Source organism: Pogoniulus pusillus, chromosome 10 (genome assembly GCF_015220805.1).
Source record: "Pogoniulus pusillus isolate bPogPus1 chromosome 10, bPogPus1.pri, whole genome shotgun sequence".
Lineage (NCBI taxonomy): Eukaryota > Metazoa > Chordata > Aves > Piciformes > Lybiidae > Pogoniulus > Pogoniulus pusillus.
The window spans coordinates 12829655-12901743 of NC_087273.1; the positions used below are offsets into that span (position 1 = coordinate 12829655).

General features: G+C 45.5%; 1 long non-coding RNA gene across 1 annotated transcript; it reads right to left on the reverse strand.

The window, feature by feature from the left end:
* Positions 1-8577: 8577 nt before the first annotated feature.
* LOC135178992 (uncharacterized) lies at positions 8578-36907 on the reverse strand. The gene is made up of 2 exons (XR_010303820.1): positions 36828-36907; positions 8578-8818 (listed from the first exon to the last, which is right to left on the reverse strand). It is a non-coding gene; the product is annotated as an uncharacterized LOC135178992 (long non-coding RNA).
* Between the last annotated feature and the right edge of the window lie 35182 nt (positions 36908-72089).

The following is a 72089-nucleotide window of genomic DNA, read 5'->3' on the forward strand; positions in this document are numbered from 1 at the left end:
CAGTGCCAATACCCTCCCCATTAGGTTACAGAGGAGGCACTTCATTTCAACACTGCCATTTGTTTCCAGCAATGAAAGCACAGTGAGCTTTCTCCTTTAACATAGTGTGTTTTCTGTTTGCATGTTTGAACTCGGGAGTGCTTCAGTCTTTTCTCATCATCACTTGCACACCAGGGAACAGGTAGTTCCATGTGCCTTACTGTTCAACTTCTCTCTCTTTGAACCCGTATTTCACACCGCTGCTGGACTGAGCCATTTCTGAGCATTCACAAAACAGTTTATTTCACTGCTGAACTTAATCCAACAACAGCAGCAACCCTACTGCTATGTTCTCAGTGGTGTCCTGCAGGTCCCTGGCATATGGAGTGTGGTGCATTCTCATTGCACTGTGACTTCTGCAGCTGGGAGCAGGGGTTGTGTCAGACACAAGTCCCTTCCTTTAAGTTCTGTGGACTACTCAGCTGTTAAAACATTAGAGTTGGGGTTTTGCACAGAGCCTGGCTAGAAAGTTGTCTTTGGCCTTTGATGACAATTCCCATTACAGTGATCTTTAAGATTTCCTAACAACAACTGACCTGAGCCAGTGTAGAAGACACAGGACTAGGTTTCTTTGGAAGTCTGTGAAAGCCAGCACAGACAAATCTGTGCTGTAATATCAATTAATGTCATACTCTGCTCCCATGCTTTGCCATCTGGAGTGACAGTGAAGGGAGCTGAGAAGTTACTATGGTGGTTGCAATAACAACAAGTTGCTTTTCTCTGTCTGGGAGCCATCTGATCTGCTTTGCATTTGAAGCCTTTGCTGGGAGGAATTATGGCTCTGTGAATATTGTTGTGTTAGTCTTACATTTATTAGACACAAAATATTTTCACCAAGCACTTCTTAGAACCATTGTAAAGCACTTGAACACTTTTATATGCTTTAGCTGGCCCTATTCTTTGCTTTGGTGGCTGTGCCCTCCCACTATCCCTTTCCTTCTCCCAGACAAAAGAAAATTATGCATTAATCTAGGAGACAAACGCTGAGGGCATCAGCAGATGTGGTTTTGTTTCTCCACAGTGATTCAGTGCCTTCTACAAATCCCCAGATTAAGTAATCCAATTTCATTGCTTCATAAATGGTTTGGATCAGGCCTTTCTCATGATCCTAGGGAAGTCACTTCTGTGAAACAGAGATGGCAACAGAACCTGTCCTCAAACCATTTGCTTGGGAGCTGCCATATAAATAGCTGCATCTTGTGGTGATGACGGAGAAGGAAACAATTAATGGCCCAGTCATTCCTACAACAGGTTGGAAAGAAATAAATGTTATGTTTCTTTGTTGTTTAAAGTGCTCAGAACTAAAAAGGGAATATCTGATGATTAATGATGTGTTTATATTGACTTCCTTCCCATCCACAGTTTCCTAATATGAAGACATACTTCCTCGGCACAGTAACGTGGTGTTGAGAGGGAGGTGGCTGAAGACAGAAGAAAACTCAAAAGTCTCTTTTCCACAAGTGCTCTGTTTCGCAGTTTCCAGGATTGAAGCACAAAAAAGGATCCATTTCCCAGGCTCCTTATGGCTGCTCCAAGCACACATAACACTGGTGGTGGCTGTGTTGCAAGGGACTCCTAGTCCCAGAGAGGGGACAAAGCCATGCTGCCCCCATTGAGACCTGGTGGTGGCAGCCAGGTTGAGGAGCCTTGTGGCTGACTTTCTTGCTCAGAGGTACTTTGCTGCTGGGGTATTTGTGGTCTCCCCCCATCCTGCTTATTTTCACGTCCTGCTCACCACACTTTCCAAGTCCTCCAACTTCATTATCTATTTTTTCCTTCACGCAGAGCTCTCCAAGATCAACCCTGAGCCATGGACAAGCTCTGGAAGAGGCAGCAGAGGAGGAGAGCAACAAGCTCTTAAAAGTGAGGCTCTCCAGCCGTCGCAGGAGGTGGCTGTGCCAAGCTGTGAAAGGATTGTCTATTCCCGCTGTAGCAAGGTTTTACAGCTCTGTTCACACTTCCATCTGTCTCCTTCCCTCTCGTCCCCCTCCTTTCCCCTCTCTCTTTTTCTGTCAGATGCTTCGAGGAACAGAAAATTTATGGAAGTGGTTCCAAGAGCTGTTTTCTCTGCCTTGGTGCTAGTCGGTGCATGCTCGTGGCTGGCTCAGCCCTCCCTTCTCCCTGCCTTGCCCAAACCTCCTTCACCTCACACGAAAGATAGATCATGTTACCATTCATTAGCTGCCTCCTGGGCCCCAGCCTCCAGAGCTGGTTGAGTGCATCCTTAAAAGTGCCAGGTACATGCAGCTCCCTGCCCCCTGCACCTCCTTCATAGGATAAAATTACCTTCCCAGGTTCCTACTCTGGAAAAAAAAAAAAAAAAGGCAAATTTCAAGTATTTTTCAAGACACCAAGAAACAAAATGCTTTCTGCATGGGGATAAGTGATAGGAAAATGAGATGATGGTTCTTTCTGGTCTAATTAGGATACATACATGTATGACAATAGCGGAGAGCAGTGATATGCGCTCAGTTTTGAGGACAGGTTACCCAAGTGCTAAGTCTCACATCCCCAAGGTCAGCTTCATGTGTGTTCCAGAAGGAAGGTAGGATCCTCCCAGCCCCTCATAGGGTCACAGGATGTGAGAAGTTGGCAGGGACCTCCAGAGATCACTGAGTCCAAGCCACCTGCCAGAGCAGGACCCTTGAATCTAGCACAGGTTACACAGGAACACATCCAGACAGCTCTTGAAAGTCTCCAGAGAAGATTCCAGGCTCCATGCCTGCCTCAGTGTGCCACAAAAGCAACTCCTTTGTTGTGGATGGCAAAATTAATTATTTTCTTGTTGTTTCTGCCAGTGCTGGGTTAACAGCTAGACTTGATCTTAAAGGTCTTTTCCAACCTAAACAATTCTATCATTCTGTGGTCATCCAAGCCCAAGCAGCAACTGCAAAAGGCAGTTTTCTTGCCCTTACTCTGCCCTCCTCATCCAGTCCTCTTCCTTACTCTCTTCCATCTTCACCTCTCTTGTTTTCTCCCTGTATCTCACTGAAAGGCTTTCAGATTTCAGTACAGCTCTATCTACATCAGAGACAAGACTGCAAAGCACAAAGCTTGAAATCTCTGATTCAATCTCTACTTTCAGTTTAGAATAGAGTAGACCCGGTTGGAAGAGACCTCCAAGATCATCTGGTCCAACCTATCACCTAACCCTTCTAATCAACTATACCATGGCACTAATTGCCTTATCCAGTCTTTTCTTGAACTCATCTCCAGGGACAGCAACTCCACCACCTCCCTGGGCAGCCCATTCCAATGCCAATCACTCTCCCTGTGAAGAACTTCCTCCTAATATCCAGCCTATACCTGCCCTGGCACAACTTGAGCCTGTGTTCCCTTTTTCTGTTGCTGGTTTCCTGGGAGAAAAGGCCAACCTCCACCTGGCTGCAGCCTCCCTTCAGGTAGTTGTAGACAGTTTCATGCACCTCTTCTATACCCTGATGGTCATCATAGGCTGGATATTAGGAGGAAGTTCTTCACAGAGAGTGATTTGCCATTGGAGTGGGCTGCCCAGTGAGGTGGTGGAGTCACCGCCCCTGGAGGTGTTCAAGAAAAGCCTGGATGAGGCACTTAGTGCCATGGTCTAGTTGACTGGCTAGGGTTGGGTGCTAGGTTGGCCTGGATGATCCTGGAGGTCTCTTCCAACCTGGTTGATTCTATGATTTTTGTTTAGAAGTGCATCCTGGTCTCAACAGCAACTTCAAATATTCAGGGTTGTTAACCCACTCCCTTCCATTGGCTCAAACCCAGATCAAACCTGGGTGTATGAGTTTGAATTTGTACTGGCATATTTCTGTATTCAGACACTGTTTGTGGCATAGAGACCAAGCTGTTAGAGAGGGGTTTGCAAACAGTGTGTTCAGTTCTGGGCCCCCCAGTTTAAAAGGGACGTTGAGATGCTTGAGTGTGTCCAGAGAAGGGTGATGAGGCTGGTGAGAGGCCTTGAGCACAGCCCTACGAGGAGAGGCTGAGGGAGCTGGGATTGTTTAGCCTGGAGAAGAGGAGGCTCAGGGGTGACCTTATTGCTGTCTACAACTACCTGAGGGGTGGTTGTGGCCAGGAGGAGGTTGCTCTCTTCTCTCAGGTGGCCAGCGCCAGAATGAGAGGACACAGCCTCAGGCTGCACCAGGGGAGATTTAGGCTGGAGGTGAGGAGAAAGTTCTTCACTGAGAGAGTCATTGGACACTGGAATGGGCTGCCCGGGGAGGTGGTGGAGTCGCCGTCCCTGGAGCTGTTCAAGGCAGGATTGGACGTGGCACTTGGTGCCATGGTCTAGCCTTGAGCTGGGTGGTAAAGGGTTGGACTTGATGATCTGTGAGGTCTCTTCCAACCCTGATGATACTGTGATACTGTGTACTGCAAAAGTGATGATACAGATGCTTTCTGAGGGCCATAACGTATTTATAGCATGATCACAGCTGCTATTAAGAGTACTGAGAAGAACAAACCTATTTCCTTTATGCAGTGTTAGATATTTGAAGTGTTTGATTTTTACAGAGAGAGAAATCCCCATATGGCCTACTCTGAACTGACTTCACCATCTTCAGTGGTCCCTTTCAACTCCACGGTTCTATGATTCTGCAACAGTTAACTATGTTACAGGATTTTAATGTACCAAATTCATAAAACATACTCGAAGACTGATGTTGGTATAGCAAAAAGAATGAGCTCAGAAACAAAGATTTTGCATGACAGGAGTCAGTTGAGAGTTATTTTGTGGAGATGAACTTTCAAACGGATCAGCAATGTTGATGGACCCTGGAGCCTGGTCACATTCTCAACCCTGTTTTAAAGCTTGTCAGGATGAGAGTTACAGCAGCAGCCTAAAAACAAGTCAATTTTTAAAGGTTTCTTGGCCTTCACTCCACAAGGATGTCTCACCTACAATAGAGCCAGTGACTCATCCTTCAATTATTGCTGCTGTCATTCTGGTCCAAATTGCTGGGAGGAAGGGAAGTACTGATAGAGACACTTTGGCAGATTAAAATAACCATGTCTGAGATGCTTTATAACAGCTTTGCTATAAGGAACCCACTTTCTCCATGATTACTTTGTTATGAATTCACTTGTGCAACACGTTCTTGGAACAGCACAGTTTGTTTCTGGAAACAGGAATTAGGGACAGGAGATTCATTATATAGACAGGGAACATTTTCCTTACAGAAAATCTGTCAGGTCAAGTCAAGCTTTTATATTACTGTTTGTAAAACAAGGTGTTTACATACCTGTAAACCTGCCATATCATTTTTTTTTCCCTTCCATGATGAAAGTTGCCTTTAGAAAAGTATGTGGAAACAGTTCTTTGGCACTGGAGGCAGAGGAAGAGGAGGAAAGGCCATTTCACCATGCTTCCCTCCCCCATTCTCCTTCTGCAAGGTGCCCTGAGCAGCTAAGAACGCCAAACACAGAAGCAAACCTTACGAGCAGCAGGGACGTGCAGTGTGCAGCCTGCTGCCATCAGCAGCACTCCTGCTCCGCTCAAACTGCAGTGCTGCCTGCAGGGATCATGCAGCCTCCTGCAGTGCTGCCTGCAACCAGCCCCCTGCCTGCCTGCAACCAGCCCCCTGCCAATCACTACATCTGTGTCCAGCTCCGTGGGGTAAGTCCAAGGCTCTGTCGTAACGCTAATAGCTAAGATATTCTAGATGATAAATAAAAGTGCTAAGAACTCACTGTACCGTGCATTCCTCCTCTGCAGGCAGCCACTCAAGTGTTTTATCTAGACCATCATCTCTGAAGGAAAGTATTTATAATTTGGCAGTCATGGTCAAAGTGTTTAGACAGTTCAGTCAATGGAAAGCCCTGAGGGGAAGAAAGAAAACTAAAACAAAGCCGTCAAGACAGAGGGATGTGAAAGGGAGTGCAAATCCCACTTGATAAACTGCGTCTTTAAACAAAACCTGGCCTCTCTTGCCCGTGGTGACTACACAAGGACTGTTGCTTTCGCAGCTTCGGAGTGTTTAGCCTCCCAAAGGTGAAGGAAAGCAGGTTTCCTGGATAAGCAGTGCACATTAATACAGAAAGTAGATGCTCAAATCCAAACCAGGAAAAGTGCAAACCACAGAGCATCTCTGAACTGCTGCTCTCCTTACTCCAGGGCCGGTACAGTCAGTACTAGATATTTTTATACTGGAGTGAACACTTCTGTCCCCTAATTTACCCTGCCATTTGCCCACCCCCAGGAACACAACATTTGCCTTCAGATAAACACAAGCCCACCTTCTCCCAAGCCTACACAGACTATTTAATTAAGAGCTTCCGAGTGGAAACCACACATCATTTCCCCAAATTAAGGGCTGCTCCATAGGAACTCTCCATTCTTGCTCTGACATAAACAGAACTCAGGAGGCCAGGGGCCAGCTCACCTCCTGAACTCCCATCCACGTGCTAGCATCACTCATTAGGCTCTGCAAACACGAGCTGGTGCTGGGGAAGAAGGTAAAAGCAGCCAGGTTTGTTGCTGGGCTGGCTCCGGTGAGGGTGGAGCTGGCTTTGCAGGCGTAGGGCTGGAAATGCCTGTCTCCTCTGCAGCAAAAAAAACCTGGAGGGCAGCCAGGCTCCACTGCTCTGACTGCTGTGGGGAGGAAAGAGCTGTAAGCCAGCAATTAGTAATCCTGCTACTAACAGGAAAGATTGTGAGGAAGCATAAATAGGTTGGCTGTTTATAGGTGAGGTAGCGTAGGAAGTTGTGTTGATAGTGGTTGGGTTTTCTTTTGGAAAGCTGCCTTGTGTAGGAAAGGACACAGTGGGTGAGAACTGCAGCACCAAGGTGAGGAAGAATTTTGTACTTGGAGGTTTGGGACTGGGTTTTAGGGAGTACTGTGTCCAGCTCTGGAAGCCCAGCACAAGAGCGATATGAATGTGTTGGAATAGGTTGGGAGAGGCAACAGAAATGGTCAGAGGGATGGCTCATCTCTCTGATGAGGACAGGCTGAGCTGGGGTTGCTCAGCCTTGAGGAGAGAAGACTCCAGGTGTATCTTATTGTGGCCTTTCAGTACTTAGAGGGGATCTGTAAGAAAGATGGGGAGAGTCTTTTCAGAAGGGTCTAGCAGCGTTCAGATGTTTTCACGTCCACACATCCTGTCTGACAGAGAAAGGAGCTTTTCCAAGTGGCAAGAGAAATAAACTCAGGAATACTCCACAAAGTACTCAGAATAAGCACAGAATTCAGAAAAATGAAGACAGGTCAGACATCAGAAAGAGGGTTGCCCAGGGAGGTGGTGTAAGCCCCATCCCTGGAGGTGTTTAAGGCCAGTCTGGATGAGGCTCTGAACAGCCTGACCTAGTGTGAGGTGTCGCTGCCCATGGCAGGGAGGTTGGAACTAGATGACCCTCATGGTCCCTTCCAACCCTGACCGATTCTATGATCTGTACAAACAGTAGAACAAGGAAATACACATTATTCTCTAGAAAATCATCTTCTTCAGAAGAATTGTTGATATCACTTCATGATCCAGAGAGAAAAAGAAAAGAAGGCCTAGAAAGTAACTGGGCTTCTAATTTTCCTTGACTGCACAAATCTCATCAGTAATTATCTTCTGCTTCCGTTTCCTGGTGTGGTTCCTCCAAAAATTGAAGGTCTGTGCTGCTAGTGCAGATGACTATGGGCATGGTGACTGCCTCTTCAGGAGGTGGACACAATCCAAAGACTAACTGAAAGCAGGGAGGTAGATAAGCTTTTTGGTGTGTGTAAGGAGATAAACGCTAAAGTATGGGAAGCAGAAATGGAGAAATCTGCTTATCTTTCCTATGTATCCACTCATCTGTCCCCAGGAATGAGTATGCATTTCACAAGCTGGGAAAGGAGCCATCAGAACACCATTACTGATTTCCCTGAGTTCTCAGAAACTAAGGATGTTCATTTATTAATGATGCTAAAACTCAATTACATTAGGCTAGAGGACAACGACAAGTCATGTCTCTTGAATCACTGCCTCATACATCTGATTCCAAGTGCAAAGTTGAAATCAGGCTTTTAAATAGACCAGCCATGTCCCCACTGGAACCCACAACCATGTGTAGTTTGGCCAGTCTACCTAACCACTGCATTAAGAGGAAAACCAGCCCTGTTGTGGGGTGCAGGAGTTATTAGTGATGACACGAATCACATTTGGAGCAATGGGGCAGAGTGACAGCACAACACGAAGAGGAAATTCTCTCTGGCACGCCCTTCACTTTCTGTAATGGCATATTGTTCCTGGGCCAAATGATGTAAGGTCCTCAAGTGCTCCTTGACAGTACCTGGAGGAGACTGCCTTAAAAATCTGCCAGTTTTGTCTTAGGTAAATAGATACAATTTCTTTAGTGCTCCCCACGCTTCCCCACGCTCACTTCAGAGAGTGCTCCTAATCCAAGGCAGCGATATTTAGCTCTCAAGCAATTGGCACGTTTTAAAGGATCATTGTGTGTTTTCATGCTCAAGTGATAAATCTGGATGTGAGCTCCTGGCACAGCCAACGGGAACGTGGATGCGTGCTGCAGAAGACAGGTTTACAGCATTAAACTCTAGAAGAAATAATTACGCGAGCCACTTTGGATGAAATCATAGTTAAGCCCTTATTGGAGTTTGAAAGCTTGGTTTACAATATGTTTCTCTCACCATTTTTCATTTTCATGAACCTCTGGCAATTTCTACTTCCAGATTGGACAAGAAGCAAAGTGGCTGAAAGTACTGGGAACTAGAGATGTGGGAAACCCAGAGATTCTAGAAAGCGATGCTGGCAGTCTCAAGAGAAACTGTGTTCTTCTGAGACACAGAACTTTGTTGTATTTCTCAGGCTGAAAAGTAAGAAGTAACAATTAAGGAGCTGCAATACTTTGCAGGTTCATACAAACTAAAACTCTTTTCCATGCAAGGGAAAGAAAACTTCTGAAGTTCATAGAATTGTCCAGGCTGGAAGGGATCTCCAAAGGTCATCCAGTCCAACCTCCCTGCAGTCCACAGGGACATCCTCAACTAGATCAGGTTGCCCAGAATACTATTGAGGCTCATCTTGAATATCTCCAGTGAAGGGGCCTCAACCACCTTCCTGAGCAACCTGTTCCAGTGTTCCACCACCCTTGTAGTAAAGTAGAACTTGTTCCTACATCCAGTTCAATTGTGTTTTCCCTGAGGATCGTTTGCCTTGAGACAGAGCACAGTAGAAAACAGAAAAGTCCATCCAGGTCAAGGAGCAGAGGCAAAAAGGACTATGTTCCCTTGAAAGGGAAGTGTAATGTACTGGTCTGGACCTTTGATAGTGATCACATGCAACAATATCATATTCTTCAGTTTCTATGCACTGTACAAGCTGGATGCAATAGGGATTTCTCCACATGCTCATAAAACTGTATTTCAAGCAGCACTAAAAATGCTTCATTTGCTGTATCAAATATTTTGCACTATTAGTCTTTGGATCATTAGAGTATGGTACCACCCATACCAAAAATTGGCATTTTAAAAGCTCCTAGGTTTCATTCCAGGCCTGAAAAGTGCTGAACAATGGACTCTTGCAAAAAGGAATTCTGTAAAAGTCCAGACCACACAAACGTGTTCTGTTCTCAGACATATGTTCAGCACTTGTCCATGCACTGTGAAAGATGAGCCTGTGTGCTTACCATAGCCACGAAATGATTTCACAGCCTCCTGCGTCAGAGCTTTATGCTCACTTCTCACCTAAGACTTCTGATTTCAGTGTCTATGGCAAAGCTGATTTTATTCAGCATAACAGGAACACAGAATCATAGAATCAACCAGGTTGGAAGAGACCTCCAAGATCATCCACTCCAACCTAGCACCAGCCCTGTCCAATCAACTAGACCATGGCACTAAGTGCCTCATCCAGGCTTTTCTTGAACACCTCCAGGGATAGGGGCTCCACCACCTCCCTGAGCAGCCCATTACAATGCCAATCACTCTCTATGGGAAGAACTTCCTCCTAACATCCAGCCTACACCTCCCCCTGGCACAACTTGAGACTGTGTCCCCTTGTTCTATTGGTGGTTGCCTGGCAGAAGAGGCCAAGCCCCACCTGGCTACAACCTCCCTTCAGGTAGTTGTAGACAGCAGTGAGGTCACCCCTGAACCTCATCTTCTTCAGGTTAAACAACTCCAGGTCCCTCAGCTTTCTCCTCGTAGGGCTGGTGTTCCAGACCTCTCAACAGGCCTGGTGAAACCATCATCTTCTCCATTTAGATAAGGAGGTACAAACTCCAAGGCTAGGATTGCAATGCCATGACTATGAGCTTGGTTGAAATTTTAGCCAGTATGCTCATAAATAACATAAATACCAAGGAATGCAAAACGCTGTACAGTGGCAACACCCATTACCTCCAGCACTGGCAGGGATTATATTATACAAACATTTATGTAATACAAAATTTCCATTTTAGATAATAAAGATTAATACACTAATCTTAAACCACACACCCCTGAAGCCAGCTTGAGTGTTTTTGCCATTATGTCCTGAGGTGAAAAAAAAAACCCAACATAACAAACCAACAAGCAAACCAAACTCTATTTTCTAATGACTTGAGCAGAGATTTGTTTTCTGAATCATTTCAAGTGGAGAAGTTTGATTGTAGTAGGCTTTCTGCCACTTGCCTAGAATCCATAAACCAAGCTTGTTACCTCCAGACTAAAAGCAGCAGATTTCTGGTAAATGAAACAGCAAAGAAATAGTGGAGATGGAGGTCCTGAGTCAGGAGAGTTCCCCAGTACCTCCCCGGTGCTGGTCCTTGGAGAGTACTATCTGCTTTATTGGGACTACTCACATACTCAAAGCTAAGGAGATGCTAACTTTCCTATTTGCTCCCTACAAAGGAAACAAGTGAAGGAGACCTATCATAGAATCAACCAGGTTGGAAGAGACCTCCAAGATCATCCAGTCCAACCTAGCACCCAGACCTATCCAGTCAACTAGACCATGGCACTAAGTGCCTTATCCAGTCTTTATCTGGCCTACCAGGAAAGAAAGAGGACAATTAGGAGGGGAGGAAAATATCACATGGTTCAGTGAAACTGATGGATAATAATGTGGCAAATGGTCTTCTAAGATTAAGAATGCAACAGATGTTTCAAAAGGATGAGATACCTTCTCCTGGGCTTGTACTCCCAGAGATAAAACTGAAGGACTTTTCCCAGTGTTTACTTTTTGATCACAGAATTAACCAGGTCCACCCTATCACCTAATCCTTCTAATGAACTAAACCATGGCACTAAGTGCCTCATCCAGCCTCCTCTTAAATGCCTCCAGGGATGGTGACTCCACCACCATCCTGGGCAGCCTGTTCCAATGGGAAATCACTCTTTCACTGTAGAACTTCTTCCTAAATCAGGGCTCAGGATCCACTGCCAGCCTTCTGCTAAAGGTAGTGTCTGGTCCAACCGTGTTGTTTTGCTCCCACAGACTGCAGCAATCCCATTGTATTTAAGGAGGTGACAGTGCATCTGAGATGAAACACCCCAGTTCTTGCACATGGGAGACCATCCCACCAGTTCAGCCACCAGATTTCTCATTTCACATGAGAAAACCAAGGAACTGAAAAGATGTGCAGCAGAACAGAAACAGCTCAGTGGATGGGCACCAGAGACTGAGCCAGCTCCTTTCTCACCCAATATGCATGTAAAGTTAACCTACCATATTCACCAATTCGATTCAACAGTTGTTAGTCAGGTTGCTAACTTTAAATACAAATACAATGAGATGCTGCAGGATTTTCCTGAGCTTGGAACAGGACACACATCTGACTGCCTTCCAGAATCAAGGTTTAAAATCAGAAACCTAAAACCCATGCAATACAGAAATTGTGTGGAATTAGGCTTCCACTTCAAGCATCTCAGTAATCAAAGCAAAGTCCAAACCCTCTGTTTGTGCTGGGTTATCTGGAAGTGGTCCAGCATGCTAGATTATCCAGATAGATAGTGAGTCACATATGGGGAATTTAAGTAATATGATTTACAAATGGCAAGTACACACTCCTCTGATTTCCCAACTAAATCCCAGGAATGCATTGCTTGGAATTTCACAGAGCAATCATAAAACCCCCCGCACACTCCTTGTATTACTTCTTAGGGAAATACAGTACCAAAGATCATAACAACTCCCTTTTTGAAGCTGATTTTATTGCTTAGGTCTAATTCCACAGCAAATAACATCACGCCATATTGCAAGCCCTTGCTTTCATCACAGTCCTTGGACTTCATTGGCCTTTCTCATTCTTGCACACAAAGACTGAAAACGGAGTGACAAAGCCAGGTTAATACTGATTTTCCAAATAAAATCTAAACCCAGCACTTGCAGGCTGAGTTTAATCCTAAACCTCACAATCTCATATAGTCACAGCAGTGTTGGCTGCTGTCTCTCAGAAACACCCCCTGCCTGCCACTGCTGGAGACACAGCACCTAAATTAGATTGTCTCTCAGTTGGGTATTGCATGGCACCAGAGGGGAGTGGAAATAGCCTCCCTGCAAGGCTAATTAAATGCACACTGCAAGCTTTTGCTGAAACCATGCACCTTCCCTTGGTCTTCTATCATCAACATCAACTTTATAGGCATTTTATTTTGGAGTGTAGCAGTTATCTGCTTGTAACATTAACAACTGCTATTAAAGATAATAGGTAAGAGGCAAGTGGAAATAGGGAGAAGGTGATAGATCTGACTGACATTTACTGGCATGGGACAATGGAGCAGTTTATGAAGCTTTTCTAGTGATGGCCCAAAACCAATCAAGATTGGCTCCATGATGTCTTGCCAAGAATGCAATAATCTTCCTCTGCAAGCTCTTCAGCGGGGGCCAGTGACATAAGAGCTTCACAGAAGGTCACACCATTGCATCAGTAAATGCGTGTAATGTGTATAAGGTGTAAGATACGCATAGGCATATGCCCCCCTCTGCCGGGGGGAAGTATAGGCTGGATGTTAGGAGGAAGTTCTTGACAGAGAGAGTGATTTGCCATTGGAATGGGCTGCCCAGGGAGGTGATGGAGTCACTGTCCCTGGAGGTGTTCAAGAAAAGCCTGGATTGAGGCACTCGGTGCCATGGTCTAGTTGACTGGCTAGGGCTGGGTGCTAGGTTGGCCTGGATGATCTTGGAGGTCTCTTCCAACCTGGTTGATTCTATGACAGCTGGGTTCTCCTTCTGGGAGCTCAGGGGTAGTTGGGGTAAGTTTAACGTGGGAGCTTCTTCCAAGGTGATTGCTATTGGGCATGGTGAGGAACTGTTCTGGTATCCGTGAAGTATCCGCCTGGAGAAGTGTCCAGGAAGACTTTACTGAGGAGATTTTCATTATTTAAAGAGGGCTTGTAAGAAAAAAAAAACAAAAAAAAACAAACCAATATCTTTTTATCAGATTCTGTTGAAACAGGAAAAGGATAAAGGATTTAAACTGAAAGAGGGGAGGTTCAGACTAGGTAGAGGAAAGAACTATTTTACAAGCAGGCTTGTGAAACACTGGCATAGGATGCCCAGATAGATGGTAAATACATCATCCTTGGAAACAGAATCACAGAATCACAAAACCAACCAGGTTCAAAAAGACCTCTAGGATCATTGAGTCCAATCTATCTCCTAACCCTTCTAATTAACTAAACCATGGCACTAACCAGCCTCCTTGTAAACACCTCTAGGGATGGAGACTCCACCACCTCCTCGGGCAGCCCATTCCAGTGGGCAATCACTCTTTCCATGAAGAATTTCTTCCCAACGTCCATCATAGACTTGCCCTGGTGCAGTCTGAGACTGTGTCCTCTTCTTCTGTCACCATTCCAGATCAGGTTGGATGGGGTTCTGAGCAACCTGATCTACTTGAAGATGCCCCTGCTCACTGCTGGGGGGTTGGACTAGACAACTTTCAAAGGTCCTTTGGAGCTCAAACTGTTACATGATTCTGTCTTGTTAAAATTCCTGCACTTGTCTTAATCTGAGACTGGAGTTAATTTTCCTACAAAGTGACAGGGGTGGGTGGTTCTCACTCCCTTTCTTCATGGACATGTTGCTTGCGTTTTCTGCAACCTTCAGGAGGTAAAAGGAATACAGTAATCTGTTTATTTTCTCCCAGCCAAACTGCCAGCTCAGTCAGACCTGCAGCCTCAGAGATTTTTCTGAAACAACTTCCAAGGCATCCATACGAGATACAGGGCACTTTATAAAGCAAAACCAGATCGCTTCTCATCCTAAAGCCACCCGTGAAGTGTCAGTCTGCAGGAATCAATTGACACACGTTTTAATCAACTTGTAAGTTACACTGGATATATGGGAATAGTTAAATTTATAGAGCTTGGAGTCTGGCCCATTAAACTTCGTCTATATCATTTTAACATTTCTGGAAGCCTACATTCAGATTTGCCTCGGGTCATGATTGAAATGAATACTCCTATTTCCAACTAAATACCAAGCACAAATCCATCAATGTGTACCAAAAGCAGGGCAAATGCTTCCTGGTGCTATCAGTGGGACTGTGTGGGGACCAGGGAGCACAGGGACATCCAGCCACCTAGCTCATAACTGTGATCCAAGCGGCAGCTTAACACACATGCAGGGAAACAAACCTTGCCAACCACACACAAGCAGAAAGGTGACTTGCTGCAATCAGATGAGGAGAGATCCTGCTGTTTGCTGAAGTGATCTTGATCCCCAGTTTAGACGTTTTTGAAGCATCTACAGGTTTGCTCTTACCAAGAAAATAAAAAGAGGTTTCTACTGTATTTTCTCCTGGAGCAGATCTAATTGATAGCATCAGCTTCTGCGCAGCAGCATTAACAGCCCTGCCTACGCAGGTACCACAAAAACCAGAGACAAAGCTTTTGCCAGTCAGGACAGGATTGTTTGTTTAAATGCAAGGAGAGAACCAAATCTGCAGCTGCTCTATCTGCAACGAGTCTCAGAGGGGCACCCAAGGCGAAAACTGACTTAGTGGGGAAAAAAAACAACCCAACATTGCGCCCTGTGAAACAGAAAAGGAAAAAACTCACCTCAAACTCTTGCTAAAATATGCACTGCCTATACTGGAAACACATCTCTGGTTTCCCAAAGAGATAGCTACAGCGTGCATGCCTCAGGTTGCCCAATGACAGGCAGGCTTAAGTGCTGAATATCAACATGAGAGTTTGTGAGGGTAATTACCTCAATTATCTCGTTACCTTGGCAACCACACAACAGACACTCAGGCTCTAATGAGTCACCACCATCCACCAACAGGCCGTGGCTCCTGTGCAGGGCAGGAGCCCTCTCCCAGAGTCCCACAGCTTCTCAGGGACCTCCAGCTCTGCCAGCTGAGCCTGGGAGGGCAAGGGCACCCCAGGGGCTCCAGTGGGCCCTGCCATCCCCATCTCCTTCGTTGCATGATCCTAGCAGTGGTGTTTGGCATAGAGTGTAAAGACACTGCTTTGTTGCCTGGGACACACACTTTTAAATGACAGTTGGTGGGCATGGATGCCTATCAAGCCTAATCACAGAATCATATGGAAAGACTTCTAAGATCATTAGGTCCAAGCTATCACCTAACCTTTCTAATTAACTAAACCATGGCACTAAGCACCTCATCCAGCCTCCAGCCAATGCACTAAGAAGTGCATGAGCTTTTTGTCCCCAACAATGGAGAACAATCACATTTAGAATCTATAATAAATGGCAACAGCTATAGGAATATAACAGGTAGAGTTATGAGTATTTGGTCAAAGCAAGTGCAACTATAACCACAGAAGCCTAATGTGAATTACTGCAAAGTAAAACAAATATGAAAAACTTCTCAGCTTCTCACAAGATTGTGCACCAAATTGCCATTATTGAGCCAAATTCTGGCCTGGATGGCAGCAGTGGCAAGCTAGAGTAGAGCTATGGAGTGATTGAAGCTTTTTCTATGCACACTCAACACCAGCTGACAGATAAATAGTTGTACAAAGCCTTGTCTTCAAAGCACTGCACTGCACAGCCTGCATAACTCGTGTATGGTAACAAAAGTATGTAGGATATGTAAGCTCCATCTCTCTTTCTGTATTATCATAGAATCAGTCAGGGTTGGAAGGGACTACTGGGATCATCTAATTCCAACCCCACTGCCATGGCCAGGGGCACCTTGAACTAGGATCAGGCTGTCTAGAGCCTCATCCAGCCTGGCCTTAAACACCTCCAGGGATGGGGCTTCCACCATCTCCCCTGGCAACCCACTCCAGGCTCTCACCAGCTTCATGGTGAAGAACTTCTTCCTAACATCTGATCTGAATCTACCTATTTCTAGCTTTGTTCCATCCCCCCTAGTCCTAGCTCTACCTGACATCCCAGAGAGTCCTTCCCCAGCTTTCTTGTAGGCTCCCTTAAGATATTGAAAGGTCACAATAAGGTCACCTTGGAGCTTTCTCCTCTCCAAGATGAACAGTCTCAACTCCCTCAGTCTGTCCTCATAGCAGAGCAGCTCCAGCCCTCTGATCATCCTCGTGGCCCTTCTCTGGACACCCTCCAGCACATCTATATCCCTCTTGAAACAGGGACTCCAGAACTGGACTCAGGGCTCCAGAACTGGACGCAGTACTCCAGGTGGGGTCTTACCAGTGCAGAGTAGAGGGGGAAGATCACTTCCCTTCCCCTGCTGGCCACACTTCTCTTGGTGCAGCCCTGGAATCTCGTTGACTTTCTAGGCTGCAAGAGCGCACTGAAACCACACTGAAAATTATACACATCTGTACATTCACCTATGTATAAAATATTCTGCCCAGACAGGTTGATTTTGATTTCCTTATCTCAGCTACATAGCAACAGCAAATATTCAGAAAGAGGAAGAAAAATGATAGCAGTTCCTGGGAAAGTTTGTATTAAGATGACAAGTAAGAAAAATATTTTTTGTATTCAGTGGAGTAATTGAGTAATAGGAAACATGAGACTATGTGTAAAGCAGGGTTCATGATAGTGATGGGATAATGAACCTGGAGCTCTTATTCACCTCTTTCTGCAATTTGACAGAATTGATGACCTGAAAATAAGAGGCAAACACACACCTATATGTTTTCGGTGCATAATCCCTTGGCACATGCAGTCCCTGCCCATATTGCTGCGGCAGTATGTGCAGATCACAATGTTTTACAAACACCATGTAATTAACAACACTTGCTAAGTCCAAAGTTTGCCCAGGAAAAAAACTCTCATGCACAAGCTGACTATGTGTGAAAGTTGAGAAAGGAGTCTTCCTTCAAGCCAAGCAAATCTCTCTCTCTCTCCAGCTACTTTTAAAATGAATATCAAATCAAAACACAACAAAACGCTCTTGTGTTGTGATGAGGAAAAGTAACAGAGGGGAAAAAGAAAGAGTTTTTAGTGCAAAGTTCTGGACCCTGTGAACATTTTCTTTCTGGAAATATGTTCTTTCTGTTTTACCACTGCGTTGGTCCCATCAAAGGGATGATGATGCCTACAAATGGATATGTTCTCCACCTGTGATGGGTGGAAAGCTATTTTGCAGACAAAAGATACCATGTTTGCATTAGATACTCAGGAGCAACAAATTCAGCCTGATGTACTAACCCTGACACTGTATCTTTCCCATGAAGCTGGTAGCAGAGAAGGAGACCTGGGAGCAGGCAAAGGGGTGGGACAGATAGAAATCTTGAAAACCAACTGCAGTGTGGCAGCAGACATAGGGGACCAAACCAACAACATTTCCCCCACCTAATCACAACAAATTACTTCTAATCACAAACAGATGGCATTCATAATCAGTTTTCTAAAGCCAATCTAATGAAGCCCCAGCAACTCCCAGCTGAAGAATTACTTTAGAAGACAAGGGAATACCTATAGGTCGGTTTACATACCTTGGCAGCAGCATGCACACCAACAGGGATATGCAGAAGGAAATAAGGTCACAAATTGGCAGGGCAGCAGCTGCCTGTACCAGTTTAAACAAGATTCAGTTGTTGAAAAATCTCCATCTTCAAGGCCAAATCAGCAACTCCTAGACCAAACTATGAATCTTCAGCTCATATGTTGTTTCCATCTGAACACATGGATATGAAACCTGGGCGTCCCCCAGAGGCACACAGGCAGGCAGCTTAGAGCTTGGAAAGAAAATGCCTCAGAAATGCTAAATGGTTTGAAAATATGAAATGGAATGGATTTGTAATGAATGTCAGGGGCTATCAAGCTCCTCTGTACCTCTATCAAATTAAATGGGTGTATTTGGGATGCATGCCAATAGTGAAGGCAAGCATCCACTCCCTTTGGGATACACATGGAGGAATGAATGCACGGTGCCGACTGCACAGCTCCATCACACACGCCCAGACAAAGTGAGAGCAGCACAAGGATGGATGTGCATGGCAACACTGCCTGCAGCAGCTGAAACTTGATGACAGGCTAGGGTCTGTCAGACTCTTACATGATGATCAGTTCAACCTAACTGAATGCTACATTGACCAAAGGAGCTGGGGCTGGCTAGTTTGAAACAAAAGAGGCTGAGCAGAGACCTCATGTCTACAACTACCTGAAAGGACCTTGTAGAGAGGCCTCTGCTGGTATCTTCTCACAGGTAAACAGTGACAGAACAAGAGGGAATGGCCTCAAGCTGCAACTGGGTAGGTTTAGACTGGACATCAGGAAACATTTTTTCCCAGCAGGAATGATCAGGCATTGGAACAGGCTGCCCGGGGAGGTGGTGGAGGCACCGTCCCTTGAGGTCTTCAAGAAAAGAGTGGATGAGGCACTTGGTGCCGTGGTCTAGTTGACTGGCTAGGGCTGGGTGCTAGGTTGGACTGGATGACCTTGGAGGTCTCTTCCAACCTGGTTGATTCTATGATTCAAAGGGCAATTAATCTCAGCCCACACTGATAAAAGGAGATAGGCAGGTGAACAACCTGCTTTTGCTTCCCTGCTCTTTGCCTGCTCTCTCTGCTGTGCCCAGCCCTGCTGCTATTGCACACTGCCTTATTGCTTGCCTGCTAAACTCCACTGCTGCGAGTTACCAGAAGCAGACCCTGGATGCCTGCATGTGATCAGCCTGTGTGGCCAGCGTGACATCGTGCTGAGAGTGCACAACATCTGCCTCTGCACCTGGTGGTCCTGCCTAGAATCCCTGGATGCATACACAGATCATCCAGAAGAAGCCAGGAGACAAGGTCAGAGATTGTCTGCATCCTGTCCCCGGAAGCTGGGAAGATTCAAGCCCCAACATCCAACAAGACAGAGTCCCCTGAAAGCATCTGGGCACTGTTTGGACTGTGGCTAAGCCCCACGAGTGGGTAATAATAATAATAATATTCTGTAAGTAAATGCTGCAATGCCTCTTTGTAATTCTCTACTGCCTTCTGCCATAGAGCATAAAGAGCTTGAGCCCAGCTACTGGGCAAGCAGCATATTGACTGCAAGCGGCATTTGACCGCGGGACCTTCTCTTCCAGTTCAATTAATGTTTCTGTTTTGCTGGTTATTACTAGATGTAGATAATATCCACAGAATGTTTCCATCATTGTGTAAGAACCAAAATATTATTAAAATTAGTGGTCAGGTGTGTCGAGAGAGTTCTGAACAGCAACATTAATAAACAGTAGTATTTTGGAAAATATCATCTTGCGTCAATTAATTTCCCCTCCCCAACAAATCTCTATTACCTACTGGATGGAATGAGCAGGATCATGGCAGATTTAAGCTGTCACCATCAATCACAGCCAGTGAAAAGGCTTTCCAGGTGGCACAAACAAATTCTGCTTAAAAATCCTTTCATAGAATCAACCAGGTTGGAAGAGACCTCCAAGATCATCCACTCCAACCTAGCACCCAGCCCTGACCAATCAACTAGACCATGGCACTAAGTGCCTCAGCCAGGCTTTGCTTGAACACCTCCAGGGATGATGACTCCACCACCTCCCTGGACAGCCCATTCCAATGCCAATCACTCTCTCTGGCAAGAACTTCCTCCTAACATCCAGCCTATACTTCCCCCGGCACGATTTGAGACTGTGTCCCCTTGTTCTGTTGCTGGTTGCCTGGGAGAAGAGACCAACCCCCACCTGGCTACAACCTCCCTTCAGGTAGTTGTAGACAGCAGTGAGGTCACCTCTGAGCCTCCTCTTCTCCAGGCTAAACAGTGTCAGCTCCCTCAACCTCTCCTCATAGGGTTTGTGTTCCAGGCCTTTCACCAGCTTTGTTGCCCTTCTCTGGACACGTTCCAGCACCTCAACATCTCTCTTGAATTGAGGGGCCCAGAACTGGACACAGTATTCAAGGTGTGGCCTGACCAGTGCTGAGTACAGGGGAAGAGTAACTTTCCTCATCCTCCTGTCCACACTGTTCCTGATGCAGGCCAGGATGCCATTGGCATGCTAATGTATGTTTCCTGTGGCTGGGGGGGAAACATTCAATTTGGTTTCCAGTCTCAATGTGAGGGTGTTTCAGATGCTGTGAGCAATCCACCAGATTGGACTAGATGCAGAAACAGCAGGAGGTAGCTTGCAGTCAGAGAACAAGAGGGAAAACAATGAATTCCTGGGACAGTGCTGGCCACTTCAGTCATCTAATGAAAATATTGACATTTATGGGAATCCACAGGCAGAGTTAGACATAGTTGCGGTCTCTGCTGCTGTATCGCTTTTCACAATGTTTTATTTCTGTTTACCTTACAAAGCAAACTACTGTAGCTAATATATTTCTAGTAATTAAAGAAGAGGCAGCCAAGCTCGAGAGAAGAATAGCCTCTGAAATTCACACTTTTCCCAGCTGGAAGGCTTAATTAGGCTGAGGGTTCCTTTCCTCTCCCTGACCAGATAGGAAAGCTGGGAGGAATGAAGAGAGGCCCCTAATTATCACTGGTATAACTTCACAAAACCCCCCAATGTGCTTACACGAGGGATTAATTTGGTGCATTGTTGTTTGCTAATCATCCAATTAGCAGTTAAACAGCCAGAACCAATACATTGCTGTGCGTGTACTCATGTGTTAGTGTGGACACGCACACACGAGGATTTCACGTCTGCCACCCTGACCACTTCTAAAGCTGGAGCTGGTGCATGGTGCCCTGCATCAGTCTGATATGTGTCTGGGGACAATCTCTCTTCGGGCCCCAAAGCAGTTTTTGTGGTCTGTCATCGTACTGGAGCTGACAGAGCACAAATCATGCCTGGGAGGAGCAGGGAGACAGCTTCCTCAGTGAAAGGTCTGGGAATATTTTGCAACAGTCAAAACCAGGTTTTGCAACCCAAAACTGCCCCAGACCTGAGGGGTTTCACTCCAGGAGGAACAGGAGTGCAGTGAGTGTTGTGAAGACACAACTGTGTTTGTGGTTTTGCAAGACTGACTCCGGCTGACTGCCGTGGCAGGGAAGTCTGCCCCATGCACGCCTTGACTCTAATCCCTTAATCTCACTGAGAAAAACGTCTTCTTTGCACGTTCTTGTAATTATTCAACAGGGAAGGTCTCGCTCAGCATGTAGCAGAATCCAGCTTATTATACTGCCTTCAATCTTCATGGTCCAGGACCAAAACACAGCTACTCTTCTGGAAAGATACACTGGAGGGGAAGGCTTTTTCAGGTTTGTCCTAAAGAGGTTTTCCTTCCCCTCTACTCTGCCCTGGTGAGACCTCACCTGGAATATTGCATTCAGTTTTGGGCTCCCCAGTTCAGGAGGGATAGGGATCTACTAGAGAGAGTCCAACACAGGGCTATGAAGATGATGAAAGGCTGAAGCACTGCCCTGTCAGGAGAGACTGAGAGACCTGGGACTGTTTGGTCTGGTGAAGAGAAGACTTAGAGAGGATCTAATCGATGTTTATGAATATCTAAGGGCTGCGGGTCAAGAAGGAGGGCACAAACATTTCTCAGTTGTGCCTTGGGATGGGACAAGGGGCAATGGGTATGAACTACAGCACAGGATGTTCCAGCTCAACATAAGGAAGAAATTCTTGACTGTAAGGGTTACGGAGCACTGGAACAGGCTGCCCAGAGAGGTTGTGGAGTCTCCTTCTCTGGAGGCTTTCAAGACGCATCTGGATGTGTTCCTGTGTGACCTGAGCTAGATTCTATTGTCCTGGCTCTGGCAGGCAGGTTGGACTCGATGATCTATGGAGCAACCCCTAACATGCTGTGATACTCATAAATGTGGTGGTCACAGCAAAGATAAATATCTATTGACCTCTCATCAGAAGTTCTCCCAGCTCTCCAGCCATGCTTTTCTGTGGTGAGACTGGAGAGGTGGCTTCTTAAAGATAATCATGGTGCAGATCTGTCAGCTATGAAGTAATGTTTATATCTTCTGGATCAAGAAATTGTCAGGAGAACACACATCCAGAGAACATTGGAATGGGCTGCCCAGGAAGGTGGTAGAGTCACCGTCCCTAGAGATGTTCAAGAAAAGCCTGGATGAGGCACTTGGTGCCATGGTCTAGTTGACTGGCTAGGGCTGGGTGCTAGGTTGGGCTGGATGATCTTGGAGGTCTCTTCCAACCTGGCTGATTCTATGATATGATTCTATGAAAAAAAGCCAACAAACCAACCAAAAGCCAACTCCTCACCCAAAAAAACTGGAAATGGAATGAAGCTTTGTATTTACAGCTTAGCACAATATACAAGCAGATATAGAAGAAATAGGTAAGTTAAAAGGTAATACAGAAACACAACATCCCTCCCAGAAACCTGAGTCCTCAGGAGTGGCTCTCAACCACCTTCCCGCCTTTCTCCCACCCCTCTACCTTGCCGAAGATCTTGCCTTATGTTTAAGATGGTTTTAAGGGTTAGCCAGGGGGCTTAGGAAGCAGGTGGATTAGTCACACAGATGGCAGGTTAGGTTAGAGAGAGAGAAGCTCAGCCCAAAGCCCAGGCAGCGACTGTGTTATCTATATTTATGTTCTTGTTCCTATACATCTCAGCAAGCCTATGAGTGCAGCAGACATCACCATTGTTTCCTTTTCACAGCCTGTAATCTAATTTGTCTCACCAACACATTCTAGCTAGCCTCAAACCAGCACAATAAATAAAAGGTATCTGAGATAGGGGAGTTACAAAAGCTATAGGGAAGGGAAAAAAAAACCCAACCAAGATACAAACCATGTAAATAGAACCAGATTGATGGCAATGGTTTTGTCTGCTTCGTGGATTGATGGCCACGTGGTAAAACAAAGAGTGGCAGGAACAGGAGTGTGATGCTGTCAGGCAGGGAGGCAGGGCAAGAGAGAGTGTAGTGTTCAGACCCACCCCCTGGGGAGGGGTCAGAAGGACCTGGGGTCAGTGTCAAGACCACTCCTCTAAGAGGGTTAACCCTTTTCAGAGTTGTCTTCTGAGTGCAGGATTTTCCAAATCTGGAAAGCATTGAGGTTTGACAAAAGGATACGAGAAAACCATTCCTGACAAAGCCTCCACGCTCCTACTTCATTTGAGGTTTTGAAGCACATGTTGCAAGGCATGGAGCACTCTGAGCAAGAATTTGAGAGCAGTGCATGCTCTGGTTCTCATCTGTCTCTGTGTCTGGGTATGCAATGGGTTCTTCATTCTGCTGAAGGCATGACAGCAGGGAGTCCTGTCCACCTTGCAGAAACCCCTGCAGCATCCTCTGCCTGGTAAATCACTAGCAGACAAATACTAGGAGAAACTCTTTCTTAAACCTGCTTTTGAAATTTCCTGGGCTGTTTTAATTGTAGCATGATTTCTTCCTTTCTTTTGTTTCCCTGTAGAGTTTATCCCATGACCCATTCTAGACATTAATGGCTTGCATTTTAGAAAGTGAGCCTGCTGGTTATTTATGTCCTATATCTCTATTTAAGTTATGAATTTAGCAGCTGGAGGCCATATGGAAAAGTTGGTCATTGTGAGTGAAGACCTTTGCAGATAAGGGATAGGAAACAAGAGCTTTTTTCCCCCCCTACTTGGTTCCTAATCATATGCCATTAAAGAGAAATATATATGGAACAGGATATTTTTCCTAATATTATGGTTTACTAGATCAATTTCAACCAGGCCCTGATGTAAGGGCCAAAGAAACAGCAGCCTGTGAGCAGTGAAAGGGGGCCTGTAAGAATGATGGGGACAATCTTTTTAAAGCAAGGCCTGTTGCAACAGGACAAAGGGCAACAGCTTTAAACTGGAAAAGGGAAATTTGGGCTAGATATGAAGAAGACATTTTTTGCAATGAGAATCATAGAATCAACCAAGTTGGAAGAGACCTCCAATATCATCCAGTCCAACCTAGCACCCAGCCCTAGCCAATCAACTAGACCATGGCACTAAGTGCCTCATCCAGGCTTTTCTTGAACACCTCCAGGGACAGTAACTCCACCACTTCCCTGGGCAGACAATTCCAATGCCAATCACTCTCTCTGGCAAGAACTTCCTCTTAACTTCCAGTCTATACCTCCCCCGGCACAACTTGAGACTATGTCCTGTTGCTGGTTGCCTGGGAGAAGAGACTAACCCCCACCTGACTACAACCTCCCTTCAGGTAGTTGTAGGCAGCAGTGAGGTCACCCCTGAGCCTCCTCTTCTCCAGGCTAAACACCCCCAGCTCCCTCAGCCTCTCCTCATAGGGTTTGTGTTCCAGGCCCCTCACCAGCTTTGTCACCCTTCTTTGGACACATTCCAGCACCTCAACATCTCTCTTGAATTGAGGGTGAATTGAATGGTGAAATGTTGACCAGAGAGATGGTAGATGTCCCATCCCTAGAAACATTCCAGGTGAGACTGGACTCTCGAGCGTGCTCTAGTGCATACTGCAGGAGAGTTGGACTAGATGACCGTTAAAGATCTCTTGCAATCCAAAGCAATCTCTGATTCTAGGCAGGAGGACAGTCTCAAGCTGTGCCAGGGCTGGTTTAGGCTGGATGTGAGGAAGAAGTTCTTGACAGAAAGAGTGACTGGCATTGGGATGGGCTGCCCAGGGAGGTGAAGTCACCATCCCTGGAGGTGTTTAAGAAGAGGCTGGATGAGGCACTCAGTGCCATGGTTTAGTTAATTAGGAGGGTTAAGTGATAGGTTAGGCTCAATAATCTCAGAGGTCTTTTCCAACCTGGTTAATTCTGTGATTCTGTGAAATATTCTATTTTAGATTAATGAGCAGGAATTAAGGGGACTGAATTTTGCACTACTAGTTTGAAGGAGCTTGACCTCAAGCAGGACTTTCTTTCCATGGACAGAGTCATCTTTTTCACTTCCCTGCCTTCCTCAAAACCATTTTTGCCTGGCAACCAGCTCATACAAAGCCTGCTCCTGGACAGCAGCAGGAGTCACTGCTTGCTAGTATACACCTATGCTGGACTGAGGATATAAATAAGAGATATACAGGCTGCTTTGTTTGGGTGGCACATAATGGTAGTCCAGCTGTATGTACAACCTAGAGAAGTGTACAGAGATCCAACAGACTCAGTGCATCTCTCTGCCTTCCCAGCCATAAACATCAGCCCTGCTATCTACAATGAGAAGGTATCTTGCCAGTGTTGACCTTAGCAACAGTTAATGCTTTTTCAAGCTTCCCAAAAGCATGTGAGCTGTCCTACATGAAGGAAGAAAACCAAACTAAACTTGGTCCCTGAAAACTAATAAACTGGAAACCTCCTCATCCAGTTTTAGGTGGCTGTATCAGGACAGCAGTGTATCAGACTTGGGTTTGGTCAGCAAAAGATGCAGAGGGTGGTAAGAAGTGAAGCAGACCTTATTTTATTTTCCTTATACCTCAGGAATGTAAATGCATTTCAGTTTCCAGCTAAGTATCAAAAAATATGTACATTCCACTTCCTGGAGAAGCTGACAAAATTAATTCACCCTTAAAAGCAAGAAGAAAACGAGTCTGACAGACTCGTTCTCATCTGGGCATCCTTTCCTGGGTTGCTCTTTGCCAAGCCATGATTGCAAAAGTAATTCTCTACACCCCTGAATGCCTGCCACAGAGCTGTTCCAAGTGTGACCAGGTAAGTTGACATGGGGGTGTTATATTTAGTAGGGTTGATAGCTGTATGTAAGACTTAGGAGCAAATGCCACTACTGGAAGTCCAAAGCAGTGCCAGAGCTGACAGGAAAATCAATTACAGAGCCACAGTGAGGCAGTGGAAAGAGAATGATGGAGAACTTGAAAATTAAAAATATCTATATGCTAGAATTTCAATTGCATAACCATTCTTCACCTGCTATGCCTACACAGAAGAGGAATGGCTTGTGCAAAGCCTCCTCAGAAAGAAAGGAGGAATAAGAAAACTACAGCTTAGTGTCACCAAGGTTTTTGAGGCCAGATGGAAAATCCATGCCACGGTAAGGGACGTAATTGGTCTGCTGCTTTGCAAATGTAAAGAAAACAAACTGCACTTCAACTTTGTTATAGTTCTACTCAGCAGTGATTTTAGGCCAGCTTACCACAAACTGCTGCAAGATGTTGTTAAAAGAACACAAATCTTACACTCTTAAAAGTAAGCTTTCTTCCGACAAATTGAAGACTGAAGTGTCTGGGCTCAGGGAGCAGTCACTAGCAGGTGCTTACTCAAAGCACACATCTATATACATCCTCTCCCTTTACACTGCACTGGTGAGACCCCACCTGGATTCATCCAGTTTTGGAGCCCCTGTTACAAGAGGGATATGGGTGTGCTGGAAGGTGTCCAGAGAAGTGCCACGAGGATGATCAGAGGGCTGGAGCACCTCCCCTATGAGGAGAGACTGAGGCAATTGAGGCTGTTCAGTCTAGAGAGGAGAAGGCTCCAAGGTGACCTTATTGTGGCCTTTTAGTGTCTTAAGGGGGCCTACAAGAGAGATGGGGAGGGACTTTTTAGGAGGTCAGGCAGTGATAGGACTGGAGGGAATAGAAAAAAGCCAGAAACGGACAGATTCAGTCTGGATGTTAGGAAGTAGTTCTTCACCATGAGGGTGGTGAGACCCTGGAATGGGTTGCCCAGGGAGATGGTGGAAGCCCCATCCCTGGAGGTGTTTAAGGCCAAGCCAGATGAGGCTTTAGACCACCTGATCTAGTGTGAGGAGTCCCTAGCCATGGCAGGGGGATTGGAAATAGATGATTCTGGTGGTCCCTTCCACCCCTGACTGATTCTACAATTATTTGCTTCCAGAAGTGCAGAAAGTCCTGCACATAGATGGCTAAATGCTTTTGTATTGAAGTCTTTGGTGATGAAAAACTGGAAGAGCCAGCTTCTCTGTGCAAATAAATGCCAAACCCATCACTTGTTTCAGGTGAAGAAGAAACCCAGGAAACTCAAACACAAAGCTTTGCACTTTTCTCTTTCAGACATTTCAACTAGGAACATTCTCTTAATTACCAACACTGAGAGCACACAAAGACAAAAACAACACAGGAACTGCTGCTGGTCCAACCACAAGATAAGGAACAAGTTCTTCACCATGAGGATGGTAAAACACTGGAACAGGTTGCCCAGGGAGGTGCTTGAGGTCTCATGCCTGGAGATATTCAAGGTAGGGCTTTGGGCAACCTGATCTAGTGGAGGATGACCCTGCTTACTGAAAACGTGAGGCTGGACTAGATGAGCTTTGGAGGTCCCTTTCAACCCCCAATCATTCTATGATTCCATAGCATTCTCACTGCTACACTGGATCCCACTTGACTCAGGGACTATCCAAGAACTGAAGGAGGAAGCAAGACCATGAGCTGGCACTCATGGCTCCTGACGGTGTCTCACTACTCAGTCCCAGACACTCTGGGAGAGAGACAGAGGCTGCCATTTCACACCAGAAGATGGATGTGGGTGTGGAGGGCACTGCTGAGGTGCTTCAGGGAGTTACACAGGCACCATCATGATACCATGCAGAAGGCCTGGCTGACACTGGATGTCAGCTCTGCAGCAAGTCTAGATTTTCAAGCAGTTTTGCCTGTATTGCACTGAACAGGGGTGGTATCAGACCAGCTCCACTCAGTAGTCACACACCTAAGAGAGACAGAGTTTGGAAAGCAGAGGGACTGCCCTTGAGAGTGGGATTTCATAGAATCAACCAGGTTGGAAGAGACCTCCAAGATCATCCAGTCCAACCTAGCACCCAGCCCTATCCAGTCAACTAGACCATGGCACTAAGTGCCTCAGCCAGACTTTTCTTGAACACCTCCAGGGATGGTGACTCCACCACCTCCCTGGGCAGCCCATTCCAATGCCAATCACTCTCTCTGGCAAGAACTTCCTCCTAACACCCAGCCTACACCTCCCCTGGCACAACTTGAGACTGTGTCCCCTTGTTCTGTTGCTGGTTGCCTGGGAGAAGAGACCAACCCCCACCTGGCTACAGCCTCCCTTCAGGTAGTTGTAGACAGCAATGAGGTCCCCCCTGAGCCTCCTCTTCTCCAGGCTAAACACCCCCAGCTCCCTCAGCCTCTCCTCATAGGGTTTGTGCTCCAGGCCCCTCACCAGCTTTGTTGCTCTTCTCTGGACATGTTCCACTATCTCAACATCTCTCTTGAATTGAAGGGCCCAGAACTGGACACAGTGCTCAAGGTGTAAACATAATCCCTCTCACCATGCCATAAGAGCTCAGGGCAAATAACATTGCTGCTACTAACAGCAACTTCCTGGAGGGAGACATTTCCCTTTTCAAGAACAATCTCACATGCCATGGTCTAACCACAGGTATCTCCTACAAGAATATCCTTTTTTTTCAAAGAGCTGCTGAGATCTTTTAAACACAGAGACCTACCAGATTCTGATATTTTTGATGGACTATAAAACATAGATCTTTCATAAATACAGATATGGCAAAATGGAATTGCTGGTAATTGGACACAGAAAGAGAGGGGATGGGTTCAAGCTGAGGCTGGAAGGTTTAGATTGGACATTAAGAAAAAGTTTGTCATGGAGAGAGTGGTCAAGCACTGGAATGACCTGCACAGGGAGATGGTGGAGTCACCAGCCCTGGATGTGTTTAAGGGTCATTTGGATGTGGTGATTAGGGATATGGTTTAAAGTGAATCATGTAAAACAGGGTTATAGGTTGGGCGTAGTGGAGGAGCTTTTTCAACCTGGATGTTTCTGTGATTCTGTACTGCATGAGTATTGATTATCCATTTCAAAGAGGGGGAGCAAGTCTGGATGTGAATGAATGTAAATACTACTTCATCATGAAACGTTTTGCTTGTATGATTAAGTGTTTTCTCAGCCTCAGGGTATACCAGGCTGGAAGTGTTGCCTGCTGCATGGTTTCAAATGGTTTGCCTAACTGATTTTCAAGGAGCCCAAGTGGCAGCACTTCCCACTCGCTCTCCTTAACATACTATTCCATAGCTTCCTAATTTTCAGCATTCAAAAGCTGTTCCCAAAAGGCAAGCTACTTGGCACCTCATTCAAATCTCCACAACACCCCCCAGATTTAGAGGGAGCAATCTCAAGTCCCAGTCTAAACTTACTGTTTAGTAAAATTTGGGAATACAGTAAGAGAGCAACAGAAGCCACTGCTGCCTTATTTATGTTGCAAAATGAGGATAAATAGGGTAACTCTTCCCAAGAGTGGCACAAATCCTGAGATATTTAATGATCAGGATTTAAGATCTTGACAGCTCTACACCCTTCCCAATTAAAACATCTCTCTGCCAAACTGTTACCATCAGAAAAGCTTCTTACCCTTAAGAGCTTTCTAGAAATATCAAGCACTGCTTTTTCACCTGCACATTAACCTGTTAGTTCAGTTGACAGTTCTGCCCCAAACAGAAATACTTCCATCATGCTTTCCTGCAGACACAAGAGGGAAGGAACAAGAGTAGGTGTCCCTGCTGCTCTTCAGTTTTATCCCTAAATCATTTGACCACCTAGGATGCACTCAATATGAACCTGGTTGGCCAAGGCAACAATTGCCAGACAGGTTTGAGCTGCAGATGTTTAATGCAGGGTAAATACTTTTTTCTCTGGTGTTGATAAATGCCCTAATAAAAGATTGTATCATCAAAATGGAGATTTATGCCAGGCTTTACAGCCTCTAAAGAGGAGTAGGGCTGCCTACATAGCTCTGACTACATGCAGACATTTAAGATAAAAGTGGAAGCTGAATCTTGGTGTAAGGAAAGGTTCAACTGCCTCTTGGCTAGGGTGTGCCTGAGTCAATCATTTAACATCAAAGTGTTGTGAAGTAAGAGAAGGCATCCTGACTATCTGCCTTAAAAAAACAAGCAGGTGTTTCAGGGTTTGTCAAAGTCATCACTGTTGAGCTCTTTGCAGGTGTAGCTATCATGCCAGGATCCCACTGGGAAACCAGGATCTGAGGCAGCAATGTGGTGCCCAAGGAGCACAGGGCATGTGGGACTACAGTGGTTGGAAGGATTCAGAGGGTGCTGCCCATGCCTGCCAGCAGCAAATTGCTCTAGGGGCTGATCTGGGGACGGAAACATTCACAGCTCATTTTCTCAGGTGTCTGGCAAGCTGTCACTTCACTCATGCATTTCACAAGATCACAGGATGTTAGGGTTTGGAAGGAACCCAAAGAGATCGTCAAGTCCAACCCCCCTGCCAGAGCAGGACCATAATCTACCTCAGGTCACACAGGAACACATCCAGACAGGCCTCAGAAGTCTTCAGAAAAGGAGATTCCACGACCTCTCTGGGGAGCCTGTTCCAGTGATCTGTGACCCTTACAGTAAAGAAGTTCCTCCTTGTCTTGAGGTGGAACCTCCTGTGCTGCAGCTTCCATCCACTGCTCCGTGTGCTATCTGAGGGAGCAAGTGAGCAGAGCCTGTCCCCCCCTTTCCTGACACCCAGCCCTCAGATACTTATAAACGTTTATTAGATCTCCTCTCAGCCTTCTCTTCTCCATACTACAAAGCCCCAGGTCCCTCAGCCTCTCCTCTTCAGGCAGTGCTCCAGTCCCCTAATGATGCTCATAACCCTCCACTGGACTCTCTCCAGCAGATCCCTGTCCCTCTTAAACTGGGGAGCCCCAAACTGAACACAGTACTCAAGATGAGGTCTCACCAGGACAGAGCAGAGGGGGAGGAGAACCTCCCTTGATCTCCTGGACACATTCTTCCTAATACACCCTAGGATCCTGTTGGTCCTCTTGGCCACAAGGGCACATTGCTGTGCCATGGACAACTTGATATCCACCTGTTTATTTTCACAGGCAGTTTTGCAGTAAGTTGCAGACTTGAAATAATATTCTGAAAGTTAAAAAGAAATATCCTCTTTGACACAGTAATTTGAACTCCAAACTGAGTTTGCTCTTAATGACATTTGCAGGCCTCTCTTGTGCTCCTTTTCCCTGTACATTTCAATTCTCCAGTCTTCTCCAGAAGAATCCTCATGGAAACTGAATTTCAGGTAATAGCTCACTTTGGACCTCACAATTGACTTTTCTGCTTGCCCTTTGCAAATCTCATCATTGCAATTAGTTAGATAGATGGTGGAAGGATCCCATAGGGGAAAACCTGGGTCTAGTGAAAGCCAAGAGAGTTTTGCCAATGGCAGGGCTTCAGCTCATATTTGTAATGTGACAAACAAGGCAGCTGCAATTTTCAAACATTCATGGCAGGTGAAAAGCAGATTTCCACCCCAAAAAGATTAAAGTGGTGGTCAAACAGTGGGTGCATCTAACTCGATTTGTGGATAGGAAAAAAGCAGTAGCTCTTTGTTGTAATTTGAGTTATTGGCTCAGGCTGGAATTCCAAACCAGAACAATTTTGCCATATTTGCAGAGAATTTGAGTGAATTAAATCTATCCCACAGGCACTACACCAGCAGTTAACCTACAGTTCTTGAGATGCGTAGTTTATATGATGACTGCTTTTCACACTTTGTAAAGCTGGTAGTAGAAAAAAGAATCATGGAATCAACCAGGCTGGAAGAGACCTCCAACATCATGCAGGCCAACCTAGCACCCAGCCCTAGCCAGTCAACTAGACCATGGCACTAAGTGCCTCATCCAGGCTTTCGTGAAACACCTCCAGGGATGGTGACTCCACCACCTCCCTGGACAGACAATTCCAATGCCAATCACTCTCTCTGGCAAGAACTTCCTCCTAACATTTAGCCTATACTTCTCCTGGCACAACTTGAGACTGTGTCCCCTTCTTCTGTTGCTGGTTGTCTGGGAGAAGAGACCAACCCCCACCTGGCTATGGCCTCCCTTCAGGTAGTTGTAGACAGCAATGAGATCACCTCTGAGCCTCCTCTTCTCCAGGCTAAACAACCCAAAGCAGCCTTCCCAAGTGATCTGGAGACACTGTCAGGAGCTGGATGGTTGTTATAATACTGAATTCCATGTCCCCTGAACATGCTGTGAGGAGCTGCGTGGTCATTACAATACTGAATTTAGTTCTGGGACCCCCAGTTCAAGAGGGACATAGAATTGATTAAAGGAGTCCAGCACAGAGCCACAAAGATGATTAAGGGAGTGGAACATCTCTCTTGCAAGGAGAGCCTGAGGGAGCTGGGGCTCATTAGCCTTAGAGAGGAGACTGAGAGGTGACCTCATCAGCGTTTATAAATATGTAAGGGGTGAGTGCCAGGAGGCTGGAGCCAGCCTCTGCTCAGTGATGCCCCAGGACAAGGGGCAATGGGTGGAAGTTGAGGTGTAGAAAGTTCCATGGAAACATGAGGAGGAATTTTTCCCTGTGAAGGTGACAGAACATTGGAGCAGGCTGCCCGAGGGGGTTGTGGAGTCTCCCTCTCTGGAGATACTCAAAACTCGCCTGGACGCACCCGTCTGATCTGGTCTAGGTGATCCTGGTCTGGCAGGAGTGTTGGACTGGATGAGCTCTGAAGGTCCCTTCCTGCCTCTGACATCCTGTGATTCTGTGAATTCCAGATCACCTGGAAATGCTGTAAGGATCTGAGTGGTTGTTACAATAGTGATTTTCAGACTGACTTATAGGGTCAATAACAAACAGCAGAGTGTGGAGGCAGGTGGGTGATACAGGAGAGTGACTCATTCCCTCAAGTATTTGATTTGTTAGAATTGATAGCAAGAAAATAATAATAATAATATCAATAATAATAATAAAAGGAATGACAATCTGCTAGAACAAGTTGCCCAGAGAAGTGGTAGATGCCCCTTCTCTGGAAACATTCAAGGCCAGGTTGGAATAAGCAACATGATCTAGTTGAAGATGTCCCCTGGGTGTTAGACTGAATGACCTTTTAAAGGTCCCTTCTTACTCAAAACATTCTATTATTCTATGAGTCGCTCTTTCTAGATCACATTTAAGCTTGGATTAAACTTGGAACAAGCCTTGAGATTATTTTACCTCAAATACTCCAACCCATTTTCTCTGCTAAAATTGTTTTTCCTGTACAGTGAGATATGTTCCAGACATGTTTCTTTGTGAAACCAGTAGATTAAATAGAAATAATAAAGAACACACACAAAATACTTGGTCATTTAGTCACCAGTGACTTGTTTGGATGAGATAATTAACTAGAAGCCTTATAGTTTCTCAGAGGGACCTATGCCTGTGCACAAAGCAGCAAAGCCTTAGTGGAGATGCACTCAGCAATGCCATGCTGCCCCAGCAGCATCCTACTGTTGTTTTGGGTAGGCACATCCTGCTTAATTACATCTTAAAGGCTTAGAGAACAAGAGGAGTAAGTATGGGCTGTAACTTGACAGTTCATGTATGGTTGTTCAAGTTTTACACCTCAAGGATGAGTTTGAGTTTGTGTGCCTGAAAAACACCCCATCACTGCTGAAAAAAGGCATTGTGAGGGAGCTGGCTGAAACACATGGGGTTGTTGGACATAGGTCTCCTCAAAGTTTCATACCCCAGCTCTGTCTTCTAGAGTAGAGAAACAGGACAGGCAACCTAGATGCTTAACACGGAAGTGGAGTGCCTCATTTTATAATCTCGCTACTTTATCGGCTCTAGGGAGAAAGGGAATTATTCAGAGAGGAGTTGTGTAAGTGCTGTCTTTGTCAAACATGTGCAAAAGGAGAAATAAACATTTAAAACAGCTGAAGGGCACAGAAGGCACTGCCAAAAAAATGCTTGTTGGAAAGAAGAAAATTAAATTTAAACCAAGTGCTACTAGTATTGCAAAAGAACAAGAAACGGAAACTTCCATATGCAGCATGGGAGCCACAGTGCAAAACTTGGGAGGGGAAGGATGGGGAGAGGAGGTGCCAGCACCAGCAAGGGGAGCAGCACTGGCAGAATGTGTGCAGGATGCCAAATGCAAGCCAGGGCCAACTCAGGCAACCTCCACAACAACATCTCTCCCTACCCTGGAGATCTTTAAGGCCAGGCTTGATGGGGGTCATCTAGTGTGAGGTGTCCTTGCCCATGGCGGGAGGGTTCAAAGTAGATGGTCCTTGACGTCCCTTCCAGCTCTGACAATTCGATGATTCTACAGCCGTGTCCCCATCTGCCTGTGGTGGGACTGGCCCTGGCGCTGCCCCGACTGGGAGTCGCCTGCTCTCACGGCAATCACTTGCTTGAGTGACCCCTTCCATCCACCTTCCACCCCTCCCACTGCTGCTCTCCAAGTGCAGCATAAATCACTGCTTGCAACAAATAGAGCCTTATTAGAGCAGAACCTCTTTGCTCTACTTTGCAACAGTGGGACAGTCAGCCCACACTGTAGGAGCCACCAGACCAAAAGCATTTCTTCTATGCTGTCTAGCAAGTTTTGAAGCCCCACTTTGAAACAGACCTTAGATCTGACATACAAACCCTAAGACTGAGAAGCAACTGCAGCACAATATATTGTGAGAAGAGCCTGAGGGAGCTGAGGTTCTGCAGTTTGAAGAGGAGACTGAGAGGTGACCTCATCAATGTTTATTAATATGTAGAGGGTCAGTGTCAGGAGGCTGGAGCCAGGCTCTGCTCAGTGATGCCCACTGACAAGACAAGGGACAATGGGTGGAAGCTGAGGCATAGGAAGTTTCATATAAACATAAGGAGGAATTTTTTCCCTGTGGAAGATCATAGAATCAACCAGGTTGGAAGAGACCTCCAAGCTCATCCAGTCCAACCTATCACCCAGCCTCATCCAGTCAACTAGACCATGGCACTAAGTGCCTCATCCAGTCTTTTCTTGAACACCTCCAGGGATGGTGCCTCCACCACCTCCCTGGGCAGCCCGTTCCAGAACACTGGAAAGGGCTGCCCAGGGGTATTGTGGAGTCTCCATCTCTGGAGATATTCAAAATGTGCCTGGATGTGTTCCCATGAGTCCTGGTCTGGGTGATCTTGCTCTGGCAGGGGGTTTGGACTGGATGAGCTTTCGAGGTCCCTTCCAGTCCCTGACATTCTGTGGTCCTGTGGTGTTCTCCTCTGCAGCTGAAGAGCTAGACTCCCTGATGGAGGTACCTCCATTCTTCTGCAGGCTCCAGAACACCTGGCCCCTATTTTGAAGAGCTGAACTGCACAACAGATCAGTGCCCTGTGCTTTGAGGGCTGCCTAATTTCTTTGCTTAAACATTGGATTCTATCTACAAAGGTCTCTTCCAATCCCTAACATACTGTGAGTAGTCTAGAGATTCTTTGCAAGACACATTTAACCCAGTGCCCTCTTTGGGGAGAGCTAACAGGAAAGCACCTGCACTTCAAGAAAGGTTGCTGAATACCATGCTGGTAATCATGCCACACTGTTTACCACAGGTTTGATTGCAAAGTGGATTATAAATAAGGGGAAAAGCTAACGAAATAAAGGGCACAGATGCTTCAAGCTCAGAGAGTGGCTGTGGTGTGGGATGCTGAGGAGCAGGAGAACCCTTTCACTTCTCTCCTGAAGCTCCATGGTACGTGGCATGCAGCCACCAGCTGCAAGGAGCTCCTCTCTCTCAAGAGGAGACATCTGCACTTGCTTTACTGCCTAAAATGTGCTCATCCCATCTGATTTTTGTCTTTCTGTACTGCTTACAGGGATAAAGAACAGCCAAGACATAGTTTGGCCCTGCTGCTGTCTTTTTGTTATGATTACAAAATATCATAATATCTTGGTCAGCTAAAGGAACAGGGTGTTTAATTTCTCCCTCTTATTCTTTATTGAGATGGGCCTGAGCCATGACGTTTGGATGCGGCCCCTGCATCGAGCATTTTCAAAGCCGTGGGTTGTTTGGACATGAGCGTCTGGCTCAGCCCTCTCCCCTCATGCTTTGCCCTGGGGTGCTGCCAGCCACACTTTGGATTTTGCAGAAGGACAGGGATGTAAAAATCTGTGTTTGAGACTCAGGATGACAAATTGGGTTATGACATCTCCAAAGGAAATCCATCCGACTTTGAGAGTGGATTTCAGTGTGTGCAGACCCAGTCTCAGCATACGTTCACTACAAGTATCTGATTAACTGATGCTCTGCTGATTAAGACACTTGAGGCAAGGGAGAAGAATTCTCTGCTAAGAAAATGAAGTATCTTCAAACACAGAACTGATGTAAGCTTTTAAAGGGCAAAGTTATATCACTTGCACCTCAAAAGCCCTTTGTCTTCCTCATTTTTAGCCTCCAATAGACGATAAGGCACCTAGTGCCATGGTCTAGTTGACTGGATAGGTCTGGGTGATAGGTTGGGATGGATGATCTTGGAGGTCTCTTCCAACCTGGTTGATTCTATGAAGGGACAAATCATCTGGAGAAAGGTAGGGCAGAGCATGCACAGCTCTCCAATGCAAACTAGTGCTGGGATAACCATCATTAGTGGAGCTTACTTAAACCAGTGCTAGGATAATCATCATTAGTGGAGCTTACTTAATCCAATGCTAGGATAATCATCATCAGTGGAGCTTACTTAAACCAGTGCTAGGATAATCATCATCAGTGGAGCTTACTTAAACCAGTGCTAGGATAATCATCATCAGTGGAGCTTACTTAAACCAGTGCTAGGATAATCATCATCAGTGGAGCTTACTTAAACCAGTGCTAGGATAATCATCATCAGTGGAGCTTACTTAAACCAGTGCTAGGATAATCATCATCAGTGGAGCTTACTTTGGCAGAAGTGAAGGGGGAAAGGCAGCTTCTCAGGCAGGAGAAAAAGCTGTAGAGAAAGCAGCTGCTTCCTTCTTGCTGGTCATAGTTAAGGAAAAGAAGAAGAAAATCTGTTTCAAAACTGCCACCTCTACTAAGCTGAGGGTATGGGTGATACTCAGATTTGATCATTTAGTGCCTGACAAATGGGGTTTGGAGGCTGAGGAAGAAGGGAAGATTCCTTTCTGCAGAGCAAGGCATAGCAAAAAGGGTGAGAGATATGATGCTGAAGAGGGACCCAAGGAAAGAGATGAAATATAATAAAGAGAGGAATGGTCAGATATAGCTAAAAGTAGAAAGAAAGAAAGAAAAGAAAGAAAAAATCTCTAGTAAAAGAGAGAGGAAAGGCTAAGGAATAGACTGAAGGGGAAATGACAGGGAAAAGGGCATTGTATGATGAGACCACTACAAAAGGCAGAGAGTACACTGGACCTCTTAGAAGACTGATATCAGATTTATCCCTGAGACTTCTCAGTGACTGGTCCCAGAGAAGAGCTTCTGCTCTTCCCCACAGTCTCTGAACTGCAAGACAAAGAAGCAGATCACATCAGCTACCAACTGCAGCTAAAACCACACTGCAAACACATTAGTGCCAATAAAATATAGTTACATTTCCACCTCATCAAGTGACAAACTGGAGTTGTAAATGAAGGGGTCCTTCAGAAGAATATCAGACCTGGCAGGTCTGAGGAGACACGCTCCCTTCACAGCTTTAATCTCGGGAGTTGTCCTTTAAACTCTGCATCCAATTGTAAAACGAGCTACCCAAGTTTTGCCCCTTCACTTATATAATTCTCATTTCCTGATTATATGACATACATAATCTGCCTCTGGCTTCTGTAGCTAAGCAAAACACTTCACAGGCTTACTGCAACCAACTGAAGAATTCCTTAGTAACCTGGAATGCAAATGAAATGAGATGGCTTCCCCTTTCTGCTGAGAGATGCTTTACATGAAGAAAAAAAAACACCCTGATGTTAGAGCAAACAGTTAAACGTGAATTCCTGAGACATATTTAGTGTATTTTAGGATGGTTCCAGCATCCCATTTAGCCACTTAAACACAAAACATGAACTCTTCCCTCCTCCCCCACTCTCCCCTTCAAGTGAGCAGATATATAACTAACTAGAGGCATGTAAATCTACAAATTTATGGCTATGTTCAAATTCAGTTTATTTGTTGATTTATCCATTTCACCTCTTTAAAGAAATTAGAGCTAAAAGCTTTCAGAAGCTGTTTGTGCTGGAGGGCCAGAGCTGCAGGCTCACATTTATACAGAAGCAACACTCAACTCTTTGGACTTCTGACACAGAAGTCACCATCACATTTTAAAGCTTTTAGGCAGGAAATCAGCAGACTGGCACATTTTGCCTACACAAGTGAAATGGACATCTTTTAATTCACCTTCCATGCTCCATAACTTGATTTGGGGCATGGAAATGAAAAAGGAGAGGGGCAAGGTTCATGATTTTTAGGCACCTTGGCTACCGCAGGACTTAATGCTCCAAATAATCTCTTGCCATCTTCTCCTGCCTGTGGGAGAAGAGGCTGATGAGTCTTCATTGCTGCCTCTCACCAGTGCCACTCTGGGGGGACTTGTCAGGCAATAGGGTGTGATCTCAGCTACATCCATCCTTTCTTCCTCCCTTCTCTTCTGTGGGCACCCAAGCCCTGATCTAAATCCACTGATGTCAACAAGAGTGTGATCAAAGGGGCTTGGACTAGAGCCCAAGGGCTTTGTCTCTGAGAACTCTTTATGGAGAATGGATGTGACTTCAAGGAAAGACCCTGACTTCAAAATTAAACATAATCTACTTGTAAACATCAGGTGGAGCAATCTCCTCTTTAGGTCCTGATCCAGGAAATCATTGAGTACTTAACTTCAAGCGTCTCATTAAGTTCCGTGCTGTCCATGAGATCAGAATACAGGCTCACAAGTCTTTAAGTACATAATTAAAGGTAAGCATGTGGCTAAGTGTTTTGCTGAGTGGGGATGAAATTATGGGCATGCTTAGGTGCTGTGCTGAACCATGGAGACAGGGGCTGCTTTGTCCTTGCTGAGAGCAGGGAGAAAAGGCAGCTCTTACTACACTGCCTCAAACCAAAGGTCTAAGGAGCGAAGCACCGAGCAAACTTGAGGGGCAACTGTCTCTTAGGAGACTTGGTAGGACTTCAAGACCTGCTGCAGAATTATTGGCAGGAAGAGGGAAATTTGTGCATTCCTCAGTCTGAGTGACTTCTGCAGGCTTTCCTCCATTTGGTTCTTCCTCCATCTCCGTTATCTTTCTAGACAGGTCTTGCAGGGATGCCAAGAAAAGCATGGCCAAAAGCAGAGCAGCAGGGAGAAAAGGGAATGTGGAAACAGAACAAGATGGACAAGCTTCTGAAATGCCTTCTAGAAGCTTGTAGGCTGTCAGACACTTCATTTCTGCTGTAAGGTGAGCAGAAAGGACAGCCCTAGAGAGCAGGCTGACCTAGTGTGAGGTGTCCTTGCCCGTGGCAGGGGGTTCAAAGTAGATGGTCCTTGACGTCCCTTCCAGCCCTGACAATTCGATGATTCTACAGCCGTGTCCCCATCTGCCTGTGGTGGGACTGGCCCTGGCGCTGCCCCGACTGGGAGTCGCCTGCTCTCATGGCAATCACTTGCTTGAGTGACCCTTTCCATCCACCTTCCACCCCTCCCACTGCTGCTCTCCAAGTGCAGCATAAATCACTGTTTGCAACAAATAGAGCCTTATTAGAGCAGAACCTCTTTGCTCTACTTTGCAGCAGTGGGACAGTCAACCCATATTGTAGGAGCCACCGGACCAAAAGCATTTCTTCTATGCTGTCTAGCAAGTTTTGAAGCCCCACTTTGAAACAGACCTTAGATCTGACATACAAACCCTAAGACTGAGAAGCAACTGCAGCACAATATATTGTGAAGAGAGCCTGAGGGAGCTGAGGCTCTACAGCTTGAAGACGCTGTGATTTAGAGACCGTGGAGATGGAGAGCTGTGCGTGGAGACCCGGGGAGGTGCGCATCCCTGGAGCACTGGTGCCACCTGCTGCCCTGCCGCTTCCCCATCCCACCTGCTTCCTGATGGATTCTTTAGTGGAAGCTTTCGCTGCCTTCTCATGAGCTGCAGCTTTCTCTTTGCCTAAAATCTCGATGAGCAAAAGAAACATCTCCCCTTCTGCATTTGTGGTTTGAAACATTCAGCTCTGCAAGTTTTGTAAAGATGACGATGCTCAATAGTCTCAGTAGGATATTATTGCTATTAATATTAGTGGGCTAGATGCCACAATCAACACCTTGTTTAACTGCACCTTCATTTATCCCAAACCCTCAGAAACAAGTGAGTCCTATCAGAGGGCTGGGAGACCTACCCAACCCTCACTTCCACCCCATCCAGAAGATGAGAGGCATCCTGCACTGGGAAATACATAGAACCACAGCACCTTAGAGACTGGAAGAGACCTCCAGAGATCATCAAGTCCAACCCCCCTGCCAAAGCAGGATCACCCAGGGTAGTTCACACAGGAACACATCCAGGCAGGTTTTGAAAGTCTCCAGAGAAGGAGATGCCACAACCTCTCTGGGCAGCCTGTTTCAGTGCTCCATCATCCTCACAGGTTTCTTCATTGAAAGCAGTTTCATGCTCCTAGGTTTCTTCATTGAGCTCCCTGCCCTGCACCAGGAGTATCAGTCATATGGGAACAAGTTCTCTGAGTGACATTGGCGACAGCAAAGCACTGCCAAATTGCATTGCTACGTGTGACATGGTCAGAATTCAGTCACCTTCTCATGCCAGAGTAACAGCACACCACAGGAGTAAAAGGAGGGACACAGATATATGCAGAATGAAACTGGTGTAAGGACACTAACGGTGGTGAACATCACAGTTTGGATAGTGTAGGATGCCCAGAGTGAAGCCTCACTTCATGTAAATTGCTGTAGGAACACAGGCTTCAAATCTGGTGATGTGTGTGTGAACTATGTTATTTCTGTATTTGTGGCATGAAGCCACTGGTCTGTGAATCCAGGTGAAGAAGGAACTACCCTCAAAGCCCTCCTCTGCAAGATCTGCTTTTCAGGAGTGCAACCTGCCAGCCAGGCTAGAGCAGGGAGAGCCCTATTGATGTCACATCATCTGTGCATGTTCCCTGACAAAATTCTCAGTGGTGGTTCTGCAGTTTTCACGACCTAGGGAAAACATGGCAGTGTGTGGTCCTTACACCCTTTGAAACCCTCTTGATGAGGAAAGGCTGAGGGAGCTGGGATTGTTTAGCCTGGAGAAGAGGAGGCTCAGGGGTGACCTCATTGCTGTCTACAACTACCTGAGGGGTGGTTGTAGCCAGGGGGAGTTTGCTCTCTTCTCTCAGGTGGCCAGCAGCAGAACAAGAGGACACAGCCTCAGGCTGCGCCAGGGGAGATTTAGGCTGGAGGTGAGGAGAAAGTTCTTCACTGAGAGAGTCATTGGACACTGGAATGGGCTGCCTGGGGAGGTGGTGGAGTCGCCGTCCCTGGGGCTGTTCAAGGCAAGATTGGAGGTGGCACTTGGTGCCATGGTCTAGCCTTGAGCTCTGTGGTAAAGGGTTGGACTTGATGATCTGTGAGGTCTCTTCCAACCCTGATGATACTGTGATACCATGGTTTGTTCCCTGGCAATATCTGAAATGGGGGCTATTAAGGAGCATGTGGTGACCACTAACTACATCCACAGGTCCTGACAGAGCCATACCTGCCAGTTTCACACCAGCTCAAGACAGCAGCTGCCAGGAGTCCTCATTCCAAACAAGTGGAGGAAAGAGAGAGAGGGAGAGCACCGCCCTGCTGCGTATTACACTGTGCCAACGAACACTAGAGACCCAGAAGGGCTTTCTGAATAAAATGCTCATTCAAAACACTCAGTGCAGCACATCATGCATATACCAACAGGACAGGGCTACACACACAGAGCTCCCATTCCCAGTCTGACACCCAGCTTAGCGTCAAAAGACACTTCCCTTCAGTCGCTGTGCACTCAGATTTACGAGGCAGCTTTATGGACTGATACTTCCTCACATTTTACTAGTTTGATTAATTCAGCTGGCACCTCTGATCTCATTTCCACTACTAACATTTTCTCTTGAATGGGATGACTCTATAGTCTCACCATTCATGTGCCTGAGTCAGATTTTACATCAAAGATGTCCTGGGTTTTATACTGTCAGAAGCAATTTTGTCCCAGAAGAATGAAGATTGTGATTATCCCAGGAGGAAAGCTGTCAACTCAGCTGTGTGTAGAAAAACTGCTGTCTACAAAAGCTTATATTGGACACCCTTTGGCAGACTGCCCTCTTTAAAAAAAAAAAAAGTCCACTGTTACCTACATGAAAGACTTTTCCTAAGAGTGTTCGTGTCTTTGCTGACTTGGTTCATGCAGCGATTTCAAATGAGAAGAAAGTAAGAGTGGGGGAGGAGTTTCACAAGTGCTCATTTTTCAAGGCAACACACAGAAAAGCAATAAAGGGGAGCACGAGAAAGACTCATTTTGAGATGGGACTGACAGATGCTGAGCTTTGGCAATGCTCTATATCTCAATTAGATCCAAAATACTGCTGGACCAGGTATTACAGAAATGACCAAGCCTCAGTTTAGGCTTTTCAAGACTGTTCCAAACTCAGGGCTTCTCCCAACCTTTGCTCATTTCAGCAGTCTTCATTCAAGAGGCATCACCATAGTCTGCCACTGTAGGCATCTGGACTTCAGAGATGGAACACTACAGTGCTAGCTCCCAGGGAGCCACCTGTGCTGGGCTATCTGTAGTACTGGAACATGTAATAAATTCTTATTTACCCTTAACTAGGCTGACTGCAAGTTGGTTAAAAACCAACACAAACCATATTTCATGCAGAATTGCCTTACTATGGTCACACCAATATTTCTCTTGTGTGGGTTGACATGAAGCCTACCTGAAAGGAGGCTGTAGCCAGGTGGGGGTTGGTCTCCTCTCCCAGGAAACCAGCAATAGAACAAGGGCACACAGTCTCAAGTTGTGCCAGGGTGGGTGTTAGAAGGAAGTTCTTCACAGAGAGAGTGATTGGAATGGGCTGCCAGGGAGGTGGTGTCATCACTGTCCCTGGAGGTGTTCAAGGAAAGGCTGGATGAGGCACTTAGTGCCATGGTCTAGTTGATTGAATACGGTTGGGTGCTAGGTTGGCCTGGATGATCTTGGAGGTCTCTTCCAACCTGCTTGATTCTATGAAGAACATCTCTTGGGGGTCACTTTGCATGTAGTTAGGACTGTGGGACACTTCTGAGGCCTATAAATCAGCTTTGCTTCCATCCGAGTTAATGTGGGCATCCGGGAAACTGAATGCCAACAATATTGTGTATAGTCCAAAGATTATTTCCTTTTTCTTTTGACTTTACTTCTAAAAGTATTTCAGAAGAAAACTGCCAGGGAGCAAGCCTGGCTTGCCTTATTGACATGAGATAGGGAAGAGCTGATTGAGGTTGGGTATTAGGAACAAGTTTACCATGAGAGTAATGGAACACTGGAATAGGTTGCCCAGGGAGGTAATTGAGGCCCCGTCTCTGGAGATAGCCAAGGTGAGGCTCAGCAGGTCTCTGGGTAGCCTAATTTAGTAGAGGATGTCCCTAAAGACTGCAGAGGGGGCTGGACTGGATGACCTTTGGAAGTCTCTTCCAACCCAGATCATTTGTGATTCTAACTGAAGCAAGCACAAGAAACCATAGAATGGTTTAGGTAAGAAGGGACCTGAAGGATCATCCAGCTCCAAACCCCCACCGTAGGCAGGGACACCTCCCACTAGAACAGGTCACTCAAGGCCTCATCCAACCTGGCCTTGAACACCTCCAGGAAGGGAGCAGCCACAACCTCCCTGGGCAACCTGTGCCAAAGTCTCACCAACCTCACTGTAAAGAACTTCCTCCTAACATCTAGTCTAAATCTCCCCTCTTCCAGTTTCAACCCATTACCTCTCATTCTGTCATTACAAGATCCTTGTAAATAGTCCCTCCCCAGCCTTCCTGTAGGCCCCTTTCAGATACTGGAAGGCCACTATAAGGTCTCCTCATATCCTTCTCTTCTCCAGACTCAAGAGCCCCAACTCTCATAGCCTGTCCTCATAGCAGAGCTGCTGCAGCCCTGTGAGCATCTTTGTGGCCCTCCTCTGGATTCACACCAACAGTTCCATGTCCCTCTTGTGTTGGAAGTTCCAGAACTGTACACTGTACTCCAGTACCCAAGGACTGAAGGACAAAAATGTTGGTTGTGATTTAATAAAGTGGACTTGCTCAAGACATTAATATGGGCTGAATTTAAGGGAACCTCAGTGCAAGCTGACAGGGGAATAGGTGTTTGTGGGATGTACTAATTCCAGGCTAAATTACACAAAGCAACAAATAAGTGTGTGGGGGGGTGGGGGGGGAGCCCACAAGATAATTGTGAAAGACAGAAAAAGAAAAAGGCAGGCTGAGTGTCCAAATCAAAAGGTGAAGTAAGACAATCAGAAAATAGCTGTCTTGAAAATTCTACAGTGTGAAAACTGTTAGCAGTCACTCAGCTCAGAAACAGAGGTTTCTGCCTTTAAAACAGCTGCCTTCCAGGCTCAATCTAACATGAGCACACTTCTTTAAGTTATAGAAGATAGCACCAAAACCCCAACAGGATAGGGTACATTTCTATTACTGGAAGTGGACTTTCAAGCACCGAGTTTATCTTGTCAGTTTGGCTCAGCAGTGATGTGAGCTTGCAAGGGGTAAAGTGGATCACTAACTGCCAGAAAGCATGGCAATAACCTGATAAGCACAGGAGCTACATGCCCTTAGACAGAAGAGGTTTCACTAAGGTGGAGAATATTTCATCAGGTACTTTTCCCTCTTCGAGCTGGCTTCTCTCACAGCTCAGCAGCATTTACCTAACTTCTGTTCTCTGCTCCCAGAAGAGAGCACACTGGGGGTTGTTTGGGCCAAATCAGAGAGACAGGTATATACCTGTACATCTCACTGCCAATGCCAGCTCCACCCTGCAAATCTTGCAGCTCTGTTTAGGATACATTTTTCCACAGCTCCAGACAGCCACAACTGTAATTGGACTGCCTGATTGCTTTTTTTTGTTGTTGTTATTTTGTTTAACCCTTTTTATTTATTTGATTTAATTTCAGGATGCTAATCTTGGTAATGGATGACTCCTGCAATCCAAATCACAATACCAAAGTACACATCAGCTAGTACAACAAATGGCCATTCACCTCAAATTAGGCAACCTACTGTAAACACTAAGCCAAATTAAACCCCTGCTCCTCCTCCTCCACCTCCTCTTCCTTTTGGCCGGAGCTGCTCCCCAAGCATCTAAGGGACAGACTCTTCATGTCAGGAAAGTTAGCAGATGTGGGAAGGTGAGATGGGGGGAAGTAATCCATCAGGGATGGTGGAGTTGCCGTCCCTGGAGCTGTTCAAGGCAGGATTGGACATGGCACTTGGTGCCGTGGTCTAGCCTTGAGCTCTGTGGCAAAGGGCTGGACTTGATGATCTGTGAGGTCTCTTCCAACCTTGGTGATACTGTGATACAAACCCTGTCCTGGGCTCTCAAACCTTCCCCCTCATGAAGGCTGTGCAACAAAAGCTTGGCCAGCTGTGAAGAGGAAATCTCAGAAGTTGCAAGGGACTAGTCAGAAACAAGTTTTGCCTTCTGAAGAGTTGCCATCTCTGGCAGGAAGAAAATAAAAGGAAGGGAGAAAAACTGGCCTCATTTTGTGTGCTTTGTTGTGTTTATGACTTGTCTCCTGGAGCTTCCTCCACACTCCCCAGTCCTCAGCTATTAGAAACAACAGCAGCTAGTGAATAAAGAAAAACTTTGAAGGGTACAAGAAGACCCTGAATTCCATCCCTCGGGCCAGTTGTAACAGGCAGAACTTCAGCAGCTATGGACATAGCACATTCTGGTCTCTTTCTTACTTTGCCACCACTTCTCCTGTGTATCTCTTGACATGAAGTGACTTAAGCCGAGCCTTGATCTTGCAAGCAAGCAGCTCCTGCTTCTGGTGTGGTTTTGGTGAGTGTGGCTATGTCTACATATGCAAATTTGTAATCCTTCACAGCCTCAGATCCTTGAGAGAGAGGTTGGATCTTAGATTTCTTGTGGAAATCACTCTCAGGGCTTGGATGGGTCTATTCAAAGGGTCCACAAGCTATGTTTGATTCTGGGCATGTCAGCACATCGCCCAGCAGTGACAACGGGCAGGGGAGAGGGGAGGGGTGAGTTGACACATGCTGATATGGAGCATTTTGTCTATTTCCTTCCAGGTTTAGGCAGAAGTACAGGCTGGATGTTAGGAGGAAGTTCTTGACAGAGAGAGTGATTGGCATTGGAATTGGCTGCCTAGGGAGGTGGTGGAGGCACCATCCCTGGAGGTGCTCAAGAAAAGCCTGGATGAGACACTTAGTGCCATGGTCTAGTTGGTTGGTTAGGCAGGTTGGACTGGATGATCTTGGATGTCTCTTCCAACCTGGTTGATTCCATGATTCTCTGCTCAGTTGGTTATTAATGAATTAGAGAGCTAGTTTTATGGAACAGAGCATCTCATAAATTCCCCCAGATCCCACTGGACCACTCCATAAAATACTCACATATGCTACTAACTGTCAGAATAAGAGAGTATTTCCAAGTTGCCTGAACAGTGGCTGTCACTAAGGTAACCTAAAGTGAGTTCCACGTTGGTTCTCATAGATTTGGCTATTACCTCAGCAGCAAAACTTACTTCTGCACAACAAAAGATACCCAGGATTGTCTTTCCCACTCAGGTTCCAATTCTCTTGGTATGGTTTTACAGTCTGAAGGAAGAGTACAAAAATAATATGCCAGACAAAACTTTAAAAGCATTTTTGTTTAAGGTAATTATGATCTCTATTTATGCCTATTAAATTACAAAGATTAATATTAAAGAACACACAAAAACTGCCAGAAGGCAACACCTGAGCTGTGTATGTTTAACACCCATGCTGCTTCTAAAGTAACTGCTCACTCATTTCCTCCAAGCTGTCTAGATAATTGTGACTTCTTTTTTTCTGTCTAGAGTTCATTTGAAATGGAAAAAAGCAGGGATTTCCTCCTCTCTAGCCTGGGAACGCTGAGTGGACTTTGATCCATTGTTTATGTACTGTATCTTTGATAATGCCTTGCAGAACAGTGAGGTTTTGATCACCTAAGCATGGTGGGATGCTCGCTGCAGCCGTGGCTGTGTCAGCTTTTCCATTTGAATCTCTCTCACACACACACACTCACCACTGCCATGGTTTTCCTGAGTCACAGCAATGACAGCTAAATAAAAGCATATTGTAAATATTTATATTACTTGGGCACACACACGCTATGTAAGTCCTGGGGCAGCAGTAGTGCTGGCATTTGCCATTACAGTTTTCTGTCTTCAAAAGTTTATGGCCAGTTTCCTCAGTTTTGGCTCAGGAAGAGGATATTGTGAAGCGAGTAACAAAACCCCCTCTACTTACTGGCCAAAGCTTTAGTAGGTCAAAGAAATCTTATCCTCAGACTGCAAGGAAATACTGGAAAAATTATCAGAAGAGCCAAGCTAGTTTAGAGAGGTCTTTGTTGGCTTGCAATGAATTAAGACAAAGGTTGGTAAGAACAAATGAGCCATCCAGTTATTATTGATTTCCAATGTTAGCCTTTTCTTGAGCAAAACACATCTTTTCTGGAAAAATAATCATATTATACAACACTAAACCTGTCTCTAGCAGATGTACATACCAAACACCTGGCAAAAAACCAAACCAACCACCCCACCACGCTGTTTCTTCCCTTTTTGTGGAGCATTTGAAAGTGAAAAAGACTCCTGAAAATGCTTTCCTGTGCACAGGAGCACCGGGGGGGGGGGGGGGGGAGAAAACTGTCACATTTTTGCCACTTGTAGTGGGGCTTTTGTCTCAGCACCTCCCAGTGATGGAGAGGATGGCAACAGCAGGCTGGCCACTGAGTATCCAAGTCAGCACTGTGAGTCTGGGTGGTGGTAGGCCATAACCAGAGTTGCTGCTGGGTGGCAATGCCCCACCGGACTTCAAGCAAAGAGTCGCAATGTGAGATCCTACCATGCTGTCACATGGCACCTGTCCCAAAGAATCACAGAGTGCCAGGGACTGGAAGGGACCTCAAAAGCTCATCCAGTCCAACGCTACTGCCAGAGCAGGATCTCCTATACCAGGAACCCCTCCAGGCAGGTTTTGAATACCTTCAGAGGGAGACTCCACAACCCATCTGGACAGTCTGTTCCAGTGGCATGAATGGGCCTGAGGTTCAAATGCTGCTCATCACTGTGACTGACCTGTAAGAGATGCTAGAGATTGTCCCCGTTGCTGTAATTTGCAGCTGATTTGCTTCTACTGTAGACACATTCAGCCCTTGGACAAGCTGGTAGTGTGCTAGTTTGAAGCTAGCTAGAATGTTTTGGTGGCAAGAATTGGGTCACAGGCTGGGAAGGGGAAACAGTGCTATCTACTTCACTCATAGGCTTGCTGAGAGGTATGAGAACAAGAATCCAAGCATAGATAAGGCACTTCTACCTGGGAGCTCTGAGCTGCATTTCTCTCTCTAGCCTCTCTGACGTCTGATTAATCCACTTTGCTTCCTAACCCCCTGGCTGAACCTCCATTTTTCCTTGGGACTGGGGTAAGGTTGAGAGGGGTGGGAGACGGTGGAAGGGTGGTTGGGAGCCCCTCCTGGGGACTCAGGTTTCTGGGAGAAGAATTGTGTTTCTGTATTATCTTTTACCAGGTATATTTCTGTCTATAACTGTATATACTGTAAATATCTGCTTGTATATTGAGCTAAGCTGTAAATATAAGCTTCATTCAAATTCCCAGAGACAGCTGAGTCTAGTCTGGGTGATTTCCAAAGTGGGGGGAGGGGAGGCAGGGAACAACCAAACCACTACAGGCAGGCATTTTGACCTGCAATTCAAGATGTCCATCCCGACATCTTCCAAGCCTCTCAGTGCTGATCCCACTGAAAACTGATAATGTTGTCTGCTTTACAGAAACTTGCAGTGAAGTGAAAACTTTTGAGAAGAAAAATACCCAAACACTAACAGGAGAGGAACTTGGCATCTTCTGTCCCTCTGCTTCAGCTGAAAACCTCAGTTATGAAAACAGGATGGATAACAAAACCGCTGTGCAAGTCTCATGGGGACTAATATGATGGAAAAGATAGCACATCACTCAGTATGTTTCTTTGGTTCTTCATTAATGAAGGTGAGCTCTGTTGGTACAGTGCTTTATTAAATGCCAGAACATTGTATTCTGCCTGCAACTGTTGATTTAATCTGCCCACAGCATTCACACGTGTGAAGCTACTCTCACTTCACATCAGAGGTACAGGAAGAAGAGCTGGGTGCCCCACGTGTCTATGTGGGTGATAAGTAAACCTGGCCTGTCTGTCACATTCTAGAAAACTCTCAGCTTTTTGGGTTGAATATTTATTCTCTGGCACTGAAAAAAACACTTTAATCAATGGTTTTCCAGCCTGCAGGAACAAGTCCACGTGCTGCCAAACCCACATTCTAGGCTCTGCTTAAATATTTGGAATGGTTAGATATGGCACTTCTGCAGTTCTTCTGTTAACAGATGAACCAAAGGAGCACTTACAGGAAAAAAACCATTCATAGCATGAGGTGTGTCTGTTTGTGAGGGAATATCATGTTTAATTTCCTCAGAAGGAGCTTCTCCTTGAATTTGCATTTGAAGCAAGTTGTGGTCAACTTGTTGCATGCAGTACAAGGATGAAATAAAGGATCAGTGAGAGGGCTGGGGTTAGATGGACCAGAGGGTTAATGAGGATGCTAAAGTTTCCCCTTTAACACAAGAGGGAACTTCTTTACTGTAAGGGTCACAGAGCACTGGAACAGGCTCACCAAAGAGGTTCTGGAGTCTGCTTCTCTAGAGACTTTCAAGGTCTAGTTGATTGGACAGGGATGGGCAATGGGTTGGACTGGATGATCTTGGAAGTCTCTTCCAACCTGGTTGATTCTATGACCTGAGCTAGATTATGGTCCTACTCTGGCAGGGAGGTTGGACTCTATCTCTTCACACCCCTTTGAACCCCTAACATCATGTCAACACAAGCTTCATATTCTTCTTTAAGCAGTGATGTGGGCATGAGATCTATTTAACAAAGTTTTCAGAAGACCAAGCCTTACAGAAGTCTCCAAAAGTGGAAATGTGGATTAGTCATCATTTGAAGCTCCCTCTAAGGCACTCTGCTCTGCAGCTGAGAGCTTGAAGGTGCTTCAGGGTGCCTCCAGGCTTGTCTGAAAGGGCCAAGCCCTTGCACACAGCCTGTGAAAGAAAAGCACATATGGACAAAAAAAAAGAGTTCAGGGGTTACCAGGAGGAAACCACCCTAGAACCAGACCCATCTCAGGTCCTTTGACCTGCTGCTTTGGGAAAAAGCTTCAGGTCTTCACATTCATTAAGCACAGCAGGCAAATGCAGGAGTTCTACAGCCACTGCCTCTTTCTGCTACAGAAAGCCTACAGATACTGGTAAGGGTCAGGCAGGGTCATCCTCACTGAAGAAAGCATGGTCATGTATATTATATGGGTTGAACCATGACAGAACACAGATATCTGAAGGGTTTTGCCCAGGGAAGCTGCAGAGGGGTGGTGGCAAGGCTCACACTTATAGGCACCAAGATGTGAAGAAGCATGTAGGGAACTGGGAGGTCTCAGGGTATTCTAATGGCTTTCCATAGAGAAATAAGTGGGGGCACTCATCCAGGCCATCCTTGGGAGCAACCTGACAGACCAACGCTTACAGGACCAGTGAGGTTCGACAGAACAGCCTTCACAAAGCCCATAAACTCATCAAACAAGCCATCAGGAAGAAGAAAATAAATTACCCCTTGGCTTCCAAGTTTACATAGAAATAAAAACTACTTTGTTGTTTGTATTATCAAGGACTCTCTTCCTATAACATTTCAATCAGTGCTTTGCCAGCAGTGACTAATTCCACATGCTAATTCCACAAGCTGCTTCTTCCTCATACCCTCCTCTTTCTTATGATTTCTACCTGCAGGTAGGAAAAAAATAAACCCTGAAAACTCTTCAACTGCTTTTTTCAAAGCTGTCATCAGTTAGCAGTTTTTCTTCCTACCAGATGACCAGGCAAGATTGTGAAATTATAGAGCTCCTATGGAAGATTATATGTTTAGCCTTTCAGAGTGGGGAGGTATGCAACCTTTCTTTCAAGCATCCCTCTGTCACCTTCCCACCCTCTCCCTGAGGCTCATTCCAGCTTGTTCACAAATCAGAGGTAACTGACAGCAGCAAATCAGACCGCATAAATCATGCTAGCAGGCGAAGCGAAGGGAAGGAGAGTGTGCGCTGCTGCTGTGTGAACCAGAGGTCACTCAGATGCTGCTCACTGCTCCTCTGCAGACCCTGGTGGCAATGGTGGCCCACATTCCTCTCACTTGTGCATGGGACTGAACCAGAGACTTCCATCCTGACCACATCAGAACTTGTCATTTAGAATTACAGCTGTACAGTCAAAGCTGGGGCCTAAGAGCACCACCTCTAAGAATAAGAAATGAGATCTTGGCTTCATCCTCTCTGATACTAATCTTAAAAAAAAAAAAAAAATCTACTTAGTGTGGTCCAGAAGAGATTTTGAGATCAAAATTTGCATGTGTTGGGTTATAATTCCAAGGTAGAAGGAAACAGAAACTTTCTGCTTTACCAGAGAACCACAGAATTAACCAGGTTGGAAAAAGGCCTCTAAGGTCATCCAGTCCAATCTATCACCTAACCATTCTAATTAACTAAACCATGGCACTAAGTGCCTCGACCAGCCCCTTCTTAAACACCTCCAGAGGTGGTGACTCCACCACTTCCCTGGGCAGCCCATTCCAGTGCCAATCACTCTTGCTGTGAGGAACTTCCTAACATCCAGCCTAAACCTGCCCTGGCACAGCTTGAGACTGTGTCCTCTTGTTCTTTCACTGGGTGCCTGGGAGAAGAGCCCAACCCCACCTGGCTACCACCTCCATTCAGGTAGTTGTAGGGACCAATAAGATCTCCCCTGAGACTCCTTCTCTCCAGGCTGAACACCCCCAGCTCCCACAGCCTGTCCTCACAGGGCTGTGCTCCAGCCCCCTTACCAGCCTTGCTGCCCTTCTCTGGGCACATTCAAGCACCTCAACATTTTTCTTACCTCGAGTGGCCCAGAACTGGACCACAGTACCATGAGAGTTTTGTTACCTGGCAGTTAAAACACAGCACACAAGTAGCTTTAGCAATATTTTCCATGCTGAGCTGAATGAGAACTATGAGCATAACCCCACAGAGACCAACCACTGTGCTGAACCACTACAATAGAACTAAGTAGTAAGCAGGAGAAACCTCAAAAATAATGGCTGGCTGTAGCCCCTCTGTGATGTGATCTGCTTCAACGAATTAATGAATTACCAAAAAGGGGGATTGGGGAGGGAGAGTTAATGTTAAATATCTTCACACCATTTTTAACATCAAAGTGTTTTCACTTTGTCAGAAAGAACCTCCATCACCTGCAGACTGACATCAAAACAGATAAGTAATAGCCACTACACTGTCATTAACAGTTTTAGCCATTTATACCATAGCAAATCTTGACTGACCAATTTTTCCTTGGGAAATTGCTTTCTCCACCCTAGGCACCCACCTAGGCCCTTCATTTTAATAAATCATAGCTTCTACAGGACAAAAAGATGGGAAGGGACTTTTTAGGCTATCAGGGAGTGACAGGACTAGGGGGAATGGAGCAAAGCTAGAGGTGGGTAGGTTCAGACTGGATGTGAGGAGGAAGTTCTTCCCCATGAAAGTGGTGAGAGCCTGGAATGGGTGGCCCAGGGAGGTGGCTGTGGCCCCATGCCTGGAGGGCAAGGCCAGGCTGGATGAGGCTCTGGCCAGTCTGATGTAGGGTAGGGTGTCCCTGCCCATGGTAAGGGGGTTGGAACTAGATGATCCTTGTGGTCCCTTCCAATCCTGATTCTATATCCCCAAAAGTGTGCAAGTAGAGGTGCTGAACTACAGCTGTGATATTTTCCAGGATGTTCATCTGAAATTGTTAAGCTTTGAGAGAGAAGAAAAAAACCCCCACACCCTGAAAAGCCTAATTTTCCCTCTCTGAGGAGTTTTCACACTTGAAATTATTTTGCAAGTTGAAAGTAAGAATCCTCCTCAATGCTAGTACAGTATTGATGCTCTTAGCCCTAAAACAAGGAAAATAAAGAGGAATTTTAAACTCCAAGAAACTAAAGCAAACCCAAGAACTCTGTGCACTCCTAAACCAGAATAAGCTTCAGTTAACTTTTGTGTCATTTCTTCTTCTAACCCCTCCAGATTTGTCTTAGGAGGCCATGTGCCTTTTCCAATGGGTACCCAAGCACTGTGAACTATACTGGTGGAATCTATATCCTTAAATAAATCACCTAGCATGATGAGGAGAGCTAGTTCCGTAAACCTCGTTTCACAAATGAAGTACATACTTTGGCATGACATGGAGCCACACAGCATTGAAGGCAACTCCCCAAATCCTACACCATGAATTCACATCATTCATGAATGCAACACATTCACTTCCCCTTCAAGGGTTCTCTATCTTACTAATTAACAGAGTTGGGTGCAAAGACTTTAAACAACTTCCTGGAGATGAAACAAAACTGCAGAGACGCTAGATAAAGGCAATTTTTCTTTCAACAGTACCAGAATGATTTCCTCCTGCTTTGACAGGCTGAATGTTGAAGCACCATGCCCCACTCCAAATGAGGAATTAACCCACAATGAGGTTAATTTTGATTCTAATGCTGGGGGCAAGCAAATATTTTCTGTTATTACTATTTCTGGCTTGGGTCAAGATCAGCTGTTGAGATATTAAAATATTAAAGACAAGCTCTTGACTTAAAGCAGCTAAAGCAAAGGAGTGTTTGAAATCTCTTACTAGATTTACCAAAAAAGAGGAATATTTTCTCTGTTAAAAAGAAATATCATACAATATTGTTCTATTATCAGGGACTCTCTTCCTATAACATTTCAATCAGTGATTTGCCAGCAGTGACTAATTCCACATGCCAGACACAAGCTGCTCCTTCCTTATACCCTCCTACACTACAATTTTCATTTATCTGTTGTTGAGAAATGTAAGTTTAGAGAGAGTTGTATAAGGCTTATGGCTGAACACCAGAAGCCACAATGCTTTGTTCAGCTGGAGCAAAGACAAAGAGAGATCAGATTTGTAGGCTGGTGAAAGGAAAGCTCTAGGAAGCTCAGGAGAAAGCATGCAGTTATTTTTCATCCCCGAATTTCACTAGTTCCTCCCCAATCCCCTTCTATTCTCACATCTGTGCAGAGAAAATTGTATCCCTCTGTCCTGAAGCAAGTTCTGTAATGAATAAGGAATTATGAGTTTGCATTTAAATCTATGCCCTTGTGCAAGAAACTGTCAGTCAGTTCTACACTGCTCACATAAGAGCAACAGAAAAATCCCAGTGTCCATGGAGAAATATACCTGGGACAGCACTTCCATGCAAAGTACCAGCCCACTCTGCTCTTCCAGTTTAACAATCTTAGTCCAGGGTGCAGTAGCTAACCTCAAGGAGCACAAGTTCCACAGAACAAGCGGTAATGATTTTAAAGAAAGAAAGATTTATTATAGATAGATATAAGGAAGAAGTTTTTTTCCACAATGGGGGTGGTAAAACACTAGCACAGGTTGCCCAGGAAGGTGGTAGAAGTCCCAGAATTAACCAGATTGGAAAAGACATCTAAGATCAAGTCCAACCTATCACCCAACACCTTCTAATTAACTCAGCCATGGCACCAAGTGCCTCGTCCAGTTCCCTCTTAAACACCTCCAGGGATGGAGTCCATCACTTCCCTGGACAGCCCATTCCAGTGCCAATCACTCTTGCTGTGAGGAATTTCTTCCGAGCATCCATCCTAAACCTGCCCTGATGCATCTTGAGACTGTGTCCTCTTGTTCTGTCACTGGGTGCCTCGGAGAAGAGACTAACCCCATCTGGCTACAACCTCTCTTCAGGTAGTTGTAGAGTGCAATAAGTCTCTCCTGAGCCTCCTTCTCCAGGCTGAACACCCCCAGCCTTTCCTCACAGGGCTGTGCTCCAGCCCCCTCACCAGCCTTGCTGCCCTTCTCTGGACACATTCAAGCACCTCAACATTTTTCTGAGCTTGAGGGGCCCAGAACTGGACACAGTATTCTATATAATTGGTCTAACCACTGCTGAGGGGAAAAATGACTTCCCTGGTCCTGCTGACAACACAAGTCCAATCCCTGGAGAATTTCAAGACCAGGTTAGATTGGGATCTGAACAACCTGATCTAGTGAAAGATGACCCTGCTTACTGCAGGGATGGTGAAATAGGTGACCTTTAAAGGTCCCTTCTAACTCAAAACATCTTATGATTGTACGATTCCAAGTTCATGGGATGGCTATGGATAAGGACAAGCATGTGTTCTGTAGCACTGCTGCAATACAGGCTTGTGGAAAAGCTTTTTCTCCAGCAGCAAAGAGCAAGCAGGGTCTCAATCTGCCACTACTGAAGCCTCCTGCACTTCTTGGGCATAAACCCATGCAAGTCAGATAAAGCAAATCGATGGCTTCATAAAGAGTTTAGACCAAGACTGTGTTATAAAGTGAACTAAACATTCTTAACCTGCATGTACTACTATGATGCTTACCAGCAGACAGCTGCTGATTTTCATTTGAAGAAGAAAAACTGGTATTTGAAATAGCTGAAAGTATACAAGGTGAAAGAGAGGCATAAGAGCAACATACAATAAAGCTTGTGGAACTCAGGACAGTACAGACTGCATTGAATAAATGATTTCAAAGACTTCTCCACATGAAGCCACTGTAACATTTATGATGGTTATTTCTTGAATCTTACCTATGAAATAAAACCAAAAAGAGATGCATTACATGAAGGAGAGGTATTGCTAAATACCCAAACACATGCCCAAGCCACATGGGTGCCATAAAACTTCAAAAGGTGCCTCATTAAAACACTAATGTTTTTTAATTATGTGTTTCTTGGAACTGGTGTTCATGTACTCAGATATACATACATATATATATATATATATCTGCTTACTTCTCAGTTGACAATGTACAAGTCTGTTCCATGAGTGTTGCATGCAAATCATGGTTTGAGCCAGCAGGGGTGGTGAGACCTAGAACAGGTTGCAAAGGGAGGTGGTGGAAGCCCCATCCCTGGAAGTTTAAGGCCAGGCAAATTCAGCTCTAAGCAACCTGATCTAGTGTGAGGTGTCCCTGCCCAGGGTTGGAACTGGATAGTCCTTGAGATCTCTTCCAGCCCTGACAATTCTGTGATTCTTCAAGATAAAAATATGTCTAGAGAGACTAGGAGGAACGGCAGCTGTAAATCCCAGTTAAGAATGGGACACCACAGCTGTCCTGAGTTTCTTGGACAGATGGTAGTGCTTTTGGGAAGGGAAAAGGGAGCTAAAACCCAAACCTCCCTTGTTACAGTCAGACCTGGTGATTTTATCTAGTTCATAGCTTGCAGAAAGATGTTGCTATGCATCCTCCATGACACACAGGATTGACTTCCCATCATGGGGGACTGATGACTGTTCCCTTTGCGTGACAGAGAAGACATTAATAGGTCCCCACAAGGAACTCAACAGCATGGAGGTGGACTAGAGGCAAATATTATTTTCTTTTCAGTGCTTACTGATGCTTTTTTATTAAGGTCCTTTAGATTAGCAGGAACCTCCACAAACTAAGCATTTCTCTGAATCTTCAGCGTTATTTCACAGGAAGCATTTATTCTGTAACTTGAAGCAGCCTTCTTAATCTTAGCAGATGCTTTCTTAATCAAATAGATATCAAGCAGTTGGCACCCCTTTGAAGGCAGGTTTGAAGTTCAAACATGTAGCTATGCTTCATTTTTGGTTTTCAGCCTCTTGGACAGCACAGCTGAGTTTAGCTGTGGTAACTCATGCAAAATTCCATTGCAATGTCATAGAATCTGCTTCACAGAACTCTAAAATGCTTGGAGATGTAGATTCACCATGATAGTCTAACTACAACATATATGTTGGGGTTTTTTAATAGAAGTAACAAGGACTGCACTTTGGCCACAACAACCCCAAGCAGTGCTACAGGCTGGGGACTGAGTAACTGGAAAGCATCCAGGAGGAAAGGGACCTGGGGGTACTGATAGATAGTAGCTGAAGATGAGCCAGTAGTGTGCCCAGGTGGCCAAGAGAGCCAATGGCATCCTGGCCTGGATCAAGAACAGTGTGGCCAGTAGGACAAGGGAGTTTATTCTTCCCCTGCACTCAGCACTGCTCAGGCCACACCTTGAGTGCTGTGTCCAGTACTGGGCCTCTCAATTCAAGAGAGATGTTGAGGTGCTGGAACATGTCCAGAGAAGGGCAACAAAGCTGGTGAAAGGCCTGGAACACAACCCTGTGGGGAGAGGCTGAGGGAGCTGGGGCTGTTTAGCCTGGAGAAGAGGAGGCTCAGGGGTGACCTCACTGCTGCCTACAACTACCTGAAGGGAGGTTGTAGCCAGGTGGGGGGGTGGCCTCTTCTGCCAGGCAACCAGCAACAGAACAAGGGGACACAGTCTCAAGTTGTGCTGGGGGAGGTATAGGCTGGATGTTAGGAGGAAGTTCTTTCCAGAGAGAGTGATTGGCATTGGAATGGGCTGCCCAGGGAGGTGGTGGAGGCACCGTCCCTGGGGGTCTTCAAGAAAAGCCTGGCTGAGGCACTTAGTGCCATGGTCTAGTTGACTGTATAGAGCTGGGTGCTAAGTTGGACTGGATGAACATGGAGGTCTCTTCCAACCTGGTTGATTCTATGACCCTAACTCTTTGGAGATAAAAAATGGCCATGAAAGGTTTTGGATATGTCAAGAGGAATTAAAAGTGTCAAGAGGAGTGACATAATTTGAAGACAACTACAGGTAGCCATTGAGACTGGTAGCCACCCAAGCCAAAGTATATAGCTTTCATTTCAGTGCTCAAACATCTTTCAACCAAAAGTGCCAATTATAAGTCATTAGTTTCAGCCTAATTTTCATTAGAATTTGATCTATAAAACCTTTGTCATATCTACAACAAGGCTCAATTTGGGTAAGTTTTATTCCTCCTCAGCAATAAACCAAGAGGAGGACTTAATTAGGAATTAGCTAAGTAGTTTTGCCAGAGTGTAAGAACCAGTACTGAGAATTGCTAATCAGCAACCTTGTGTGGCATTTGACAGTTGGAAGCCATGACTTCTGCTTTGCAGAAACTCAAGCCTTAGGAAAAGACATTCAGAGATCAGTTTTTGCTACCCCTGTGAGGGTGACAGAACACTGGAACAGGCTGCCCAGGGGGGTTGTGGAGTCTCCCTCTCTGGAGATATTCTAAACCTGCCTGGACATTCTCCTGTGTGATCTGGTCTAGGCAATCCTGCTCTGGCAGGTGTGTTGGACTGGATGAGTTTTCAAGGTCCCTTCCAGCCCCTGACATTCGCCTGGACAGATGGGCAGAGTCCAATGGGATGGGGTTCAATAGCTCCAAGTGCAGGGTGCTGCACTTTGGCTACAACAACCCCATGGAGAGATACAGGCTGGGGTCGGAGTGGCTGGAGAGCAGCCAGACAGAGAGGGATCTGGGGTACTGATTGATACCTGCCTGAACATGAGCCAGCAGTGTGCCCAGGTGGCCAAGAAAGCCAGTGGCATCCTGGCCTGCATCAGGAGTGGTGTGGTCAGCATGAGCAGGGAGGTCATTCTACCCCAGTATTCTGCACTGGTTAGACCACACCTTGAGTATTGTGTTCAGTTCTGGGCCCCCCAGTTTAAAAGGGACGTTGAGATGCTTGAGCGTGTCCAGAGAAGGGCGACGAGGCTGGTGAGAGGCCTTGAGCACAGCCCTACGAGGAGAGGCTGAGGGAGCTGGGATTGGTTAGCCTGGAGAAGAGGAGGCTCAGGGGTGACCTTATTGCTGTCTACAACTACCTGAGGGGTGGTTGTGGCCAGGAGGAGGTTGCTCTCTTCTCTCAGGTGGCCAGCGCCAGAACAAGAGGACACAGCCTCAGGCTGCGCCAGGGGACATTTAGGCTTGAGGTGAGGAGAAAGTTCTTCACTGAGAGAGTCATTGGACACTGGAATGGGCTGCCTGGGGAGATGGTGGAGTCGCTGTCCCTAGGGCTGTTCAAGGCAAGGTTGGACGTGGCACTTGGTGCCATGGTCTAGCCTTGAGCTCTGTGGTAAAGGGTTGGACTTGATGATCTGTGAGGTCTCTTCCAACCCTGATGATACTATGATACTATGATGAATATTTGAGTGTGGGTAAGTCTGAGACAGAAGAGAAGGGGGAAATAACAAAAGTAGCTGCATGCTTTGTCTAGTATAGGAGACACTAATCCAATGTCATTTGATTAAAATCTACAGAGCTTGCTGAAGTTTGTTGCCATTCATCACAAAATTCTTGGTCTGAGTTGAGCACAGTCTGAAAACTTTCCTGTTTTAAACCAAACACTTACATAGGCTCCACATTTTGCTTCCCCATCTTTGCTCCAAGCTGCATCTGGGGACGTTATCTTTTGCTCTTTGTCCTTTGAGCTGGGCCATTCTCCAGGCTCAGTTGTCTTCAGAAGGTACGAACAGCACATAGCTTTGATTAAACTGCCTCCTCATCAAGCTTCTGCTTCTATGACATAACTACATGACATTTAAAGGAAAAAGCAAACCACAAACAAAACAAAACACCCCACAAAATAAAAAAACAACCACAAAACAAGCAAGCAAAAAACCCAACACTGAAAAACTTCCTGACTTTTCCAGGCTGTTTTTTTCTGATGAACACCTGACATTTCATCCTAGAGACATTACAGTAGTTTTTAGTTTCCTCTTGATTAAGGACCATAAATCCAGTGTTTTACCCTGGTGAAACTAATCTCGATGGCTTTTTGTTCACACCTGGTTGTGGCCATTTGAGCTAGATATCTAGTTCAGACATAAATAAAACTAGGAACAGAGAAACTGAGAAGCTCATTGTAAAGTGGAAAAGTATTGGAGGCTGAGTGAAGAGGTGACCATATCTGGGATAGGTCATAAAATGGTAACGATGGATAAGTTAATGTAGTTTCACTGGGGTGTTGAAAGCTTTCTATCTGGAAGCACAGTTTGTATCTGCCCCTTGCTGCTTTGCTGCTCTCGCTGCTATCCCCCCCCGGCCGGTGTTTTGGTTCCTCCTTCACTACCACTTTACTCCATCCTCACCTCCTCTAAGGTTGCTGTATTCTGTAATAGTTTATTCTGTCAGTACTGTTATATTTAATTGTAAAAATACAGTTCCCTTTTCTAGCTTTCCAAATTCTGACTTGCAGTGAATTTTCTCTCCCTGGGGCAGATATTTCCAGTAAGCAACTGGGGTGAGGGATCCACTCTTACCCTTAACATTGGTATTATAATGCAAAACAAACCAACCAACCAAAACGGGCAATATTTATGCTTTGAAACGACTGCTGTGCCAAAGGAATTGGAAAGGCAGATGGTGGCACTAGATTTCCTTCCATGTCTCACTGCTGCTGCTTTTGTTAGAGGGAAAATGCTCCAAGCGGGGCAAAGCAGAGTACATCTGCGCCTTCTAGTGGCCTCGCAGTTTAGCGACTGAATTAACCAAGCCACCAAGTTCAAGAGCAGTCCAAGGTGTTACTGAATGATTTCCTAGCATACGTTTTAATTTGTTTATGTTGAGGTCAGGATAGGAACATCCTTAAAGGCTCAGAGCTCTGCATATGATCCTGATCTCCACACAACACCACAGAAGCAGCAGTGGCTCAGCCAGATACACTTTTGGTCAAAATGCTAACCAGATGCCAGCATCCCTTGCAAATCAGCCATCTGCCTTCTGTTATTGTGTTTCTCACTCCCAGTTGAATGCTAGAGCCCCATTTTTGGGCTGGGAGTGATAAGTAAGTAATTAGTAAGGAGTTTTTGATACCCAGGGAGGTGGAGTTGCTATCCCTGCAGGTGTTCAAGAAAAGACTGGATGAAGCACTTAGTGCCATGGTCTAGTTGATTGGATAGGGCTGGGGGATAGGTTGGACTGGATGATATTGAAGGTCTCTTCCAAGCTGGTTGATTCTGTTCTGTGAAAATAAGAGATGTTCCAGAAGAGGAGGAAAGGTGTAGAAAACAAAACATGCCAGCATGAGTGGGTTCTGTAGGAAGAAACTGAATTCTCAGCAAGACTCAAACACCTGTGCTCGCCTGGGTTTGACAGTGGGAAGTCTGCTGGTCAGGAGTTCTTGAAACTGTGCAAACACACACAACCTTCCAACTCTTAATATCATTTTGTTATGAATAGTGAGCTTCAGGCATTAGAGATTTATAGGTACATAGGGAAAGAGAAGTCATTATTAAAACAGGGAGGGGGGAAATGCAGGCATAATGATCTTCAGAAACTTTTCTGTTTAGAGGTGAGGTACATTTCATTCATACATATAAGTTTCTCTTGAGGATTAAAGTCACTGTCCCTGGAGGTGTTCAAGCAAAGACTGGAGGAAGCACTTAGTGCCATGGTCTAGTTGATCGGATAGGGCTGGGTGCTAGGTTGGCCTGGATGATCCAACCTGGTTGGCTCTATGATCTTAGCCCCATCTTCTCAGGTGATCATAGAATCAATCATAGAATGTCAAAAGGCAGGAAGGGACCTCAAAAGATCATCTGGTGCAGCCCCCCCTGCCAGAGCAGGACCACCTAGAGCAGATCACACAGGAACAAATCCAAAGGAGTCTTGAATATCTCCAGAGAGGGAGACTCCACAACCTCCCTGAGCAGCTGGTTCCAGTGCTCTGTCACCCTCACAGTAATATAACAGTCTGGAAATGCCGACATGTATCCTTTCAAGCAGAGCATGGCAGATGTTTTCTGGAAAGGGGGTGACATTTCTTTATAATCTTTGAATTGACTTCTTGGTGATCCACCTTCACCCCTACCTAACTTGACAAGATACAAGACTGGCTTCCAAACCAATTCAATCACATGAATATTTGACATTTTGTCCCTAGCCTAACAAAGAGAAGTTTGCAGCCCCAGAGGGCTTGAAAAGATTAATGGAGTTCTTTATATTAAAGTGGTAGTAGTGGTTGAAGAGCCTCTTAGTTAGGAAGCAGAACCCTAATCCCACTGGGCACTTTAAGGCTATGTAAAAGCCATCACTGGCAACACTATCAGCAGCTGAACTTGATTCTACATGCCAGAGAAAAGTCAGGACCTGATTTGTGATCTGTTAGGCATGGACTGTATTGAGGTGTATCGAGGGGGAAATCTTTTACCTTCTGCAATTACTCCTTTTTTTATCCTGTACTGATGAGAAAACCTCTCTACTCCTTTCCTCTCTGCTTGCTCACCACTGCTCAGACGAGTCACAGTGTCTTGGGTACAATCTTCTCCAGGTACTTGGATGAATCTCCCCTCTGCATCAGAGTCCACAGCTTTTCCATGTGGGCCCAAAAGTGAATCTTTCAATTGTTCTGGAATAGTCTGTGTGACCAAAAGACACTGTCCCACTCTCATGGGAACCTTCCCAAAAGAAGGTAACATAAACCAGTCCAAATACCACCAAGGTCTATAAAAGCCCTGGAGAATGTGTTGATAGGTGTTTTTTGAAGGTACAGTGTGAAAAATAGAGACTCTAAATGAATAAATCCCATATTTCATTTAAAGCCCAGGATCACTTCCTTTGAATGGGAACAATGAACTCTGCCTGTTGTGAAACACCTGCCAGCTAGACTGTAGAATGACTTAAGGTTGCCTTCTCAAGTAAGTATTATAGCAGCCCACAGCAGCAATCCGAAACGTGAGGTAGTTTTACTAATAAAACATGTGCGAGGAAACCCAATGCCCTTAAGCCAGATGACAGCTGGGAGAGCAAGAGTGAAAATAAGCAAATGCAGGACTGTGCAACGTATAAAGAATCAAGGCACCACCTAGAAACGGGAGGCTCCTGTCCCCAATGACCAGACCCCACTAGATGGCATCCATGCATTGGTTCTGTCCCTGCGGGTTCCTCTGCTGTGCTGGGAGTTGTCGCATGGCTGAGTCATAAACCGAGAGGACCAGAGAGTGTGTCAGGATCTTTGTAAAAGTATCTTCCCTCTTTTTTCTTCTTCTCTTTTACCCTCAACAGTTTAGCTTTATAAATAATTCGTAAGGTTTCTTTGAAAGGAGCAGTTCTTATTTTAGTTTAAAGATTAAGCAGGTTATCTAGTATAAGACATATTGATTAAAGCCCTAAATAGCATTTTCAATTCAACCAGCATGTTGTAATTTATGGGCTTCACTAGAACTCGGCTTCAGATTTAAAGAAGAATGAATCAGTCAAAGATTACCTCAAAGAAATTTTTTTTACTCTGATAACTTTAATCCCTAATCAAACCTATAGTGACTGCCTGCTAAAAAAAACAGCTTTTTGCTTGTAGTGACAGGATGAGGAGTAATGGGATTAAACTGGCAGAGGGGAGATTCAAACTAGATGTTAGGAAGAAGTTTTTTTTACAGTGAGGGTGGTGAAACATTGGCACAGGTTGCCCAGGGAGGCTGTGGATGCTCCCTCCCTGAAGGTGCTCAATGCCAGGTTGGATGAGGTCTTGAGTGACCTGTTCTAGTGGGAGGTGTCCCTGCCTATGGAAGGGAGTTGGAACTGGATGATCTTTGAGGTCACTTCCAACCTAAACCATTCTATGAGTTTTTGCTGGATACTAAACACCTAAGACTGTTCTTTCTTCTGAAGAAGCCCTAAACATTGATTTTGTAGGACCAGAGAAGCCATTTCTACTTGAGAAGCTTTGTAAGAAATTCAATCCTTCTGTATTAAAGGAATAGAGGAATTACTTTTAGTCTTTCTTCAAGGTATAGCTGAACAACAACTTGGTTTGCATTGCAGTGATTTAAGTCATTGTCTTGACTCCACTGCAGAGACCATTACATAGGAGCTCCTGCAAATTAGTGATGACCATTTCCTGTCTAACTCTTTGTCCACAGAAAAAAGGTTTTCCTAGGAACAACATGGATTGGCCATACTGACCTGAGCTCTAATTCAAAACCCCCTGCAGATCACCTGCCTGCTCCATTTCACAAGCCAAAACAGAGGCATGAGCTACTTTCTGGCAGCTTCAGTTTTGACAGAAAGATATAACATGGATGGGCAAAGAACAGGGAACAGACAGAAGAAAATGAAGTAGGCAAGAGGTGAACAGCAGAAAAGGCATTAACAAAACTAAGGTAGCAAAATAACTCTAGAGGCAGATGTTTCCCTTCATTTGTTTACACTTTTAGATTGCTGACACCAAATAAGCAGCAAAAGTGCACTGCCAAAATACTGAAGACCATGTTCTCATTCGTCTTGGTGATGAAAAGTTCAGATGGTTGCAGGTAATGTCCTCACTCCCTTCCACTGCACTGGAAAACCACTCTTGCACGCCTGACTCTTTCAGGCACAGCCTCTAACGTGGTGGTGTGCCTGGTTCATGCTACCCATGAGTACATGAAAGCTGCATTGACACGGAGTCCTGCAAACTCAGCTCTGCTTCGGGAGATGCTTTCTGCTGCTCCAGTCACAGTCTGGATCCAGCACAAGAAGCTGAACCGCACTTAAAGCGGTGTTGCTGAGGCTCTGATCTGCTGGAACAAATGTTCAAACACTAATAAGTTCTGTTCAGATGAAAGTGAGCAGTTACAGTAAACTCACTTCCTACTTCCAAAGGCAAAATTTCCTCTGATTTCCTTTTAAATAGAAAATCCCTCCCTCTCTCCCTCCCCAGCTGAGTACAAACAAACATCTGGAACTGCTGTGTTTTAGGGTTTGTTTATACAATTATTTAGTGGACGGCCAGAGGGTTAGAAACTGCCAAATAATTCTAGTCCTGGGAGTTTACATTAACTAATTTCCGTGGGATATAAGATTTGTTTGCCAAATTTCAGATGCAAGCAAGGCTCTTGTGGTTTTGTTGCAACTCCTGGAAAGAACACTCAAGAAATGGGAACGCCAGACATGGAGCCCTGATTCATCTTCATCCCTGCTAGGTGGAACTGTGACATTTAACCTTGTGTGAGTTGTACTCAGCAATTACTGGCAAACAGCTTTAGTCACTGTGCTGGTCCCAGTGCAGTGTTTAGGGGGTATGTGGAAGAGGCTTCAGCATGGCCATCCAGAGGGACCTGGACAGGCTGGACAGATGGGCCCAGGCCAGCCTCACAAAATTCCACAAGGCCAAATGCAAGTTCCTACACCTGGGTCAGTGCAATCCCAAGCACAAATCCAGGCTGGATGGGGAATGGCTAAGAGCAGCCCTAAGGAACAAGACCTGGGGGTCTGGGTTGATTGAAAGCTCAATGTGAGCCGGCAGTGTAAGTACAGCCCAGACAGCAACCATGTCCTGAGCTGCAGCAAGGACGCATGGCCAGCAGGGCAAGGAAGGGCATTCTGCCCCTTTACTCTGCTCTCATTAGACCCTACCTGGAGTACTGTGTGCAGTTCTGGAGCCCCCAACACAAGAAGGACATGGAACTGTTGGAGTGAGTCCAGAGGAGGCCACAAAGATACTCAGAGGGCTGCAGCAGCTCTGCTAGGAGGACAGGCTTTTCAGCCTGGAGAAGAGAAGGGTTCAAGGAGACCTTGGAGTGGCCTTACAGTATCTGAAGGGGTCCTATAGGAGGGCTGGGGAAGGACTATTTACAAAGTCTTGTAATGACAGGATGAGAGGTAATGGGTTTAAACTGGCAGAGGGGAGATTTAAACTGGATGTTAGGAAACTCTTTGCAGTGAGGGTGGTGAGACACTGGCACAGGTTGCCCAGGGAGGTTGTGGATGCTCCTTCCCTGGAGGCATTGAAGGCCAGGTTGGATGAGGCCTCGAGGAATCTGTTCTAGTGGGAGGTGTCCCTGCCTATGGTGGGCAGCTGGAACTGGATGATCTTTGAGGTCCCTTCCAACCTAAACCATGCTACAATTCTATGGTTCTCTCTTTGATGGCTCTAATTTTACAGATAACTGAACTTCCATCTGAGTATTTATAGAGACAACTTCTATCACATTATGTGTGGTTTTGAGGCTAATTGGAATAGTTTTATGTGATAAAGTAGCTCATTGGTTATAAAAGAATAATAATGATGAAGTCTACATCATTCTCTGGTTTGCTAAAAGGGATAAAAAGCCAAAATGTAAATAATTAGGTCCCTCACTGCTTCTTCCTTTCATTTCTCCTTTGCTCTGCTCTAATATCTTCCACCAGCAAGCTTTGCTGATTGTTTTTCTGTCTGGGAGAGAGAGAGGGTGGCTTTGAGCCCCTTCTGGGTAGATTCTTTGTCTGGGAGAGAATTTGGATTTCTGTATTATTTCTGAATTGTATCTAATTGTAAATAGCTGTAAATATATTGTGTATATATGTGCTTGTACCTGTAAATATATTGTATATATATAGGGTTGTAAATTTTACTTTGCTGTAATCAGAGCTTTAGCTTACCTAGAACTCATCTGAGCTGGTCTGGTAAATTTCAGTAAGTGTGTGTCTGGGAAGTTTCTTAACTCACCACACAGTACCACTGGCAAAACCCAGTTTACTTGTTCAGCTCTTTAAAACTCAGAATCTCTTACAAGATGACCTTCCAAATCTATATTTGAGCAAAGCAGCAGGCAGAAGTCACAGAAATACCATAAATCTACCACTGCTTGTGGGGGGTCAAACTTATCAGGGCAACAAATCACAGAACCAGTCACGGTTGGAAGGGACCACAAGGACCATCTCATTCCAATCCCCCTGCCAGGTGCAGGGACACCCTACCCTAGATCAGGCTGGCCAGTGCCTCATCCAGCCTGGCTTTAAACACCTCCAGGGATGGGATCTCAACCACCTCCTTGGGCAACTCATTCCAGGCTCTCACCACTCTCATGCTGAACAACTTCATCCTCACATCCAGTCTGAACCTACCCATCTCCAGCTTTGCTCCATTCCCCCTAGTCCTGGCACTGTTTGGAATAGAAGTGCTTTGTGGAACTCAAGGGTAAAGAGGTAATAACCTCTTCCTATGGAGGCCACAGGATCTTGATCTTGGGGAAAAAAACAAGTCAGACAGGCAGATCTGACTTCTACACAGGACAGCTTATGTACGTGGGTTAGTTATAGAGAGAGATGACAGCAAATAAACTTATCGTAGGCTAACTAGCTGTATCTGTCCACATTTGTATATGCATACTGACATGCAGAAAGCAGTAGAACAGGCTGCTCAGGGCCTCCAAGGAGTCCCCATCCTTGGAAGTATTTAGGAGGTGTGTCGATGTAGTGCTGAGGGACATTTAGCAGTGACCTGGCAGTACTGGGTTAGCAGTTGGCCTTTATGATCTGAAAGGTCTCTTCCAACCAAAATGACTCTGCTTCTGTTATGGATTGCAAACATAAAACTGACCCTTAAACAATGATACTTCTGCAGAGAGAAGAATCAAAAGTGTTGTGTTTAAATGAAAAATAATTGGGCACTCTTTCTACAGGGACAAAAATACATATTCAGCTATCACTCACCCTCATGACATCTCAGCTCTCACCTCACAGTGCCTATAAACTAGGGGTTCTAGGGCATGGGATTAACCAGGGCTTCCCAAAATGATTGTTTCCAGCCCACAGGCCTTGAAATCACATGTCATTGTTTTAAACTGCTCCCTAGACACTTCTTCCCCTTCCTTCCTTTACCCAGATCTCCTCTCCAGGGACACAATGAGGAACATGAACAGCAAATTCCCCGTGGTGAATCCATCTCAGTTACTTATGTACTTTAATTCCATTTGGGAACTGTTCTAAAACCTCAACATTTCAGTTACTGGGTGTATGCTTTCAGTTTTGCCTGTGTGTTTGCACAGTTTGAAGAACTTCTGACCAGCAGACTTCCCACTGTCAAACCCAGATGAGCACAGATGTTTGAAACTTGCTGAGAATTTGATTTCTGCCTACAGAACCCACTCATGCTGGCACATTTTGTTTTCTACACCTTTGCTTCTCTTCTGGAACATCTCTTATTTTCATAGAATAGAATCAACTACCTGAAGGGAGGTTGTAGCCAGGTGGGGCTTGGTCTCTTCTCCCAGACAACCAGCAATACAACAAAGGGACACAGTCTCAAATTGTGCTGGGGGAGGTATAGGCTGGATGTTAGGAGGAAGTTCTTCCCAGGGAGAGTGATTGGCATTGGAATGGGCTGCCCAGGGAGGTGGTGGAGTCAGCATCCCTGGAGGTGTTCAGGAAAAGGCTGGATAAGGCATTTAGAGCCATGGTCTAGCTGATTGGATAGGGCTGGGTGCTAGGTTGGACTGGATGATCTTAGAGGTCTCTTCCAACCTTTTTGATTCCCCTCCTTCAAAGTGATAACCAAGAAGGAAAGAGGAATGTGATTTCTTTTTTGCTTCCTCCTGTTACTGCACCAACTTTTCAGGGACTGATAAGCTTCCCAGTGATGAGGATGAGTCATCTCCTTCTAAATACAAGCTATGCAAAAGTATCAAACCTGTGATTTAAACTGCCCAGCAACACAGTCATGGGTTCACAGCTGATTGAACTTCTACCGGAGAGAAGTATACATTCTGTGTATAAGTGCCAGATATTGACTTATGTCTGCTTTGAAAACTGCAGTTTTCAAGCAGACTCATTTCTAAGGAGCAGTTTAAAGAAAAAAAAACACCAACCAAACAGCTTTAATGCATATTAGTCTTCATCCTGGCTGCTCCAAGTGTACTGAGAAGAATAAAAATTATTTGGGTCTCTCATGGGGTCTGGTAGCTGGTATTAGAAGGGGAAGCAGTATGGAAAGAAAAATAACACTATTGTTTCTTTAATAGATTCCTATTCTTGCCAACACACAGGAAGTTTCTAAGCTTGCATTATTAATGTGCCATTATGTTTTATGCATAACAACACAAGAAGAGATCTGCAGCAGTTTTCAAGGTAAGAATTAAAATTGAATGTAGGGCACTGGCTGGTCTAGTGTGTTTTTGAAAGTTAAGCCTTTAAAGAAGGTGAGAGGGGGCAAAAAAAAGAAGCTTGTTCACTACAGATCCTTAAGTCAGTCGAGCAGACTTTTTAATCTGAAGAAAAATAGTTTTGAAGGGAAAAAAAAAAAGATCAGCAGCATTCTTCTAAGAGAAACTGGAAGATTTTGTATCTCACAGCAGTTTAGTGTCACTGAGCAGTAAGTGTGGGGCGTGAAAAAAACAGAGCTCTCATTCTAAACTTTGAGGATCTGAAGCTTCAGAAGAAAATCAGAAGGATATGTTTGCTGTTTTTCCAACATGCACACCCTTCCTTTGTTTTAGTCTTTTGCTATTATAGACTGGTGAGATAAATTCATCAATAAAAATCCCAGTTTTCACTGAAGGTAGAATCTGAATTTTATTTGTGAGAGGAAGAAAGAAGAATGCACAGGAGAGAATATTGCTAAGAACAGTGAAACCCCCCTCCCAAATGTTAGGATAGGCTAAAAACATCAGTGTTCTGACTGAAAATTCTGGCTACCCCTCACATTGCAGGATCAGAGAATGTCAGTTGGAACTGTTGGGGTTGGAAAGAACCCAAATTGATCATTTAGTCCAACTCCCCTGCCAGAGCAGGAACGAAATCTAGCTCAGATCACACAGGAACACATCCAGACAGGCTTTGAGAGTCTAGTCTCCAGAGAAGGAGACCTCACAGCCTCTCTGGGGAGACTGTTCCAGTGCTCTGTGACTCTTACAGTAAAGAAATTCCCCCTTGTGTTGAGGTGGAACCTCCTGTGCTGCAGCTTACATCCATTGCTCCTTGTCCTATCACAGGAAGCAAGTGAGAAGCAACTCAATCTACCAAAGGAGAAACAGTAAGCATGTGTCCTATGCCAATTGACAGCCATTGCACGTGTTCCTAAGGAGAGTTTGACTTTTGACATCTAAAAGAATCATGGGTTTTCACTAGCTGTACTGGCAGGCAAAAAAATATCAGAATGTAAAGTGTACTACGTAGAAGGAAGGGACAGCAGAGTCCATAAACCACCGAGGAGTAAGGTGTGCACAACACATGGTTTACTCCATGCCAGTGCAGAGCTGGACTCCATACTAAAGAAGTGGTCTAAATATCAGTCAGTACAGAGTTTCTGGGCAGGGATGGATTTAATCCCAAGTGAATACACTGAGAAGTAGACAAAAATAACCTCCACAAAAAGCCTATGAGATTTGCTGCAGTAAACAAGCAGTAAGGGCCAGAAGGATCTAACCAGAGAGGCAAAGCAGCACTAAGAATGTTTAGTTGCAACAAAAAATGTACTATCTTAAACAAATCCCAGGAAGAAGACCTTTCTGATCCTGGGAAGCATTAATTCCCAGCTCCCTGTTTTTAAACAGATTAAAACATATGTATTTGAGAGATTGCCAGCAGCTGGTTCAGCATTTGCTTCATACTGCTGCTGGCAGCAACAACAAGTAAATGCCTTTTACAACATTAGCAGCACTGATAAGGCAGAGGAAACTCAGCCTCTCCAATTTGCCATCTAAGTGCTTAATTGAACAACACCAGATGGAGAGGACTGTGCACATCTCCACCATTTGCAATCCCTGCAGGTGTTACCAAGCAATATCACTCTGCTCTGAGCACAATATTTAAAGCCAACTGTCTAGGCTGAGGGCATGCATAGGAGACCCAGCAGCTTTTGATAAAAAAAACCCACACCAAACCTCTCTACTGCCCTAGTTCCAGCTGGGTTGTGCACAGAAACCACAGAAGACTTTCAGGTGGGCAAAGCCCCTCGGGATCACAGTATCATCAGGGTTGGAAGAGACCTCACAGATCAAGTCCAACCCTTTACCACAGAGCTCAAGGCTAGACCATGGCACCAAGTGCCACGTCCAATCCTGCCTTGAACAGCCCCAGGGACGGCGACTCCACCACCTCCCCGGGCAGCCCATTCCAGTGTCCAATGACTCTCTCAGTGAAGAACTTTCTCCTCACCTCCAGCCTAAATTTCCCCTGGCACAGCCTGAGGCTGTGTCCTCTCGTTCTGGAGCTGGCCACCTGAGAGAAGAGAGCAACTTCCTCCTGGCCACAACCACCCCTCAGGTAGTTGTAGACTGCAATAAGGTCACCCCTGAGCCTCCTCTTCTCCAGGCTAAACAATCCCAGCTCCCTCAGCCTCTCCTCGTAGGGCTGTGCTCAAGGCCTCTCACCAGCCTCGTCGCCCTTCTCTGGACATGCTCAAGCATCTCAATGTCCTTCCTAAACTGGGGGGCCCAGAACTGAACACAGTGCTCAAGGTGTGGTCTAACCAGTGCAGAGTACAGGGGCAGAATGACCTCCCTGCTCCTGCTGACCACACCATTCCTGATGCAGGCCAGGATGCCACTGGCTCTCTTGGCCACCTGGGCACACTGCTGGCTCATGTTCAGGTGGGTATCAATCAGCACCCCCAGATCCCTCTCTGTTTGGCTGCTCTCCAGCCACTCCGGCCTCAGGATCACCAAGTCCAAGCAATATCCCTACTCTATGAGGTCTGCTCTAAACCATATCCCCACATCCAAAAGACTTTTAAATACATCCAGGGTTGGTGACTCCACCACCTCCCTGGGCAGCTCATTTCAATGCCTGACTACCCTTGCTGGGGAAATCTTTTTCCCTAATACATTTAGTCTAAACCTACCCAGCCTGATGCCCAACCTACCTACCCTGAAGCCTTTTTGGGGTTTCCTCCAAATATTGCCAGCATATGAAAATAAATGAGGGACCCCAATCAGCAGGACTATGTTACTTAGAACATATATAGAGAGAGTGTGTTTGTCTTTTTTTTCCCCTACAGGACTGCAGCTGTTCCAGAGAAGCCCTTCCTACACTGTGGTCAGTTTGATGTGAATATAGAATCAGTCAGGGTTGGAAGGGACCACAAGGATCACCTAGTTTCAACCCCCAAACACGAAGTGTCCTTATCTGAGTTTTTGCACAAGGAGAGACCTGCAGGTGAGGCAATTCCTAAAACTACTTGTAGAAACATTCATCAGACCATTCTGCAACTCCTTCCTTCAGGTTTTTCTACTGATGACATAGGATGATAGACTCAATGATCCCTTCTCCACCCCATCCTTTTGAACAACTGGCTCTAGAGAATTGACATTTCCAGGACAGAATGCAAGCTTCACTTCCCACCTC